General features: G+C 35.6%; 3 protein-coding genes across 3 annotated transcripts; 2 read left to right on the top strand and 1 right to left on the bottom strand.

The window, feature by feature from the left end:
* Window positions 1-35,676: 35,676 nt before the first annotated feature.
* LOC113358036 (rhodanese-like domain-containing protein 6) lies at window positions 35,677-40,113 on the top strand. The gene is made up of 9 exons (XM_026601540.1): window positions 35,677-35,890; window positions 35,985-36,146; window positions 36,296-36,401; window positions 36,598-36,796; window positions 36,899-36,980; window positions 37,704-37,786; window positions 38,403-38,535; window positions 38,633-38,825; window positions 39,077-40,113. The coding sequence occupies exons 1-9, from the start codon at window positions 35,714-35,716 to the stop codon at window positions 39,823-39,825; spliced, it is 1,884 nt and encodes a 627-aa protein (XP_026457325.1). The 5' UTR covers window positions 35,677-35,713; the 3' UTR covers window positions 39,826-40,113.
* A 99-nt stretch (window positions 40,114-40,212) lies between these two features.
* Window positions 40,213-41,572, top strand: LOC113358037. The gene has a single exon (XM_026601542.1). The coding sequence runs from the start codon at window positions 40,597-40,599 to the stop codon at window positions 41,167-41,169; it is 573 nt and encodes a 190-aa protein (XP_026457327.1). The 5' UTR covers window positions 40,213-40,596; the 3' UTR covers window positions 41,170-41,572.
* A 227-nt stretch (window positions 41,573-41,799) lies between these two features.
* On the bottom strand, window positions 41,800-43,931 carry LOC113358035 (transcription factor MYB61-like). The gene is made up of 3 exons (XM_026601539.1): window positions 43,555-43,931; window positions 43,321-43,450; window positions 41,800-43,216 (listed from the first exon to the last, which is right to left on the bottom strand). Exons 1-3 carry the CDS (start codon window positions 43,685-43,687, stop codon window positions 42,094-42,096), a joined length of 1,386 nt encoding a protein of 461 aa, XP_026457324.1. The 5' UTR covers window positions 43,688-43,931; the 3' UTR covers window positions 41,800-42,093.
* Window positions 43,932-72,089: the final 28,158 nt, after the last annotated feature.

Below are 72,089 nucleotides of genomic sequence, written 5' to 3'. Positions count from 1 at the left end.
CCTTTATATAGTTGATGAGGAGTCATTTGATGAGTTTAATCACAAAGTGTCTGAAATTGCTGATGCATCTTTTTTATTGGGTAAGACTATTGCTGAAAAGGACATTGTGATGAAAATTCTCAGATCACTACCAGCTAGATACGATTCTAAGAAACATGCCATCGTTGAGGGAAATAACCTTGAAACACTTTCCAGAAATACTCTTGTTGGAAAGTTAAAGATCTTTGATCACGAGCATTCATCCAAAGCCGGAAAGGATATTGCTTTCAAAGCACAAAAGAACACTATACTACTTGATAAAAGTAAAAGTGTAGGCAACTATGTGGATGATCCTATTGAGACTGAATCATCAGATGAAGATCTTGACAACTCAGTTTCTTTGATAACAAGACAGTTTAGAGATCTTCTTTTGAAGATAAGTAAACCATTCACCAGAGAGAAACCTGGATCATCAGTTAAACCCCATGATCATTAACAAAATTTCTGGTGTCTGTATTATTATTTTTCCGCGTTATATTTATTTATATAATTGAAATATCACAGGTTGTGCGTAGTTCAATCAGTTGATAAATTCGACCTTGTTTTTTGGATAGAACTTGATTGATACTTGGGCATTGGTCTTTGGTACCGTCCAAGTTATTTGTCATATCAATCAGGCTCGCGGATTTCTATCTGTTCGATTTGCTGATTGTATTGAGAAAAAGATAAAAACTCTTTGATATAAATCTTGGTTGAGTCTCGCTTTTAAGTTGGTGCTCTCAGAATTACATTGGAGTTTAGTCCATATATACTGTTGAACGAATTATTGGGTGTGGTTGTTATACCCCTGCTTTTCACAATTGATCCAAAAATTAATTCATAGAACTAATATTGTTAAGAACCGTGAACATCTTATTTGCTAAATCATATTTCGATATTTTTCACAAGACAAGCTTGACTCGAAAACTTCTTCTTTGTAATTCTAATAGAAGTTAGTCTCAGTAGATAGAATGATGGTATAGTGAGTAAAATAAAATGGTTCAGTCCTCACACACCTGATACAAACGTTCTTTAAATGTCTTCGTCGATCTTCAGTCTTGAAGGGTGATCTCTGATACTCAACTACAATTCTAACCTAGTCCGAGACTTGACTTAGTAGACTAGAAATCAAGATATAGTTTTTATCACCTAACATTGACAACAATCTTGAGATATCAAAACTTGTGGGTTCAACCGAGCAATGCTCTAACAGTCTCCTTGTTTGTCAATTTTAGTGACAAAACTATTCAATACATATGGATAAAATAAATAAATTTTTCAGCTCAATCCATTATGCTTGATTTCCTTGTTATTCAATACATGTCTTGAATTCTTCGTACCTCAAGTTCTTATAATGTTATGCATATGTTCGTTCAGCACTTAGTTGTTCAAGATCCATAGCGATAACAACTTATGAGAATACTCGTTTAGAGTTTTTATGAAATGAGGTAAACACACTTTACTTATTAGTCATTATACATAAACATAGTATTGTTACCTTCCTTAAAATTCAATTGCACCACAAATTTCGAAGCAATATTGCGGTGATATGTCCTCCACCTTAGTCAATACATACTACTTTTGGAAAATAGGTAAAACCAATAGATGATAATTTACTCCACCTTACATGTAATGTGGTAAGATACTACTTAGTAATTCTCCCCCTTTTTGTCAACAAAACTGGCAAAGGCGAAAAATCAGGATAATCACGAATTAATCAAAAGAGTTTCAAGACTAGAGAACACATACCACCCTTTAGTTTAGACGATTTCAACCAAGAAATCTTGGTTTGCGTCAAGGAGACATAAGGCACAAGCATCTCCTATAGTTTCTCATCCGCTCTCCCCATAAAGATATTAGCATTAAGCACAAGTTCAAAAGAACTCTTCTCAATTAAATGTCATTCCCAAAAGTACGACATGAGCTAACTTTACTCTAATCACAAGAAAAGGATCTTATTGAACTTTAAATTTATTCGCCAGTTACGAACAAAATAAATTTTTATCCAATATTTTTCTCTCTTCTCGCCAGTTACGAACAAAGAAGTTAAAAATAGAGATATTAATGTTAGAGGCACTAAGATATAATATTTTCATGAGAAAATCATCAACACAAACTATTCTCTACACCAGTTACGAATAAGAGAACAATTAGTGTGATATGACTCAACATAAGAATTATAACTTCTCTAGCCATGTACAAACATAGAGATTAAAGTTCACCACTTATTCCCTGGTGGCGACACAATCAAGGAAGTAAGTCGATCCATAAAGAACATCTTATGGAATCATGTAGTAGTATATTTCAAGAAAGTGTAATCGTGCGTGGACACATCAAAAACTGCAATTCTCAAAGTAGTTTACTCTTCTTTTGCAATAGTGAAAGAGCTTAACCTAAGAGAAAATATGAGATATATGTTCTAATCACCAAAAAAACTTTAAACAATACATATAATAAACTTTAAACATGCAAGATGATAATATTTTCACACAGAATAAAAATAAGAACAAAATACGTTCATTACTGTGAGAAAACCTATCCAGGAGCAAGACTCAACTTTTTAGACAAATTCTGAAATTTTAAGCACATTCTTACACAAGAAGGAAATCAGAGAGTTATACATAGACAATCTCACCCTATTTTAGGATGTGGTTGTAACCCAAGGGACATATGAGAACAACCAACAGATCAATATGGTGAGAAAAACCTCCCATTGTACAATAAAGTCCCTTGAGAAATTAATATCAGAATTTTGGCACTTCTTCTGAATATATAACGGACTAATAATATTTGACATAACTAAAGGCTTTGAGATCCTCTTATTTCATGGTTTGTTCCTTAATCCTTTAATAGAACTTTGAAGTTCAAGAATGATAGTGTCCATTTCCTTTGACTCAGGCGTTTCTCTCAGTTTCTGAGCTTTTTTCCTCTTCCAAGATTATGAAGTCTAAGAACAAGAACTCCTATGATATCCAACTTTAAAAACACATTTATCATCTAGATAATCCCATTTCTTACAACAGGAACATTAAGACAGAGGTTTCATATCCTTGCAGATAATCTGGTGTTCTTCACGGCTTTTGATGAAACAATTTGGCCAGTAAATATGTTTAGAAGAGACATGTTAATTGTTCTTGTTAGAATTTCTCGACCTAGATCAAATTTTTTTTTTACGAACATTAAGATCATGAATAAGTTTATTAGTTCTTATTCGTTCCTTTCTCATTTGTTCAATTTCACATCCATACTGTCAATCCTTTTTAACATAAGCTCTTTTTCCAGTTGACAATTAGTCTTTAATAAATAAATTTCTTCAATCAAGAAACTAATTTGTTTTTCTAAAGGAAGAGAATTGCTTTGTATAAAACAATCGTAACTATTGAGGTTTTGAACATGATCATCAACAATATAAGTACAAAGCTCAGCCTTAAGAGACAAGTCATCTTCCGGACAATAGTCCATAGTGGCCATAAAGTCTTTGGATATCTTACAGTACTCCTTGTTAGGACATACAGAAAAGTGATGCCCGTAACCAACACACTTAAGACATTGAGTGGTTTCATTGTTTTTTCGAACATTATAGTCAATGAAACTTCTTGTTTGAGAAGAATTGTTGCGAGATCTTCTTTTTCTCTGTCTAAGAGTTTTCTTAATATGTTGAACAAACAGTGGCAGAGTTGAGTTTAAGATATTCTCATCTTCTTTGACAAGTTGTTCCGGACATACAATAACATAGTCATCATCTATAGTTAGAGCAGAATTGCCAGGACTGAGATGATTGACTTGTCTTTTCTGTTCGAAATCAAAGATCTTTAACTTTCCAACAAGCCTACTTCTGGAAAGTGTAGAAAGATCGTTTTCTCCCATAATGACATGTTTTTTAGACCCGTATCGAGCTGGTAAATATCTCATGATTTTCATCACAATATCCCGTTCAGGAATAGTCTTTCCTAGTGAATAACAAACGTTCACTATTTCTGACAAATTGTGATTAAACTCCTCAAACGAATCTTCATCAGTCATACGAAGGTTTTCCATGACATAAGTTAGGTTTTAATGTCTGGCTTCTTTCTCTGCGGTATTCCCTTAAAATACAGTTTCTAATATATCCCAAGCATCTTTGATCTAGTGCATGTAGACACGTGATATTAAAGATCTTGGACTATGGCGTTCAATCCATCAGAGATGTGTTTAGTATCTTTGATTTCATCATCTTCATACGCCTCTATGCCTTTAGGAACAACAACTGCTCCTTATCAAACCATTGGAGCATTGTATCCTCCTACAACAAGAACCCATGTACGAAGTCATGAGATTGTAAAAAGTAATGCAAAGAAGTTTCCACCATAAGTAATTTGTACCATCGAAGGCTTGGCGGTACGTTAATTAAGATTGCACTTTTTTCCATAATACTGATTGCTTCAAACACAGACTTATTAGGTATAACAATATTTGCCTGCTCTGATACCAATTGAAAACGCATGGGATACTAAATGCACCCAATATTTCATTCGACAACATGTATAGACAAAACTTAATACAATAGCAAGTAGACCAACTGAATGATCCTTGACAATATGTATGTAGAGTTTATATCTCAACATATACTCAATCAGTATGTATATAGACACAAGGTCCGTGAACCTGATTGTTAAGCAGAGTACTTGGACGATCTCAAAAATTAATACCAAGATCAATGTAGTCGTATTCAAATAATCTAATCGAAATTCTTCCAAGTGATTAAAATTGTTATCTATCTTTCAAGATACGAATTATTCAAGAAGCAAGTCTCCTAACCGATTACAATTAAGTGAATGTATCTACTTAGATTAAATACGTAATAACCTGTGTAAATCCAATTATAAAGATAAACAATATAATATGGAAAACAAAAAATACAAGACATCATAAATTTTGTTCACGAGGAAACCGCAATGGCAGAAAAACCTCGGGACCTTGTTCATATTGAACAACACACTATATTAAGCCACTACAGACACTAGCCTACTGTCAGACTTCGGACTGGAATGTAATTGAGACCGAACACACCCTCCAAGCGATTCAGTTACAGTCGCGCTCCTTACGTCTCTTGGAACTCGCAGGGTTCTACGCACTTGATTCCATTAGCTGACGTTCTTTACAGTCTAAGAGTTGCTTCAGCCGAAGTGAAGACTTTTGATACCAATCTGCCTCTAACAGATAAGCCTATTTCATTTTAATTTAGATCAAAGATCAAGGTGTGGAAATCTATTTGCAATAGAAAAATCTAGCAAACCTCACAAATTCGGAACTTACGACTCCCGAAGAGCATCTTAGATTTTCAACCACCTCTCAAGAACAATCTTCGAAAGATAAACTATGATCAGTCTTTAGATATCTATCTTGAGGAATCATAAAGTCTGAGATGAAGAGAACTTGGAAAAGAAAGATCAAGATTCACGATTGTCAACGTAAAGATTGTTAGAGCACTGCTCGGTCGAATTCGCAAGCATTGTTATCTCAATCTTGTTTGTCAAGTTTGGTTGATCAAAACTATATACTTGATTTCTAGTCTACTTATAACTATGTCTCGGATTAGGATAAAATGTGTAGTTGGGCTTTAGGCTTCTCGGCGTTCACCAATTGAAGAAGAAGATCTATTGAGGAGCTTGGAAGAACTTCATCAACAAAAGGTTTGTGGAGACTATAACTTATCTATCACTCATAAGTTTATTCTATTCTATCTACTAATAAGACTAAGTCATATAGTTATATAGACTTTTATATTATACAAATTTGATATTTCGAGCTGAGTTTATCTTGCTTATCTATTTCTCGAAATACATGTTGGAAGCTTTTTGCTTGAGCTATGTTCATCGTATTCTTGACGAGTTTAGTTGGAAACAATCGATTCTGGAAACTAAATATTAAGTCAAAAGATGATCATGAAAATTACCTTGAACATCTTATATGATTTGTGTGAGACAGTCATTTGATGTTAGCTCGGGAAGTTTCGTATTTATCATTCGATCACTTGAAAATTACTTGAAGCTAATGGTATGTGTAAGATTACCATTGTCTTATTCCAAGGATGTTTCAATGATTAAAATGAGAGTCTAGAACAATTACCTATGTGTGGATACAACACGGTATGCATACCTAGTATGCGAACTGTATTGTGATGATTCAGGTCCGGAACTCTTGTTTACATACCTAGTATGCGAAAGGATTCACCCGAGAAGGTACGGAACTCTTGTTTGCATACCTAGTATGAGAACGGGTTTACCTGAGTTGGGTCCGGAACAGTTGTTCGCGAACGACTTGACTAGGCCAAGGTCCGGAGCTGCTGTTCGCGTACCTAGTTTGCGAATACAGTGGTGAAGTTCTAAAATCGGTTGCGTATGATTCTCATACTCATGAACTAAAACATTTATGATTAAAGGAATGCAAATTAACTTTGCAAACCGTGGCTTAATGTTCATGAATTGATTCTTGTATAAGTACTTTGAACGATTACGAATCAAACCAATTTTGATTCAATTTGTTCATATATATTTCTATGAGATAGTGAACAATTGAACAACTCTATTTGAAAAACAATTAAATTCATTTGATTATCTATCATGATTGATTGATCTTCATTTTTTATCTAGAAGTGTTAGATGAATACGGCTAAGACAAAAGTGTTCATATGGCTAACTTCGGTTAACTGTTATTGAGCCAACTCAATATACACGTTTAGGTATGCTAACCCATATCTAAATATAATATATTTCATTTGTGTGTGACAAGCTAAGACTATCTAACGGTGGAGATTGATTGCTTAATTTCTAAACAGACTTAGCTTGGATCTTGAATCTGGAGTTCATCTAACGGTGAATATTGAATGCTTTGTTACAAATCTATTTTAGCTTTGATTGTAAGCAACCATGATTTTAAAGACTATTTAAGGGAGAACTCTAGCAACTGGAAAACCTAATCCCGATACTTTCATGTGTCATAGTTGCAAACTAGAGTCGATTCTCCTTTAACCTAGGTTTTCCAAAACCAATATTAGGTTAACGACTTGAAGACTTCATTTGGGATTTGAAAAGCTTGATCCAACTATTTTCTATGTAGTTGCATATTTTGATCTTACTTATTCTATTGTATTGAGTTTTATCTTCTCTAAGATTTACTCGAGATTTATCTCCGATAGGTAAGATTTAAAATGTAATCACAACAGTTTTTCGTCTCAGAGTCTTGTGATTCTGTAATAACTTCTTCTGTTAATCAGTTAGGTTATTGTGAGGTGACGAATATTTCTAGGCTGCTCTTTGGGAGTGTAAGACCGGATTACTAGTTGGTTCCTGTTCACCTTGATCTTTGTATCAAAAGACGGAACAAAAAAAATAAAGTATAGACATATCTGTGGGAGAGAGATTTGTTTATAAGGCTTCAACTTTGGGTCATAGCAACTCTTAGTTGTGGGTGAGATCGGCTAAGGGAATCAAGTGCGCAGAATCCGGCATGGTTCTCGAGGTGTAAGGAACGTTGTTAGATCACTTCTCGGTTGAACCCACCAAGCGTTGGTATGTCAAGATTGGTTGTCATATTTAGTTCCAAAACTCGAGTCGGTTAATTTTTAAACTACTATCAACTTCGATAGGATAGACTAGAAATGATAGAAGTATTGTGCTCCATTTACTCACAAAGATCTGAAGATGGATTGAAGACAATATAGACATTATCCTTCAGCTTGAGGTTAGTAACTACGACTTGACTTGTTCCATTTCTATCTTGTATCTTTCAAATCTTTTAGATTGAAAACATAACATGCAAAGTTATATTATTATGATCAAAGAGTTAAGGAAACAATACGAGGTTTATTGCTTAACCATTAAACTTTGTAGATAAGATATCGACATAATCGTTTAAATGCTATTGTGATTATGTATGGGTATGAGGTGAGGATTTCATCCTAGGAAACGATGTTTTACATGTGTTTTAAGGAAGTAAGTTCATAAACTTGTTTATGAATCGAAAAGGAAATCGCCATGCGTTATTGGGATTGTTATTCATTGCATATCTTGTGAACATCCAACATGTGTGATTTAGTATAACCTCTCACGACTTGTTTGTGTTCTTGGTAAAACTATTCACAAAGTCCTGACTTATGTATTGGTATGACTTTTATTAGTGAAACCGATCTTAAGTAATCACCTGAGATGGTATGATCAAGTTTGTGTTTTGTTGAACCGAATCTGGGTAAAGGGTAACCGATCATATGAAGAGGTGCAACACATCACAAAGGGAAATCGATCCTTGTATGAGGAGCATCAAGTTTGTAGCAGAAAGAGGAACAGATCCTATGGACATGCGCAACACGTTTTTAGGAAAAAGGGAACCGATCCTATGGACATGTGAAACACATATGAGTTAAATACCATATATATGTGGGGAACCGATCCTAGTACCTAGTCAGCCGAATTTTGGAAAGCTAGTGTGACTATGCACAATACTCACATGGAGGTAGAACCGAAACTTGTTTTGGTAGAACCATTAAACCCATGATTTGTGATTGAGTGTTTCTTAATCAATCGCCTAGTTCTTGAAATTCAGATGAACCAATTCTAAACTTGTTTGGAAGTGTGGCAAATCGGTTTCAAGGTTGTAAGTATGAAATAAGACTTACAAAGTAAGGATGTCAGCTTTCTTTGAACACGTACAGTAATGTTTATCTTTTATTGTTCAAAGTTATTCCTTAATAGCTACAGGAAGAAAATCCCAGGATAGAAATACAAATAAGTTAAGAATCTTTTAATTAAGGTTGTGAATTTTATTTTAGGAAAATGAGAATTAGTAATGTGCATTTACTAGTTGAGAATTTCCAAAGAGATTTTCGGTCATTATTTTGGACAGAGTATTTCCAGGAATTATGAAAACCGAATTTGGAATATATTGAATATCTTTGAGAATATTTTCGGTTTTGGAAATTCCTTGGTGTATAAACTTCCTTGTCTATAAATACTTGAAGTTTGCATTTTTAGCAAACTAATCCTTCGTACAACAAGAACTTCCTCAGTTGTGTTGTTACTGGTGAAGCCGCCTATTCGGAGAGGAGAGTAACCTAATTAGGCGAAATCCCGCTCAGTTTAAAGTCTTCTTTGGGATTGAAAAGATGTATTAGTACCGTTGGTGGGAAACTAGATGATTGCATTGTTATTTTAGTTTTTGATTATTGATTTGATTGACTAACGGTTGTTGAATCTTTGATTGCACCTAGTTAGTTTATTCTTGAGAACCTTCTCTTCTGATATAAGGCTCACTAAAACTAGATCAAGGATTTAACGTTTCTTAGGATCTAAGTTTTTCTAAATCCGTAAGATAGATTCATTGATTTGCCATTGTTAACAGACTCTGTTCTGTGTGACAAATCAATAAGGAATCAAGTCTATTTTTTCACGTTGTTACTTTAAAGATTAATTAGAAGATCGAAGACTTTGAAGGAGAAGAAGTTGTTGTGAATCATTGACAAGATATACTAGATCTAGTCCTAAAGAGAACGTCTGTTCTGCTAGGATATTTGATATCAAATATCTATTGAGAACTTCAGTTCTGCTAGATATTATCAAAACAAGAATACTGTTGAAGCTGAGTAACTAGGATTTTAGTTTACTTAGTAGTGTGTACACGAAGTTGCAGGTTTACTTTTTATAACGTCTTAATTCATTGAGTATTGAAATCTGAACTAGGTCCCGGGGTTTTTCTACAAGATTGTAGTTTTCCTCGTTAACAAAATGCTGGTGTGTGCTTTACTTTATTTCCACATTATAATTGTTTTATATTATAATTAAAGTAATTACACTTGTATGTTAACTAGGCACTTGATATTTATCTTATGAGGTTTACTATTATCAAGTGAACACTTTGTTGTTTTATTGTCTCGATTTCATATCTATAGACGATCACACAAAGTGTATTGGATTTCTCCACTTGACTTTGATATTCTCACATTGTTAGGCCAGTCCGGACTAACCCTATTTCAAGTGGACAAAGTGTTGAAATATTCCTTGAGTGATTGTATCTCCAAGAGGTTTATACACAGTGGGTCTTTTATAGGTTGTGATCAAAATAAATGATTGTGGTGTATTTGGGTACCCTCGTCTTTTCCAAAACGACTGTACCTTAATTGGTATGAGACTTGGTTAGGGCTCAACTACATTCCAGTTCGAAGTTAACTTGTAGTAGGATAGAGTCTGTAGCGGCTTAATACAATGTGGTATTCAAATCTGGACTAAGTCCCGGGGTTTTTCTGCATGCGCGGTTTCCTCGTTAACAAAATATTTGGTGTTTGTGTTATTTCTTTTCTGCATTATATTTGTTTATATAATTGAAACATCACATTTTGTGCATAGTTCAATCAGTTGATAAATCCGACCTTGATTGTTGGATAGAACTTGATTGACTCTTGGACATTGGTCTTTGATACCGTCCAAGTTATTTCTCATATCAATCCGGCTCGCAGATTTCTATTTGTTTGATTTACTGATTAGATTGAGAAAGAGATAAAAACTCTTTGATATAATTCTTGATTGAGTCCCACTTTTAAGTCGATGCTCTCGGAATTAAATTGGAGTTTAATCCACACAGACTGTCAAACGAATTACTGGGTGTGGTTGTTATACCCTCGCTTTTTCAAAGATAGCCGAACCTGGCTTCACGAATCTCATAGTAATGGAAAAGGTAATAGCAAAAATAGGAATGTTCCACAAAGGAAACCTAGGTCAATAGATAATGACTCTAGAATAATCTGGGACACAAAGTGTCAGGGATCGAATTCCTTAGTTGAGAAAGCATCTTTATTTATAGTTTTCAAAGACCAAGGTTAGCTTAGAGTTCAATCTAAGATAACTTGACAATAAAGCAAAACACTTTACGTTTTCAAAATATAATAGAAGAGTATACACATAGGTTCCGCGTAACGTGTATATTGACGGTTCGGTTTAGCAAGTTATCCAAAGAACTAAAAGCTATTTGATGTTCATTTAAACACCTAAGAATTTAATCATGATACACAAACATAAGTGTTTAAATGATCAACGAAGCCTTAGAAGTATTTAAGATATTTATAGTAATGCTAAACATATTATAAAAATAACTCTTTAAGCGTATACTAAAATATAAACTGGGACAATTGGTACAACGGTTCGTGAACCTGGTTCGCCAACCTTACTAGACTATCGAACTCAGATGACCACAGTTCGTCAACTGTTACATTATTTATCCAACTTTAAAAATTCAATTCATCACGGTTCTCCAACTGGGTTCGTGAACTGTTCCCAACTGAACTTACAGTTTGCGAACTGGTTAGCCAACCTTCCTGTATTTCTGTAACTCGGATATCTATGGTTTGCGAACTGGTTTAGTGACCTACCCTAAGTAGAAATATCAGTAAGTTCATGTTCTCTCTTATGATGTTTGAAACATTCCCAAGTGATACAATCATTTTCATGAGCAATTTTCAATTGATCCACCGATTAATTCATAGAACTAAATATTGTTAATGACCATTGAACATCTATTTGCTAAATCATATTTTGATATTTTTCACAAAACAAGCTTGAATCAGAACTTCTTCTTTGTAATTTTACTAGAAGTCATACGACATAGTCTCAATAAATATAATGATGGTATAGTGAGTAAAATAAAATGGTTCGATATTCACATACCGGATACATAAGTCCTCCAAATATCTTCGTCGATCTTCAATCTTCAAGGGTGATCTCTGATACTCAACTACAATTCTAACCTAGTCTGAAATTTGACTTAGCAGACTAGAAATAAATATATAGTGTTGATCACCTAACATTAACAACAAGCTTAAGATAGCAAAACTTGTGGGTTCAACCGAGCAATGCTCTAACATTATATATATATATATATATATATAGGAGAATCGTAAAATCAAGAATTTTAAGAAAATAAGTGTTAGAGCACTGCTCGGTCGAACTCGTAAGCGTTGCTATCTCAAGCTTGTTTGTCAAGTTTAGTTGCCAAAACTATAAGTCTTGATTTCTAGTCTACTTATAGCTATGTCTCGGACTAGGATAGAAAGTGTAGTTGAGCTCCAGACTCCACGACGTTCATCATACAAATACGAATAACTACTCAAGGAACCGGTAGAACTTCATTAACTAAAAGTTATGTTGAGACTTGAACTTATCCATCACTTAAAAGTCTATCTACTTTATCTCCTATCTTGAGACAAAAGTCGTATTGCTATATAGACTTCGATTATATACATTTGTTATTTCAAGCCGAGTTTATCTCGCTTATCTATTTCTCAAAATATGTGTTGGTAAGCTTTCGCTTTGGCCAAGTTCATCTTTACAAGTGACGAAAGTCATGTTGATTGTTTCAATCTCTTGAAAATCGCTTTGATGAAAAATGGAATGTGAATAACCTCTATATAACATCCTTGAAAAGACGAGGGTAACCAAATATACCTCAATCTAAAACTTTTCCACCTATAAGTCCTTTCTCCGAAAGTGATTGTCAAAACGAAAGCTTACCAACACATATTTCGAGAAATATGTAAACGAGTTAAACTCAAATCGAAATATGAAATGTGTATAATCGAAATCTATATAGTTATACGACTTTTGTCTGAAATAGGAGATAAAGTAGTGATGTGATTTTCTATTGTTGTAGTAAATAAGATTCGAACTCTAAGACTTGTGAAGATTAAATTTAAAGATTTAATGAAAATGATAAATAAAAGCGAGAGTTACTGGGACTAGGATTTCACCGAGTTCATAATATAAGGTTCAATTATTTATTCTCAACAATTATCGCTCAATAAACAAAATAACATGGACTCTGATTTTGCCAAAGTAAATTCTCAAAATATTAGTTATAAATCGTAAGCATGGGACATAAAACATTTAAGCAAGCATGAGCCATCAAATAAAATAATAACTAATTAATTCAAATCATAATTTCATTTTAATTAGTGCAAAAGTCATATAGAGAATAAAATAAATTTACCCATGTATGAAATTCAGATTCCTCCTTCGTCCCAGCGTAGGGGTCTAGCTCCTCATATTGGAAACACGCTCAAATGGTTTTGCATTTCTCAAAATATGTTTACAAAGAAGAAAATATAACACCAGCGAATTCGCAACGCCGGTTTGGCGTTGCAGAGCTCACTTTTACAATAATTGTCACAAACTGAAGATAACGTTAGAAACAGACCGTTACAAACTGTTGAAGATACGACCCTTGAAACGACAGTTTTCTACGGTTTTATGTTCTTCAGGTTCTTCTTTCCTGCAGCAGCAGAAAAATCAGCTCCGCACCTTCCTATTCTTCTCTATAGCTTCCCCAATCACTCGACACCTTTTCTCTTCGACCCCAACACCCTTTATATAGTCCCAACTTCAAAGAAATCTCCAAAATAACTCGTATTTACTCCTCTTTACGTATTTGCAGATCACGGGGAAATATTTACCTTTTATTTCTCTTTCACGCGTTTTCTTCAGCTGAGACTCTCCAACATGTTGCCTTCATGGTCCAAACACGCTGAGGTTTTGCAAAACTCGTGTATGCCAACTTCATGTAAGCACGAGACAATATAAGATGAACCGAGATATTCTCGTGTTCTCTGTTTACTCGATAGTCTGTGTAGAACCCGTGTAACACTCCCTTTTTTTCCGAAATTGAGAAACTTACCAATCCTGTTGTGATAACACATGGATATTCCCACTTGATTCTGTGACAAAATCCCTTGAAAATCTCGGCCAGTCACGAGAGTAAATACACCCCTGTTTTACGAGAATCAACCTAAATCTTCCCTTGTTTACGTGCATGAATCAATTACCTTCCCTGTTTTAGTGAAACATGGATCTTCCAAGTCAAATCCGAGAGAAACTCGTCAAAACTCACGTCCGATATTGTCCTGAAAGTTACGCAGCTACAAACTCCATTTTCCCGCCAAACTGGTGAAGAAGAAGGTCGCCCCCTATCCAGAGTAGCGGTGCCGATAGCAATGGGGTGTGAATAGTAACGAAGGTTCCCCTTATCCATTGAGGTACCCCTTAGTAATTGAGTACCCCTTATCCAAAGTCGAGGGTCCGAATAACATGTGTCCTCCGGGTGCCTATATCGACTTTTCGAGCCGAATTTTCCACAAGAGCTTATTTCCTAGAAAAGACTTAAAACGAGTTTATTAGTGATAAAATGAGTCCCGGCTAATGTATTTATGGGTGAAAATGCGTCGCACTTTCGTGCTTATCAAGTAGATAGACTTTTGAGTGATAGATTAGTTCAAGTCTCCACATACCTTTTGTTGATGAAGTTCCACAAGCACCCCCTTAGTAGTTCTTCGTCTTCAATCGATGAACGCCATGAAGTCTAATGCTCAACTACACTTTATATCCTAATCCGAGACTTAGCTATAAGTAGACTAGAAATCAAGACTTATAGTTTTGACAACTAAACTTGACAAACAAGCTTGAGATAGAAACGCTTGTGAGTTCGACCGAGCAGTGCTCTAACATACTCCATATCATCCTCAGACTTGTGGTCAAGTCGAAGTTTCTAACCGACAAATTAAGCAAATATTAGAGAAAACGGTGAATCCTAATCGTAAAGATTGGTTTGCATGATTATTGGATGCACTTTGGGCTTACCGAAATGCTTATGAGATACCCATTGGTATGTTCCCATATCAACTTGTCTATGGAAAGGCATGTCATTTACCGGTTGAGTTAGAACATACGGCTTATTGGGCCCTTAAGACTTTTAATGTTGATTTGTCTACAAATGGGAATCACCGTAAGCTTCAACTCAATGAGTTGGAAGAAATTAGGAATGATGCATATGATAATGCAAAGCTTTACAAAGAGAAGACTAAAGTGTTTCATGATAAGTCGATTAGTCATAAATCATTTGAACATGGGCAGAAAGTTCTCTTGTATAATTCTAGGTTGCATTTATTTCCGGGCAAGTTCAGATCACATTGGACAGACCCATACTATGTCAAAGAAGTTTTTCCTCATAGGTTGTCGAACTTGAGAATATAGAATCTGGTAATGTTTTTAAAGTAAATGGGCAGCGAATGAAACCATTTTTAGAGCTTATCAATACCGAGGCGGAAATTGTCCTACTCGAAGATCCGGTCTGTCAAGACTAAAACTGTTTGGATTCTTGTTGTTGTATAATAGTAGTGTAGGATCAGAATCTCGCAGCAATGATGTTTCAGCGAAATTATTAACAACACAACACGACAGTGTCGCAGAACAACTTCAGAAACGACATCAGCCAAATCATGAGAAAAGTGTGACGGTCCTGCGAAAATAAGGAAGTTTGCGAGATTGATATTTATAAGGTTGCGATAATGTCGCAAGTCATTTCCGAAAATAAAGGATGGATTAGCTGTCATCCACTATGAAAAACTCTATATAAAGAGCCGATCAGCTGTGAGGAAGGGAAAGATCTTTTTTGGGTAGGAAGCAAGTAAATAGGAGAGAGAAAATCTAGGGCAGTGGTTATTCTTGATTCCTTTATCTTTTCTTGTAAGAGTTTTAAGAGAATTAATCAATAAAATTGTGATGGTTAGCCTTAAAATGTGTTGATTATTAATGGATTCTTATGAGGGGTATGTTGTAGGATTTCCTGCAACTACATAATGGCACTAGAAACAGGGAGGGGTTGAAGATTGAAGATTGTTCTAGAAAAAGTTGAAGATTAATATTGTGATTTATTAGAACTGAAAGTGATTGGTAAAAAAATAAAATAAAAAAAAATTACATAATCTCTTACAATTTGTTAGTATTGAAAGAATGGCTAGAAGGAGAAATGTATCGGAACAACCGACAACTGCTAGAAGAAGAAGTAAAAGACTTGCTGGAAGGGAGAGAAGTGAAATGGGAGAATATACTAGAAGAAAAAATAATGGAGAAAATCAAGTTCAACCGCCAGTTCAGCAAACACCGGTACAAAATGGAACAACAGATTATGATAGAGTGAGTGTACACACTTGGCGATCAAATTCAGCAGAAGAAGTAGAAGAAGAGCAGCAAACCAGGAACCATAGACAGGTACAGAGAAATCAAGAAGCAGATGAAGGAATAATTCAAGGAGATGAGGAAATTGGAGCGTTAGAAGCGTTGAGACGAAGAATACATGAAGAGAGAAGAGATGAGACAGAAGAACGTGCAAATCTAACAAGGAAAAATCACGAATTGAGGATGGAAAATATGAGACTACAGATTAGAAGATCGAGAAGTACTACAAGATCATATTCAAGATCGACTAGAAGAAAGATGAGGTGAAACTCACCCACAGTTAATGCTGGAAATAATATTCGAGAAGAAATATCAAATACTAATGAAGAACATCGCGAAGATAGAGAAAGGACTGATGATCATTACGTTCCACAAAATGAAACTTTTGATGATAGGAAAAATGATAGAAATCAAGAGAATGGAAAACTTCAGGGACGAAATAATCAAGATGGCGAAGGGAGTCGAGAGGAAGGAAGGAGAATTTTACATGAGAGAGAAGCTCAAAGAAATCAACAAACAGTTGAAGAAGAAATTGAAAGACACTATGCTGAACAAGCACGTTTAACTTCGAGAACGTGAAAGATTGAGAGCGGAAATGGAAGAACAAGAGCTGCAGGAGGCGATTCGCCAGAATAATCAAGACAATCGAGAAAGAAGGCGTACACAAAACCGGAATAACGGTAATCTCAATTAAGAGTATGATAGAGTACACAGGAGGGCTGAAAGACAACGAATGGAATTCATAAGAAACGAACAAAATCATGAAGGGGGAAATGAGAGACATCATTATATGCGAATTCAAGATAGAGATGAGGAAGAGAATCACAGGAGAAGACGAGATGAGGATGATGAAGAAGAAATGCAAAATTTCGCGAGAGAAGAAAGACATGAACGCAGAAGAAGGGAGGCGAAATTAAAAAGACCAATGAATCAAAATTCAGGCGTAAATAAACAAATCTTAAAAGAAATGGAAGAAATGAGAGGAATGCTAAATAATAGAGGAGAAGTAGGCAGAAGACAATTAGATGAAGCTATAGAAGAAGCTGCGAAAACTCCATTTACAAGAGAAGTACAACTAGGAAGAATACCTCCGAAATGCAATTTGCCCGCATTAACCAACATTTTTGATGGAACAACTTGTGCAATTCAACACATTAAAGCCTACGCATGTTGCAATGGTAAAATCATGATGTCGTATTGTGCAAGTATTTTGCGTTCAGTCTAACAGGAGAGGCATTAAAATGGTTCGAAGGTCTACCAAAAAATACAATAACATCTTTCAATCACTTGCAGACCACATTCTTGGGGGCATATATAAGTAACAATTCTTCGCGATCTGGTATTGAAGATGTGTTTGGGTTAAAGCAAAGGATTGGCGAAAGTTTGAAGCACCTAACTAAAAGATGGAGAACTATGTGTAGTGAAATGGCTGGCCGCGTGGATGAGAGATATCTTATCTTATCATTTATCAATGCTATGTTCGCAACCAATCTATTGTATATCCAAATTTTCAGAGTCAAGAATACAATCACAATAACTGAACTGCGAGAACTTCAGGAAGAGTATATTACTCTATAGGAAAGGCAAAATGAAATGGAATCATACCCAGTTGCGAACACCAATTCACAAGCAGCGAATGCAAGCTTATTACCTAAACTAATAAACATAGTGGCGATCGCTTCGCAAGTACAACAAGAAAAGGTGACGGGCAACAATCAACAGAAACTGGTGGCTATGGGAAGCCGAGATCAAGAGGGGTATGAAAGAGAAAGAAATTTCTACATTCGTGGTGGAAATAATAAGATTCAAAGACTGGATCAGCCGCAAGAAAACCTATGAAGGTCAAAGAAAAAATTATAATAGAGGACAAGGAGGTCACAAGGTAGTATGAGAAGAAATAAAGATGCCACCTCTGAATGAAAGTGTGGAGAAAATATGGGAAACTATAATTTTGAAATATACCAACACCATGGAACATGGGAACGGAACCACCTCCAAGCCATAGAAGTCATGAGTTCTGTTCTTATCATCATTTTCATGGACATACTACAAATGATTGCAGAAATATAAAGAGAATTATTATGAGAATGATACATCAAGGAAAACTAAATCACTTTCTGGTAGGGCACCCACAATCTCAACCATTACTACCACCACCACCAGAGCATCACAGAGTAAACACGGTGAAAGAGAAGGAAACATTCTTCGTAGAAGTTGGTGCAAAAGCAAAGAATCTATTCTGTCACTCTATCGTACATTCATACGAGACAATTGAAGATTTTCATGACAACATTTTGAGTAGAGTGTTCGCAAGAGACAGTGATGGAAGAGAAATTATGAATATTGCGAAAAGCTCACCACTAAAGGAGTCGCAGAAGCAGACTATTTCTTTTACCGCAGAAGAAGTCCTCGAAGGTGGAGAGATACATGATAATCCATTGGTGCTAAAATTATAAATTAATCCAAAACCGAAAGAAGATGAAGATGATGAAGCTGAAGACTCATGGGCAATTAATCGGATTCTAATCGATACCGGAAGCTCTGTGAACATCTTATTCTATCATACTTATAAAACCATGGGAGGGAGAGATGATGATCTTATACCATCAACATATAAGATATACGGTTTTAATGGTACTTCCAACAAGCCTAAAGGGGAGGTTACTATGCGAATTCCATTGAAGGGAATATCTTCTGAAATCTTGTTCTGTGTTGTTGAGCTAGAGTCACCCTACAATGAATTAATCGTCGACCTTGGATACATGGGATTCTAGGTGTAGCTTCAACTTTCCACCAATGCATCAAATTCCCTCACCCCAGCGGTGTAGGAATCATAAAAGGAGATTGGGTTGAAGGAAAGAAATGTTACGAAACTGAGGTAAAATCCTGCGAAGGAAGAGCAAACAAGAAGGAAAGTTGGTGACGCAAAATCAAAGAGACGCAAAGAAGTGAGAGATTGATGGTGGATGCAATCGAACGAAAAAAAGAAGAAATGCTGCGAAACTAATGCTAGATCAGAATAAGAAATGGTGAACATACCACTATCAAGGAAGCAGTAGCAGAAAATAAGATGTGTATGAATGGTTGATTTGTTGTGAAAATTTTAAAAAAATACATTTTACTGAATGATAAAAAAGAGATTGAGAAGTGAAAATACGATGTCATGATGTGCGAGAATCTCGCAGAGATAATGAATTCTACAAAAGACAATCAGAGAACAATGACAAAAGAGAAAGGGGCGAACCTTTATGGCGTACACCCTAGTTCGCGAATACAATTCGCAAGAGGCAAATGTAAGACCTAAAGTACGTCATATAAGGGGGTACCTGTTGCATGGCTCAGGGAAAGGTTACACCGCCCCCGGAACCTGAGTCATGGAGATTTGGGGTCAATAAAGCCCATCCGGGAGAGGCACCTTGGATTCTCAACTTAAGCATATGACTTAGGTTGGGCGACTAAGGTAATAAGGACCTTTCCAAAGGAGTGCAAAATATGATCAAGGCGCCGAGGTACACGGTTGAGTCAAGAGTGCCAGGGGCGTCTGCAGCGTACCTTGCCATTCTTGACAAGTCTTGGCTTATACTGCACTCGGCCCGAAGAAAACCCCACTTAGGGTGCAGTCTCGTAACCATAAGCCCTATAGGTAAAAGGGATAAGAGGATGCGAAAACAAATGGTTGTTGTTAAGACTGGATGGGAGGAGCCAACCTTGTATGGTAGAGGTACGCCTCCTTGAAGGGGCAACCAGGGGGGAGATAAGGGCGGCACCCTCCATTAGGGAGATGATAAGTGTCTTAAGACGCAAATGTCATGAGGCTTTTTACTCGCAAGGGTATTAAGGTTTGTCATATTTGTGCGACAATCCTAAAGAGGCAATAATACAAAAGAGAAAGATAAGACGAGATCAATAGGTTTTCGAATGAAAGTGCGAAGACGTCCTGTGATTTCGTCGCAAGACGGCAATGTCATGGGGCTTTATTTTCGCAAGAAAATTTAGGCCTGTCATATTGTCGCAACTATCCTGGAGAGGCAATAATACAAAGAAAAAAGTTAAGGCAAGATCAATGGGTTTTTGCATGAAAATGCAAGGACGTCCTGCGATTTTGTCGCAATGACAAGAGGTGGCATAATAAGACATTTAACTAGGAAGGCAAAATAAGACCACACAGGAATGAGATTTTGAAAAGAATCAAAATTCACTTCGCATATGATTGCGAAATTATACATAAACAACTGCAAAATTGAGGCACAAAATAAGAAAAATCTGCAAAATCTCTCATTTGGATACAAATAACAGAGGCAAGTATGGGAATGAATGAAATTAGAAAATGTTATTTGTCTCTACATGATAGATTTACGCAAAAATTCAAAAATTAATGATTATGTTGATTAACCGTATTGCAAGGAAGGATTGTTTTAATGAATGCAGGTCAAAATGAAAGAAACTCATATATTAAGGAATATGGGGAACCAAAAGAATTCGCAAATATACAGAAAGAACGAATAAATGTACAAGTATTACAGAAGATCAAAGAAAGAAACAAAGACTACTTCTTAGTTGATCCTTCATCATCTTCATCAGACTTGTTCCCTTCTTCGTCTGCATCAGAACCTTTATCTCCATCATAACCTTCATCACCATCAGATTCTTCATCATCAGCTTCGCTATCAGAGATGCTCAGACTAGGAATGTTCTTTGGGATCTCCTCCAAGAGACAAGGATAATCAGAGTGAGGAATATTATGGTCATCACAAACAATTTGAATAGTTTGATTGCGAAAATGCAGAGCATCGTTCTTAAAGTTCGCAACAGTGATCTTGATTTGATTCTGTAATCTAGAATATTTGTCGTTTCGAGAAGAAAGATTCTTTGCGAGTTCCTCTTTTTCAGCTTCAAGTTCCTCAACTCTTTGGCGCTATATACTTTCATATCATGTGAAGCATATAGCAAATAATTAGTAACTTGATAAAAACTCGTGAAAAACCAAAGATTAATAAAAGAAAACAGTTAATGACCTTCTCTCTCATAAATCATATCTCTAATCAAGGTTGTATGCTCAACTTGGAGACTAACATTTACACCTAAATCTTTTCTGGTGTTATCCAAGATTGTCGCGGCCCAAGCGAACTCATCATCACTATTTATAAGGAGACAGAACGGACTTGACTTTCTCTTTCGCAGAGCTCGATATTCTTGCAGTTATCTTCATCTCGTTCAAGTTGAACCTAAAGAAGGGTCTCTTGGAATTTCGCCAAAGCCTTAACACCTTTATCAGAGATACGATCTTTATCATCTATAAGTTTGCTAATCTTGGTTCTTAATTTGTCGATCTTCTCTTTAGAATTGAGATAAAAACGTTTAAATTGGTTGGCTAAACTTAAACTAGATCTATGATCAATCTCTAAGAGGCGAAATTTGGATTTAAGTTCATTCAAAGACAGAGACGAAATTTTATCATTAGAGAAACTATTTAAAGATTTATTAAGATGTTCAAGAAGAGTGTCATTATCTAGGGCATCGGGAAATGAACGAAGAAGAATGACTTCATCAGAAAGACCATAAATGTCTGCAAAAAGGATTAATCAAATAAGATAATACAATAGGATGAATGAATGAAAGGAAAGGAGGAAATTTGCATACCATAGAGCTGATCATTAACTTTTTGAAGAGTAGAAATTTTGTTTCTTTGCGAAGAAGTGTCGGTTTCCAGTTGTTTTTTCTTCTCGCGAAGACCTTTAACTTCAGCTTCTAAATGTTCGTTCTTCTCACGAAGACCCTTAGCTTCAGTTTCCAGTTCTTCATTCTTCGTACGAAATTGAAGATTCTTCTTTTCAAGAATTTCGCGTCTCCTCTCCAAATCTGAGGCAACAGCGAAAGAAGCTTTTCCAGCCTGCGAGAAAATGTAAAAAGTATTAAAATAAAAAGAGATTTTGGGTTACAATAATGAAGAAGTAAAAATACGAAAGCATACCAGACTATTAAGAGAATGCAGGAAGTTGGGAGTCAGCGATCTAGAAACTCCGCGAAGAGAACTATCACCATCCAATAAAGAAATATCGCAAATAGTGGCGAGAGCTTTGCAGGTATTAGCGAGTTGACTATCTCCCATTCCTTGCCAAGAATCAAAAAAGATGCCAGAGAGCTTAGTCATAGAAGATTTAGATGGAGAATCTTCATTTGCAGCAGGGTCATCATTATCCTCATCATCCTCATCACTCTCAGAGTTTTCATGAGAAGGAGTATTTGAAGGAGAGGAAGAACGGATTTTTCTCTTCTTTGAAGGAGGAGCAGTTAGTTTTTCCCTGCGAAGAGCACCTTTTCCTTTATCACCAGTCTTCGTAACATTGGCAGACTCTTCTATTTCAGCGATAACCTTCACACACAGATAGAAATAAGAAATAGAGGCAACATATATTGTTTAAAATCATAAGAGAATATTTCTTACCTCATATGTGTATGAGCGAAGAGCTAACAAGGTATTAGCCTTCCCAGTCCTGCGGTAGCTATCTTTCAGTTTCTGGATCTGTAGAATGTCGCAAGAATCAGCGAACAAAAGAATAAAGATAAATAAAGAAATGTAAAGTGGACGAAATTGGAAGAAATATACCTCTTTCTTTTTCTCGGTCCAAGAGAATATCCAAGGTTGATAAGTAGCGAGATTCTCAGGAAGAACATTTGACCCAACAATGTAAGGTCCTTTCAGCATCAAGGGAAAAACGCACCATTTATCATCTTTGGATTGGCGAGGGGTTGTGTTCTTACCAGAGTGCCAATCAATGTCTTGCATGAGTATTCTATCTTCATGAATATTATCTTTCCTTTTCAAGCGAATACCCCAGCGAGTATTCTCTTTCTTCATGGATATTAATTCATAATTTTTGAAGAAATTCGCTACTGTATACTTCTCAGCGACTATCTCTAGATCTACGAATTTAGGATTCCTAAGCTCTTTGGAATAAAGGGATCCTTTACCAGCACCAAAGTTAGCGAACTCCAACATCAGACGGATGCAATCCCCACTCAATTGGAAGATAGCTCGCGAAAATCCCGAGTGAGCGAGAATTTCATAGAACAGAGGAATATCTAGGTCATAAAGAGGAATGGGGAGACCTGCGAGAATTTGACCCAGCGAAACTATGATTGATTGATCATCACAATGTTGATCAGAGAAAAGTTTGATAGAAAGAATCGATCTGGCACTTTCACCAGGAATGATATAAAGTGTGAAACCTTTCTCGGCAAGATCTTTTTGAATGTCCTTTAAGGTTTTCTCATGTTTTTGACCACTTGGAGGCATATCTGAATATAAAGTATGGGAATGGACGAAGAATTAAGAAGATTGAAGAAGGAAGATACACGAAAAATTACAGCAGTGGAATTTACAGAGAAAATGATGAAGTTGCAGATAAGATGAAAAAGAGAGTAAAAAAGAAGAAAAGGGAGAGTAAGAAGAGTATATATAGAGGAGATTTTCGAGAAGATAAACATGATTAATGCGAAAAGACGTGAGAGGTTGAAAAGCAGCGGTTACAGAAGACGTGTCAAGAAACAGATGGGAGAAAGGATACGTGTGATAAATACAGAATATGAAGTGATGGATAACTGCGACATTTATCACATCGTTCTCTACTTCGCAGAGAAGATATGAGAAGAGGCAAGATGTAGGATCAGAATCTCGCAGCAATGATGTCTCAGTGAAATTATTAACAACACAACACGACAGTGTCGCAGAACAACTTCAGAAACGACATAATAAACGACATCAGCCAAATCATGAGAAAAGTGTGACGGTCCTGCGAAAATAAGGAAGTTTGCGAGATTGATATTTATAAGGTTGCGATAATGTTGCAAGTCATTTCCGAAAATAAAGGATGGATTAGCTGTCATCCACTATGAAAAACTCTATATAAAGAGCCGATCAGCTGTGAGGAAGGGAGAGATCTTTTTTGGGTGGGAAGCAAGTAAATAGGAGAGAGAAAATCTAGAGCAGTGGTTATTCTTGATTTCTTTATCTTTTCTTGTAAGAGTTTTAAGAGAATTAATCAATAAAATTGTGATGGTTAGCCTTAAAATGTGTTGATTATTAATGGATTCTTATGAGGGGTGTGTTGTAGGATTTCTTGCAACTACAAATAGATTTTTGTTCCTTTTTATGTTTTGTTTTCTTTTTAATTTATGCTTCGTGGGAGTCAACCCACCAGATTTGTTCCCTTTTCTTTATCTTTTATTTTTATTTGTTTTCTTGTGAATTCTCCCATCTTAACTTATACATTGGACGACTCAATTACATTGAGGACAATATAATGATTAAGTGTGGGGAAGCGGTTAACACTTTAGATGTATATAGGTATTCAATTTCATTAGGAACCTTTTTTTTAAAAAAAAAAAATCTCTCTGAATGACATGACCAACTCTTGAGCGGATCTTAATTTTTTTTTGCATAACATGACCAGCTGTTGAGCGGGTCATTCTGATTATTTGTCTTGCTATTTAACAGACTTCTCTATACCACTGTTTAGTGGATTCGTCTTGAATTTTAGCAGATACTTATCCACCATTGTTTAGTGGTTTTGTCTCGCTATTTAGCACACTTCTCTACACCATTGTTAGTGGGTTTGTCTCGCTGTTTAGCAGACATCTCTCTTTATCCAGTTGTGGAGCGGATAATTTTTCTGTGTTTATCTGGACTAGCAAAATATAAATATGGAGGAATTTGATAAGTACGCAAGTGCGACACAATTATACCCATATTTATACTAGTGAGATCTCGTTAATTAGCTAATAATATCGTTTTTAATCATTTACAAGAGTTACAAGTGGAATCCGTTCACTCAGAGCATAAAAAGCTTAACAAGGAACTAAGCTGTGTTTGGCAAGAAAGTTGCGCAAAGCCTCTCACCGCACCATCTGTTTGACATACTTCACGGTCAGAAGGTGTTACCAAGTATTACAAGGAATTATCACAATGCAAAGTAAGCATGTGAAATAAATGGGAGACGTGGCCCACTTCACCACCACATCTCATTTCGTTCCAAAACAAGAAAAAGTAATTCTCATTTTGATCAAGTTGGTGTCATTCCAGTGAAGAGAAAACGGGATCTGAGTAGCTTCTCTCACTACCATTTTCAATGGTGAAAATATTTGATCTGCAAACGTGAATGGGGACGACTGGCGGCACAAAGCCGTTTTACAGGAAGAAACAAGGATTTGGTGTATTCTTTTCTTCTCTTTATGATTTGCTAGTTTTCCTTGTTAGGGTAACGGATGGACTTGTGGATGTTATTTTATTATGTGTTCTAAAACAAAGTCCAAACACTTTTAGTGCTTAATAGAGTTTGAGTGTCTCAATTGATGGGTTTGATTTATAGCTCCTTCATGTTTTATGCCAAATATATCTCATAGTTCGATACTAAAAACAAATCCATTATATAGACTTGATAGATTATTTTCATATGATTATTCCTCGACTATCTATGTCAGGTATATTTAGTGCTTCAGATATCTACTTTTAGGTTGAGACCAAACATACCTTATGAAAATTATTAATAAGCCTTTTAACGATAAATCTTCCGCATAGGATGCTATGTGTTGCTGCCTTGTATGCGTAATATGAGGCTTTTATGATAAGATACATATGAATTCAACTCTAAAGTGGAATTCAAGAATCCCTAACATGTTTGTCACCTTTGATATTTCTTTCGTCCACAGTAGTTTGATTCGTTTAACTTAGATTATCCTACATATTTATTTTCTTTGATTAGTAAATTTCTGATATTGCTTAGAGATATTTTCACACTCCTCGTGAGAACAAACCACATTTGTTTTTGTCTACAATTTGGATATTTTCACACTCCTTGTGGTAAAACAAAGTCGGTTCTCCGACCCACCAGTACTTTATTTGGTATTGAAACTAAAAGATCTTTTCCGGTTTGCATACTAGGTATGCGTACCTTTTCTGGTTCACGAGTTCACAGACTTTTTATGGTATGGATACCGGGTAAACGTACTAAAAAGTTGATGACGGACTATAGCTACGCCGGTACGTGTACTGGGTGCATGTATTGCGGCTCTGGACCTATAAAAGTTCTCCCAATATGTATATTGTCCCGTATCCAGATTTATAATAGTTTTATATTTCTCTAATAATCGATTCGAAACATTCCCTAATAACATCAATGACACATATCACTGTTCTAGGCTATTTTATAAATGATTAAATCTTGAGTCATAATCAGGTCAAAAGCAGTAAAAAAATTTTCACCAAATTCATTAAGTATGAACAAATATTCTTAAGCTTAGTATATTTCGAGAATGATATTCAAGATAAACTTGACTCAATTTTTTTATTATGCATGTAATGTCTAATATAGTCATGCGACAATGTCTCAAAGATAAAAAGGTGAAAACTTGAGATATAGGTAGTTCAATCTTCACTTAACTTTTGTTGAACAAGTTCTCCAAAGCTCCTGTTGATATTCGCCTTCAAACGGTAGAACACAGTGATATCCGATTCTCAACTACACACTTCTATCTCAATCCGAGACTGACTAAATATAGATTAGAAATCAAGATATAGTTTTGACGACTAAATTTGACAACAAGCTTGAGATAGAAACTTTTCTGAGTTCGACCGAGCAATGCTCTAAAGTAATAGATTACAATTAAGTGGACATATATACTTAGATTGAATACGTACGAACCTGTGCAAATCCAATCATAAAGATAAACAATATAACACGGAAAAGGCAAAACATGAAACACCATAAATTTTGTTAACGAGGAAACCGCGGTAGAAAAAAAACCCTAGGACCTCGTTCAGATTAAACACCGTACTGTATTAATCCGCTACAGACACTAGCCTACTATCAGACTTCGGACTGGAATGTAGTTGAGACAAAATCCACCCTCCAAGCGATTCAATTACGGTCGCTCTCCTTACCTCTCTTGAACCTCGCAACGTTCTACGCACTTGATTCCCTTAGATGACGTCCTTTGCATCATAAGAGTTGCTTCAGCCAAAGTGATGACTTTTAATACCAATCTGCCTCTAACAGATAAGCCTATTTGATTTCCGTTTAGATCAAAGATCAATGGGTGGAAATATGTTTGCAATAGACAAATCTATCAAACCTCAAAGATCCGGAACTTATGACTTCCGAAGAGCATCCTAAATTCTTAACCACCTCCCACGAACAATCTTCGAAATATCAACTAAGATCAGTCTTTAGATATCCATCTTGAGGAATAACAAATTCTGAGACGAAAAGAACTTTGCGATTACTATCTATCTTGCCTAAAAGAGATTATGAAAAACCCGACAACAGAAAAGCAAGTGTTAGAGCACTACTCGGTTGAACCCACCAAGCGTTGGTATGTCAAGATTGGTTGTCATATTTAGTTCCAAAACTCGAGTCGCTTAATATGTAAACTACAGTCAACTTCGATAGGTTAGACTAGAAATGATAGAAGTATTGTGCTCCAGTTACTCACAATGATCTGAAGATGGATTGAAGACAACAAAGACATCATCCTTTAGCTTGAGGTTAGTAACTATGACTTGACTTGTTCCATACCTATCTTGTGTCTTTCAAATCTTTTAGATTGAAAACATAACATGCAAAATTATATTTTGATGATCAAAGTGTCAAGGAATTTATTGAATTACGAAGTATAATGTTTATCTTTTGAACTTCGTAGATATGACATCAACATAATCTTTTGGATGCTATTATGATTATGTATGGGTATGAGGTAAAGATTTCATCCTAGGAAACAATATTTTACATTCGTTTAAAGGAAGTAAATTCATAAACTTGTTTTGTGAATCGAAAGGGAAATCGAAAGGCTTATTGGTATTGTTATTCATTGCATATCTTTTGAACTACCAATATGTATGATTAGTATAACCGCTCATGACTTGTTTATGTTCTTGGTAAAACTATTCACAAAGCCTGAATTTTGTATTGGTATGAGTTTTTATTAGTGAAACCGCTCTTAAGTAATCACCTGAGATGGTATGATCGATTTGTTGTAACTGGTATGACCAACTCTGGGCAAAGGGGAACCGATCCTAGTAAGAGGTGCAACCGATCACAAAATGGGAATCGATCCTTGTAAGACAACCAGGAAGGTATCAAAAGACAGTCACGATGATGACACTCAAATGATAAGTTTTAATACTCATGACATTCAGAATATTATGCTAAGAATTCTTGATCAAATGAATGTATCTCCGTGTTGTCATCGTTATATGAGATAATTAGGTCTCATATCGGTTACGTTTTTATGATTTTGTGACTTTTGATTTAACAGATTGCATATCTAACTTTATGGATTGCTTAATCAAATAATCACAAAAGGATGATGACAGTTAATCCCATATGTGAGTCACGATTATACTATTATCAATTTATTTCTCATAAGTTGTGTATATAGTATACATATGAGTTTTTGGTATTAGCTTATTACTATTGGCACGTAATAGTTAAAACCGGTTTTCAACCTTTCTCTGGTAAAGGTTGGTTGTTGTTATTCTTTTTGTCTTGCATAAGGATGACAACATAATGATATTTCGGTATCAATTCTCCCTGGAAATAAGATGCAAACATATTGGAGAAGAGGATGCGAAATTTGAGGTAATGACTTTGTTAGTTAATCGTTTTCATGTTTAAGAAAAGCCTGATTTTGTTGCGTATACTTATTGCTTTTGCTTAACAAAATTTCGGTATAATTGATGCTTTATTCCATTATTTGTGTATGGATGTGTGTGTGATTCAATTGTTTCCGGTTAAGAAAAACTATTGTTATCTTGCTTTATTGTTCGGTATCAATCGTTTAGGCTTACAAAATTTCGGTGCAATTGCGGTGCTTTAATGTCTATGTTGTTTCAATTGCTTCCGGTTGAGGTAAATAATTATACAAGTTGATTTATTTGGTTTGTATGAATTGTTTATGGCTTAACAAAAGAATAGGTTTTCGGGATGAATTGTTTAGTCCAATTTGATTCCGGATAAGAGAAACTAAATTAATTATGATCTTAGTTAGACTTATCAAAGTGGAGGTTTCGGTTATTCAAGTCTAATCGAATGCCTTAACAAGAAATGCTAGTTAACTAACCTAGTACTTGTCTTGTTTAAAAGTGAAAGGTCTAAGTTATATGGATAATTAGAACCTGATGAGAAAAATAGAGTTATGTTTATTTTGGTCTTATCAAACAAGCGATTGTATTTGTACAATCGGTTTAGCAAAAGAACTAAGGTTCTTAGTCAATTTCTGATTTGCTAAACTATTAGGGAAAATTGTTTCGGGCAATTGTTTCGTAGATAACATATCAAAACAAAATTACTTTGTAGTTTCGGTTTTGATATTGGTTATCTAAAATGGTGTGTGGAACCCTCGTGCTTAACTCTTATAGGTTGCAAGTCTTGTGGGATTTGTAAGATTCTTTCGGTTTGTCCTCTATTTGCTCGTATCTTGTCATTTTATGAAAAAAGGGGGAGACATATATGGAGTAAATAAGTGATATTGGTATTGATTTATATTGATTGGTATCACTAAGAAAAGGACAATGGTGCTTAAACGTTATATCCAACGAAAAGAGTAAAGCATAGACTAAGGGGGAGTAACATATCATATTTGTGGTTATCTTAACTACAAAGGAAATAACAAAGACGTGCAGATTGAAAATCTACCTATCTTACCTTTAAGGGAGTAGTATAGCGTTGTTATCATAATGTCAACAACGACATTTATTTTTGAATACATGCAGATTAGTATGAGTTATTTATGTATTTCGTTTATCTCCATATGTAATAGAGTTTTATCACTAAATTGACAAAGGGGGAGATTGTTAGAGCACTTCTCGGTTGAACCCACCAAGCGTTGGTATGTCAAGATTGGTTGTCATATTTAGTTCCAAAACTCGAGTCGCTTAATATGTAAACTACAGTCAACTTCGATAGGTTAGACTAGAAATGATAGAAGTATTGTGCTCTAGTTACTCAGAAAAATCTGAAGATGGATTGAAGACAACAAATACATCATCCTTCAGCTTGAGGTTAGTAACTATCACTTGACTTGTTCCATATCTATCTTGTATCTTTCAAATATTTTAGATTGAAAATATAACATGCAAAATTATACTTTGATGATCAAAGTGTCGAGGAATTTATTGAATTACGAAGTATAATGTTTATCTTTTGAACTTCGTAGATATGACATCAACATAATCTTTTGGATGCTATTATGATTATGTATGGGTATGAGGTGAAGATTTCATCCTAGGAAACGATGTTTTACATTCGTTTAAAGGAAGTAAATTCATAAACTTGTTTTGTGAATCGAAAGGGAAATCGCTAGGCTTATTGGTATTGTTATTCATTGCATATCTTTTGAACTACCAATATGTGTGATTAGTATAACCGCTCATGACTTGTTTATGTTCTTGGTAAAACTATTCACAAGGCCTGACTTTTATGTTGGTATGACTTTTTATTAGTGAAACCGATCTTAAGTAATCACCTGAGATGGCATGATCGATTTGTTGTAATTGGTATGACCAACTCTAGGCAAAGGGGAACCGATCCTAGTAAGAGGTGCAACCGATCACAAAAGGGGAATCGATCCTTGTAAGAGGTGCAAAAGGGGAAAGAATCCTATACACATGTGCAACAAGTTTTGTTATTGGGGAACGGATCCTATGAACATGTGCAACAAATTTTGTTATTGCGGAACAGATCCTATGAACATGTGCAACATGTTTTTAGCTATTGGGAACTGATCCTATGGACATGTGCACCAAATACAAGTTAAATACCATATATATGTGGAAACCGAATATGGAAATATATTGCATATCTTGAGAATATTTTCGGTTTTGGAAATTCCTTGGTGTCCAAACTTCCTTGGTCTATAAATATTAAAGTTTGCATTTCGAGCAAACTAATCCCCAGAGCCAGCAAAACTACCTAATTGTGTTGTTACTAGTGGAGCCGCCTATTCAGAGAGTATAGTAACCTAATTAGGCGAAATCTCTTACGACCGCTCAGTTTAAAGACTTCTTTGGGATTGAGAAGCTCTATTAGTACCGTTGGTGGGAAACTAGATGATTGCATTGTTATTTTAGTTTTGGATTATTGATTTGATTGACTAATGGTTGTTGAATCTTTGATTGCACCTAGTTTGTTTATTCTTGAGAACCTTCTCTTCTTATATAAGGCTCACTCAAACTAGATCAAGGATTTAACGTTTCTACGGATCAAAGTTTTTCTAGATCCGTAAGATAGATTCATTGATTTGCCATTGTTAATAGACTTCGTTCTGTGCGACAAATCAATAAGGAATCAAGTTTGTTGTTGCAGGTTGTTACTTTGAAGATTAAATCGAAGATTGAAGACTTTGAAGATATGAAGACTTTGGTTCTTGTGTTTTGATCTTGTTGTAACTTTCTGTGACTTGATTTTCCGGGATTAAAGAGGTTGTTTATTTTTAATAAACATAAACATTTTTAAGATCAACAAATAGTTTATGATTTTATCATAAACCTTGTAATCAAGACTGATTATTTCGGTAATCATTGTCTTGTTTGATCTTGTAACCGAGGAACTTCGGATCTGATAATAGGTCTTAAAAATAGAAGATCCTTAACTGTGCTTATATCATATATATCGGTATTGTAATTATAAAGTGAGTTTTGTTACCAAACAGTTTATCCTTTACTGTTTGGAATACGATCCAAAGGAATTTTATCTTGAAAGATTGAACCATTAAGAAGATATATTAGATTTAAGTCCTAAAGAGAACGCATGTTCTGCTATGATATCTAGTATCAAATATCTATTGAGAACTTTGGTTCTGCTATATATTTCTAAACAAATATCTATAGAGAACTTCAGTTCTGCTAGATATTGTCAAAACAAGAATACTGATGAAGCTGAGTAACAAGGATCTTAGTTTACTTAGTATTGTCTACACGAAGTTGCAAGTTTACTTTTTGTAGCGTCCTAATTCATTGAGTATTCAAATCTGGACTATGTCACAGGGATTTTCTACAAGGTTGTAGTTTTTCTCGTTAACAAAATTCTGGTGTGTGTTTTACTTTATTTCCTCATTATAATTGTTTTTATATTATAATTAAAGTAATTACACTTGTATGTTAACTAGGCACTTGATATTTATCTTATAAGGTTTCGGTTATACCATACTATTATCAAGTGAACACTTTGTTGTAGTATTGTCTCGATTTCATATCCATAGACGATCACACAAAGTGTATTGGATTTCTCCACTTGTCTGATATAATTATTCACGTGTTAGGCCAGTTCGGACTAACTCTATTTCAAGTGGACACTGTGTTGAAATATTCCTTGAGTGATTGTTGCTCCAATAGGTTTATACACAGTGGGTCTTGTATAGGTTGTGATCAAAATAAAAGACTGTGGTGTATTTGGGTACCCTCGTCTTTTCAGCAAGATCAAGATTCACGAACTATCAAGGTAAAGAGAGTCGAACCTGGATTCACGAATCCCCAAAACAGAGTCTTTTAGTCGTAGACATAATTATATTTTTCAGAGGAAACCTAGGTCAATAGAGGATGACTTTAGAATCAACTAGGAAACAAAGTGTCGGGGATTGATTTTCCCAGTTGAAAGAACATCTCTATTTATAGTTTTCAAAGACCGGAGGTTTCTTAGAATTCAAGCTAAGATAAATTTATAATTAAGCAAACACTTTAGGTCTTCAAAATAAAAGATAAGAGTATACATATAGGTTCGGTTACGGAGCCGTGTATAATGCTTGTTCGGTTTGGCAAGTTTGCCAAAGAACTGAAAGCTATTTGATGTTCATTTAAACACCTATGAATTATATCATGATGCACAAACATAAGTGTTTAAGTGATCAATGAAGTCTTAGAAGTTTTAAGAGAGTTATAGTAATGTTAAACATATTAAAATAATAAGTCTTTAAGCATCTGCTTAACATAGTCGAGACAATTGGTACTACGGTTTGTGAACTGCTGGGCTTGTTCACGAGTCAGGGTGCTATGGTTCGTGAACCGGGTTCACCAACACTACTAGACTACCGCACTCAGTTGACCACAATTCGTGAACTGGGTTCCCCAACTGCTAGCCTATTAATCCAACTTAAAATTCAGTTCACCACGGTTCGTCAACTGTACCCAAATGAACTTGCGGTTTGCGAAATGGTTCGCCAACCTTCCTGTATTTCTGTAACTCAGATATCTATGGTTTGCAAATTGGTTTTCCAACCTTACTTGAGTAGAAATATCAGTAAGTTCGGTAATTCTCTCTTATGATGTTTCAAACATTCCCAAGTGATACAATCATTTGCATGAGAAATTTTCAATTAATCCACAAATTAATTCATAAAACTAATATTGCGAAGGACTGTTGAACATCTTATTTTCTAATTAGATTTCGAGATTTTTCACAAGACAAGATTGAATCGTAACTCCTTCTTTGTAAACCTACTAGAAGTCATACGATGTAGTCTCAACAAATAGATTGATGGTATATTAATTAAAATAGAATGGTTCAGTCTTCACATACCTGATACAAATTTCTCCAAATGTCTTCGTCGATCTTCAATCTTCAAGGGTGATCTCTGATACTCGATTATTAATCTAACCTAGTCCGAGACTTGACTTAGTATACTAGAAATCAAGATACATTTTTTATCACCTAATATTGACAACAAGCTTGAGATAGCAAAACTTTTGGGTTCAACCGAGCAATGATCAAACATATATATTATTAGAAAAACACTTAAGGGAAAAACCACTAGATAAGAGTTCTTGGACTTGGAAATGTTTGTGTAAAGGTCTGGAATTAATAAACCAATATAGCATTTGGGAAGTAGGAAATGATCTTAGTACTAAAATCTGGGAGTACAATTGATTTCCAGGTATTAGTGGAAATCTATCCTCTTATCTTAACTCTTCCATCAACTCCATAACACTTGTGGCAGATCTTATTGATCCCACCACTAAAAAGTGGAATTCTTCTCTTATTCACGTCACTTCTCCAGTAGACATTGCTTTCAAAATCTGTAGAATTTATTTATTTCTAGAAAATTCAAACTCTCAAAAGAAAGATAAGCTTCAACGGACTTTGTAAAAATCAGGAGACTATACAGTTAAATCAATGTGGCAAACTTAATGAAATAGGCACAAATATTTTATATTTATCTCTTCCCGAATCCTTTTGGAAAGCTTCGTGGAATATGAACACATCCTAGAGAATCAAACCTTTTTCTGGAAATGCATTCAGAATGCTCTCTCGACTAAAGCTAAATTATTTGGGAAAGTAAAAGATATAAATCCTTCGTGTACAATGTGCGGAGAGGAAATAAAAACTACAGAACATCTGCTATTTCATTCTAGGTATGCCAATGCTGTCTGGGAACTAGAACCAAACCTAGTAAGAATTCAGTTTGATCTTTCATTAGTATCTTTGACTTATGTAAAGATTGGATTCAAAACTCAAAGCGGGATATATCAATATAGTTATTCCTTACCAAAATATGGTTCATATGGAAAGAAAGATATAATATAGTCTTTGAAGGAAAGTCAAAAATATCATGTCAATTATCTCTAAAAATCCAGAGACATATTCAGTATTGGTCTAAGAACGCTTATCTCAAGAAAAATAACAGTTACTCGGTAAAGAAATCTAATATTCCCTGGACAAAACCAGAGCTTCATTTCCTTAAGATTAATGTAGTTGCGGCTTGGAATTCTGAATATTCTTATTCTAGGTTTGCTCTAATTTTAAGGGATGATGCAAGTAAGTTTAAAGGAGGAAGAGCAGGACCATCATCAAGCACAGATCCACAAGAAGCGGAAGTTGTGGGTATTCTTCAAGCAGCATATTGGGCCAAGGCAAAGAACATCAAGCAATTCAGTATTGAAGGTGACTGCGAAAGACTTTTTAAGTATCTTAATTGCAACTCATCAGAAATCTCTTGGCGCATCAAAAATCTTTTGGAAGAAGCGTCTACATTGGCAAACTCGTGTCAAAAATTTTTGGATTTTTATTTTGTTTGTAGGACAAGAAATGCAGCTGTAGATTCCTTAATAAAATTTACAAAAACCTAAATTCAGTATTGGATTGGGACCATAATCCCCCGGCTTGTATTCAACAAAAATTCTTAATAGATAAATCTAATATTAGGAGAAATCATTCCTCTGTATTAGATGGATCTATTAGCTCTGTAACTCACTCTATAAGCTTGATTTTCTTTTAAGTTAATCTTATTCACACAAGATAAAAGTGACTAGTATCAACATTAGTAGATAAAATAACAATACCAAAGAAGAACTATACACTTAGCCGATGTAAATGTTCCAATCGATTTTTAAGTTCAGAACCACATGCAATATGTTAGCGTACGGACCAGAGAACCACCGGTAAAAAAACAGATTAGCCGGTTCGGTCGGCAGATTCGATCCCAAATGCTCACCCTTACTTGTTTGGATGCAGATCTCGTCCCATTAAGGCACCAACCCAGAATAGATGAGAATACGAAGGCCCAATACCAGGTACGCGTTGGAGTTTCGCGCCCATTAACATCAGGGTTTACGAATCTGCAAAACGCTAGGGTTAATGTGTGTTCCGCACAAAAACCAAGTCACTGAAAGTACTCAATCCATGGCGGAGAAGAACCAAAATTACGCATCACCACAATCAGAGGATGGAATCTTACTTTATTACAAATACGCTGAGATTCCAAATGTAAACGATCTCGTAGTATTTTACAATACCAATTGTAAATCACTTCATCTTCTTGGTCGAGTTCGTATTGCTCCTGATGGTGTTAATGTCACTGTAAGTATATTTCTCAAGCTAAGTTTAGGGCTTTTGTTTGTCGTAGCAAAGATAATGGTGGGTTTGTAAAAAAAGTTTGGATTTTGGTGTATAGGTTGGTGGGAAATTAGCAGCTTTGGAGAAACACATTGAGGATGTTAAGTTGAATAGTTTGTTTGAAGGGACTGATTTTAAGTTAGCATCTTGTGACTCCCCTTCTAATGAGAAGATTGCAAAAGAATGTGGGTTTACGTCTCTCTCGGTTCGCGTCGTAAAGGTTAGTTCTAAACTATCATTGGTGTGGCGGTCACTTGAATTCAAATTAACAGGGCTATGATCTCAGTATTGATAGTTGTAGTGGTGGTGGTGGTTGCTTCATTCTATTCAAAGTTATAATCTAATTATTGATCTTTATAATGTTGTTAGGAATTAGTTACGCTTAGCTCGCAGCCTCTTTTGGAGTCACCGACAATATCAAATGCTGGGAGGCATTTGTCAGCAGCTGAGTTTCATTCGGTTCTTCATAGTGCTGGTACGTGACTGTTGATGTTATTTTACTCTCTATCATACCATACTTTGTTAGTTTAGAATAGTATTGGGTAGATAAGAAATATGCTGTAACCTTCATGTTGTGATTACGATGCATTGTTGAAATTAACTTTTCGGTTAAGCATTTGACAATGTCATGTCATGGTAAAATTGTTGATTTTGGAGGTGTTACCGTGCAGGAAATAATTTGGAGAGTGAGGGTCAATCTGGGGGTAAACCACTTATTCTGTTAGATGCAAGGAATGTATATGAAACAAGAATTGGGAAGTTCAAAACCTCCAATGTAGAAACTCTTGATCCAGAAATTAGGCAATATAGTGATCTACCTTCTTGGATTGATAGTCATGCAGAGCAGTTGCAAGGCAAATCTGTTCTCATGTAAGAGTTCATAAAGTCATCATACTCTTTATCTCATATGTCACCCCCATATTCACTATACTAATTTATTATTCATGTCCATTTTTTTTTCGCACTGTATAGGTATTGCACTGGGGGAATAAGATGCGAGATGGCATCAGCCTATATTAGATCCAAAGGTCATGGTTTTGAAAATGTTTTCCAGGTAAAATAACCGAAATATTTTGGTGGAATTATTTTCTTTAGTCGTGCCTTTTGAGTAGCTTCCGTACTGTTTTATGTTAGTTTGTCTAGTCAGTTCATTTCTCCCCGGCTGTTGAAAATCATAAACAAAGCAGACACCCTTATATGGTTTTATCACATGGCATGTTGGTAATTTTAAACTTATAGCTGCCTCAAATATTTCTCAAATTACTAGCCTCATGATATGTTGTGTACTCGAAATGATCTCAATTGCTCATATAATATATAGCTTGATAATCAGGCTGTCAATGCATTGTTACATACTAGATGGATTGGACATTCACTGCAAGCCTGAAATCTAGATATATTTTTTGGGCCAGAGATTGCTGTTGCTCCTATTTTGTTTTTCCGCTCCTACTCACTTGCTGCTAAAATTCGAGAGTGATTATGGCGAGGATGATCTTCGCACCGTTGTAACTGCATGCTAAGCCCATTTGTAAACTCCCTCCCCCCTGAAACAACGCTTGATTTATAGCAAATTCGAGGGTTCTCTTAAGCATCAGTTTCTAAGAATCTTTAATGGGTTAGACGGATTTCAGTTCTTAGAGCAAAAGTGATTCTTGGATAGAGTGCTTTTAATGAGGAAAACATCCTCACCAGAATATGGTTCTTGGACATTTTGAATGCTCAGTCTTTCTTTAATTAAGCAATACAGCTTATCATACTTAGACGGTTGTGACTGCAGTTGTATGGTGGCATACAGCGGTACTTGGAACAATTTCCAGATGGTGGTTTTTTTAAGGGAAAGAATTTCGTATTTGATCACAGGTATGTTTCTCCTAGTCCTCTTATCAATGTATCCCTTTTCGTTAAGATTTGGCTTATTCTTCAGGTGTGAAATCTCTATGATGTCCAGATACAGATTCAGTTATTATTTTATTTTTATTTTTTTTTGGTGGTGGTAGATAACTTGTCATTTCTTGCTCAGCTGAACAGCATTGGGATGCAATGTGTATCATACTTTTAAAGCTTTAAAAACTTTTGTATATCGAGATTTAAGAAAGAAGGAAAAACAAACATTTCTTTCAGGGGCCCCTATGTCTGAAAACATTTCTTTCATTCAACTGATGACCTTTGTCTGGACTTTTGATGCTGTACACACGGATATAGTGCTCAACACTAGACTAGCGCGATACTCTGAGCAATGCATAACATGATGTTATATACCGTCTATATCTTGATCTTATGTTACATTACACACGCAATCTATTTATTCTTTCCTTCTTTTCCGCATAATGTGGTTAAACAGTTGGTGTGTTTCCTATATATGCACAATGTTTGGATTAGAATAAAGCAAGTTATTACCAGGACAAGTAATCATGTGTGGAATTTGGCAATAACCATTATTTTTAAAATAGTAACCATATCTATTTTTGTGCTCTAGGATTTCTGTTGGCAGCTCAAGTTCAGATGTTGTTGGATTGTGCCTACTATGTGGTTTGTCCTTTGACGATTATTCTTCTCGTTGCCGGTGCACCTATTGTCGGATGTTGGTGTTGGTCTGCGGCAGTTGTCAGGTTTGCTTAACCATAATTTGCTTACTTTTGATAAGTTGCCTGGTTTACCTTTTCTGCATGACGCTGATTGGTATGATCTCATAATTTCTTTGGTCAGAAGAAGGATGGTGTGGATTATGTTTGTGAGCTATGTAAGAAACAGAGTAAGATGGGTGAGCCAGTATCAGTGATTGGAAGTAACATTAACCGTATTGATTCAACACCAGTTAATGGGTTGGGTGTCGTTGAACTTGAGTCTACTATGTTGTGTAAGAATATAACATCTGCTCCTGAACACTCTGAGGGACATGGTAAGGTTTGTATCATTGTAACTAACATTCCTATTTTACTTGATTTTATTCCCATGATATGAGCATTTCAATTTTTTTCAGTTTAGAGATTATGCAACATCTTTTTTCCATTTTGAATTGAACTTAATTCGTCTCTTATTTTTGGATCAGTAATTTTATCAAGTTTCTACACTAGCCCGCTTAGAGTTGAAAGCCAAATGAAAGCTATCATTTACTTGATTTGGACCTAATGCTTGAAAAGTGTTACACAGGTACCAGGCCTATCAAAAAGTTAAGAATCTTGGCCTTGCATGGATTCCGTCAAAATGCATCAAGTTTCAAGGGAAGAACCGCCTCCTTGGCTAAGAAGTTGAAAGATTTAGTAGAGCTTGTTTTCATAGACGCACCCCATGAGTTACCTTTTGTTTACCAGCCACGTACGACTGAAACAACTCCTTGCTCTGAATTGGAAACGCAAAAAGGCCCACCACCATTAGAGAAGTGCAAGAAAAAGTTTGCTTGGTTAGTTGCAGAAGACTACAACGTCTCCACAGGAAAAGATTGGAAAATTGCGGATCAGCCATTCGATCCTTTACAATACCGGCTACAAACAGGTGGATTCGATGCTTCACTGGCTTACTTGAAAAATGTTTTCTCTAAGTTAGGACCTTTCGATGGGATCCTGGGATTCTCTCAAGGAGCAGCAATGGCGGGTTCTATATGTGCAAGAAGAGGCAAATTGGACGATGAAATAGATTTCAAGTTTGCAATCTTATGCTCTGGGTTTGTCTTAGAAACAAAAGATTTCGAGCTTGGATTGATAAACTGCCCTTCAGTTCATGTTTTTGGCAATGGTGGTCAAGGTAAAGACAGGCAGATAGCACGCAACACAAGCATGGAGCTCGCAAATAAGTTTGAGAAAAGCTGCTCATTGATCATTGAACACGAATCTGGACATATAATTCCTACTCAGTCTCCACATATTGATCGTCTCAAAGCTTTTCTGGTGCAATTTCTCTGAGTTGCTTTTGTACCTTTAACTGTCTTAAGAGTTTCGCCTTCACCAGATTGTTGCCTACTTTTCATAACTGTGGCAGATTGTCAAGACCACCGTGCAACTGAATCTAATATATTCGTGTAAACTGCCATTAGAAATGCTGTTGAGTAGTTAATCAGGTTAAAGGTTTTGTAAGGATAAGATGCGAAAGAGAAGTTATATTGGCTGCTTTTTATACATTGTGGACTGTATATACTTGAACGTATTAGTGTAAGTGATACAAGCAGCAAGTACTTGGTCTGTTTTCGTTTTCCTATTTGTTAAGCATGTGGGTGTCCGTTGTTCTCATCTCCCGTTTGTACTAGGTTGATGCAACCATCCAGAGCTTTCCTATATCAGGCAACAGGTTGGAACTTTCCTCTTGTGGAGGTTGAAGTCCTTTTTTCTTGAATGAGTTACTTCTTCGGGGAACAATCAGCCAGCCAGGTTGCTGAATTCGTTCAGACAAACTATTTAACGTGTGTCGCCTTCTCTGGTGGCCTAGCTGGAATCGTCCACTCATTTGACTTGGTTAAACTTCTTCGTTAGAAGAAGGGGTTTCAGTCTTTCAGACTTTCAGTTCTCATAACTCTAAAGAATCAAACAGAAAACTAGGGTTTCTTTCTCACCCAAAAAGAAAACAAAGAATTAGGGTTTCCATTAATCTCTTCATCAACACTTGTCTTCTAGTTCTACAGTATACTATCGCTTTCTCAATTTAAACTCTTTTGCATAACACAGAGAAGGGGGAGGAAAATGGTGGTTGCATCGGGCAAACCTTTTGCCAAGGAGATGGCTATACGGAGGAGAATCTTGAACATATACAATAAGAGAGATGAAGACTTTTCCTCATTAAGAGAATACAATGATTATCTAGAAGAAGTGGAGGACATGACAACTAACTTGATCAATGGCATAGATGTAGCTGCTATCGAAGCTAAAATTGCCCAATACAAGAAAGACAATGCTGAACAGATAACTCTTTCTCAAGCTCGCAAGGCAGAGGAGTTAGCAGCAGCGTTACAAGCAAGCAAAGGAGGAGGAGCTGTCATGCAGAGTGGTGATGCAAATAATGGGGACATGAATCAGAGCTCTCTAGGTTTTACTGGGCAGTACGTGCCAGCAGTCACTGGGGCAATAGGTCAACCGCGGCCAACAGGCATGGCCCCGCAACCTGTTCCATTAGGTCATGATGTGCATGGTTATGCAGTTGACAATGAGGAAATGATGAGGCTCAGAGAAGAGAGAGGTGGAAGGGCCGGAGGGTGGAGTACACAACTAAGCAGGAAAAGGGCACTTGTGGAAGCCTTCAGCAGCATTTGGGTATGATTTTTTCTCCTTAGTTTTTGACCTGTGTGCAAGAATTGCAAATCTTTCTTTTGGGTAAAGAAAGAGGAAGTGTCGATTTTGTTGTCGACACTTGACAGTGTTTGCTCAAGTAATGTTTCAGGGATAAATACTGATCAAGTAGACAAGCGTACACCAAATCTTAAACTTTAGTTGTAGTCTAGTGTTTACCATGATGTCTCTCATGCAAAGCATCTGAATAGAACATATATCGATTACCAGTTTATATATTTGCATAGGTTGAAAGATTTTTGTTTTTACATATAATGAGGGTTTCATATGAAGCTTCAAAACAAAAGAAAACTATCACTGTCTCTTTCTGTTTTTCCCTTGTGGTGATATGTAATCAGATAAAGATTCATGACTGTGGGAGGGCATAATCTGATACGCGAACTGTATTGAGAGGAAAAAAAAAAAGAGTCGTTCACAAATTGTACGAGGTTAAAATAGTAGTTCAGGCAAACAAATGAGTAAAATTTGAGTTGTATGACAAGTATTTTGATAGTAGAAGCATTGATAAAAATGACCATGATGGGCGTTTAAGTCAAATGCATACCGATGACCATATCTGTCCATCTATGCACAAACACTGACATATATAACAGATTATAATTGAGTGATACTGTAAATGCAGAAACAAAAATGAGATTGTTAACACACATAATTTCAGCCTATGAGAGACAAGTCTTATTGAGCAATTTCTATCTCATCCAAGGAACAGAAGGCAGGCTTGATCTTCTTTCTCTTAGAATTATATACTCGGTGATTAAAAGCTGTGAACATTTTCGTATTGAAGCACTATTTACAAGAAAGAAAAGCTATTGCACACACCTGTATCTAGAACATGGTAAAATCTGTAAAATCTTCTCCTCCGAATAATTAGAAAATCATGTAGAGTTGTGCAAGCTAAAATTGTCCAAAAGCAGTTGCAAGTTTCTGAAAATCCTTAGTATACAGATCCTGAGCTTGTAGTTGTTGTTGTTGTTGTTGCTGCTGCTGCTGCAAGTGGTGGTTCTGATGCCAAGATGTGCATGAACCCTCAATTGTGAACTGGCTTTCTGATTTAATGTCACTGAATAGGGATTGAGGTGCCGGATTCTGCACTGTACCTGATGTTAGGAGTGGAGTATATAGAAGATAATCAGACCATTTTGAATCATCTGTTTCGCCTTCGACTGAAGTGTTCTGGTTTTCTTTCCCATCCTCCAATCCCCAAGAGAAGGTTCCGTTCTCAACAAAGGAGCAATTGCTTTGTAATTCCATATTGCTGTTAGTAGTGACATCACCATTGCTGCTATTATGTTTGTGATTCCCTGCTTTCCAGCTATGGAATGCATTGGTTCCCCCTGCCAAAGGATTACGCAAGGAGGGAAGACTAATGGCATGCCTCATATCTATCAAACTTGGGAGGATAGAACTGGATGCGGGCGGCTGCATCGAATTGGAATCAAATTCTGAATTCATCTCGAAATTCCTGGTGTTCTGGTTGAACCAGGATGTCGAGTCTTGATTGACCGAGTCCCTGGCATCAGATAACCCATCATTCAACTGCTGAAGGGGGAAGTACCCTATAGAATCAGAAGGTGCAGAAGTTGTGGGGGTTTTCGAGTTGTCATGGGAGTTTGTGAACCTCTCCATGAAGAATTCCTTAGTTGGGCCACTGCACGTTATCAAATTGTTGCCGGTACTATTGGTATTAGCCTTAAAGCTCAAAGAAGCTTGAAATGAGAACTGGTCTTCAACAGATAAGGTATGTGCTTGTGTCAACACCACATCTGGTTTTGAAATCTCTGGTCTGAGAAGGTTCAATTCATTTGGTCCACCCCCGAAGGCTTCCTCACTAAGAGTGTTGTTATTGCGACTGTTACTAACAGACGTGTTGGCTTCTCCGGTCTCAACCTCGGAGAGTGGTTTATGAGTGTTTGGGTCAATTCCTCTCTGCCTCAGCTTCTTCTTAATACAAGAATTCCATAAATTCTTGATTTCATTATCAGTTCTGCCAGGTAATTGTGCTGCAATCTGAGACCACCTAATGAAATTGGCAAAAAAAAAAATGTAAAACCATCAAATTCACGCAACCGATAAGTTTGTTCTTTCTGTCAATTCAAGTTCATGATGCTAAGGATAAATTACCTGTTGCCCAGAACAGAATGAAGTTCAATTATGAGATTTTCTTCCTGTTGTGAAAATGTGCCTCTCTTTAAATCAGGCCTCAAGTAGTTTATCCACCTAAGTCTACAGCTTTTTCCACACCTTTGTAGACCTACAAATATTTTTGCCATTTTGAGCAACATCAAGAAAAAATATCGTGCAACATATTATCATGTACAGTCTAGTGAATAGACAATTATAGGATATAAAACTAACCTGCTTGCTTAGGGACAGAACTCCAACACCCATGACCATACTTTGTGATATGCTTAAGAAGCTTTTCATCTTCTTCAGGAGACCACAACCCTTTCCTGAGCTTCTGCTTGAAACAACAAGAGTGTCTCCCCATTTCAGAAGTGAAAAGTAGACAAAACTTTACAAAGTGGCTTCTGACAGATGATGTTCTTTATAGCAAGAGCAGCAGTAGTAGAGTTTTAAGGTAGTGAAATCTGTGTGAAGAAGAGATTCATGAGAAGTGATGGTGAGGTTTAGAAAATGAAGTAACAGCTGAGAAAGGAATCCTAATTCAGTCTTTATGAACTAGACAGAGAGAGAGAGAGAAAAGAAAGAGACTTATTAGAGAGAGAGGGCAGGTCATATTCAAGAAGAGGTTGATTGTAAGTTTGAGGTTTTTAAATCTTTTTATGAAGGGATGTGACTCAATAATGTGAAGTCATCTCACAAGGATTGAGAATTCATTTTATCACTGCAGGAAGAATGGTTAACACTGTAATTCTTATAACAGATTCACCGTTACACTTACATATCGTCATAACGTCCCTTATTTTTTTACCGTTATTTTTCTGAACAGACGTTATAACTGTTTTACTTCTTACTGTCACCGTTATAACGGAGGTTTTTTAACCACGAGTGTCAATAATGGGAAATGTAGATGTCATATCGAAAGGATTGAGAAATTAATGTGTGCTGCAGGGATGGTGGGTCAGTGAAGAGTCTGAAGACCGATGATATTTAAAATGGTGGGAACAGGGAAGATTTTGATGCTTGAAAATCAAGTAAAAGAAATAGAGAAGGCCCACCACAGAAACAAAAACAAGCAAAATTAATACATGGGTCTGAAGATATAACTTAGGAGTTTCTAGCAAATTTTCAACCAGTTTTATTACAAGATCCCAATAATAATGAAAATGAAATTGCAAGACAAAAAATTGTTAAAAATAGAGAAGAGGTCTGTAGACAAGAAATATCCATGCTTAGCCGAGTTTAGCCGGTTTAGAAGAAAATGCTCCTCATTCATTTCATGAATTGAATGCAGTTGAAAGAAAGATGACACAAACTTCATATTCTATCTATTTCTTTGGCCACTTTTTAGTACCCTTTGTGTCTCTGTCATTGTTTCTTACTTGCTTTAAAAAATTTCTCATTTGTCATCCAAAGAGTGAAGGACACCTCTTTGTGTTTTCTTTTGACTTTGTTTTTTTATTGGTTTTTCTAGATGGGTAATTTTAAAACACAAAATTGGTTAAAAAGACCAAAATCAACAATTCCTGAGAAAAATGGATAGTTAGATTTTGATACCGTTTAAATGGACAAAATTGTAAAAATAGTCAGGATGAAATCGTGCCCATTTTCAAATATTTTTTCTTATTTTTAATTTACACAAGATGTATCCAGTTTCATCCTTGCTATTTTTTAAATTTAAGCTAGGATGAAACCAGTTTCATCCTTACTATTTTTTTTTGGCCATTTCACCCAAACTACTTTTTACTCGTCCATTTAAACCGTGAATTTAAAAATATTTGGACAAATGAACCATTTTTCGATTTTCAAACTCATCATCACTTTGAAAAGTTTAATGATTACTTGAAAAGAACAATTTATATCGCAGACAGATACTTTCACTTTGAAAAGAAGAGAAAAAGAATCAACTATACAATTTCATGTTTATTCTCTTTGGGAAGACGAGGAAAATAAAATCTACAAAGTCCTTCGTTTTGGTGCATGGGAAAAATTATATTGCATGAGTGTATCACTCGGTACTACTCCACCAAAACTGTCATGTAGGATTACCAAATTTTACGAGGGGTTACTAATTCTGTTTGAATAGGTAATCGAGAATTTTTAGTTTTAATTCCTGTGAAATTTAGTAACCCATGTAGACCGTAGCAACCTTAAAACTGAACCATTGCAACTTGTTAGGAAGATATTGTATACTAATAAGTAGTAAAGAAAATGATAGTTTGGACGCTATTCATACATATATGCGCGTCTAGAATTTGAAAAGGCTTACATGAGAAAAGATGACCAGGCCTTGGTTGAAATTGTGGCACACCTCGAAGAAAACCACACTTGGGATGATTGCCATGAATCATGAAGGGATAGCTTTATGAAGAAAGCTTGTTTGATAAGATACCTTATCCAAAATAATCTAGAAAGGAAATCAAAATCAATTTTTGTTGGATCCTTATTCCTTTAAAGTGCGGGCATCCAACTCAAAACCAATTTGCAATGAATGGAGCGGCCCTTCCATAGTATATTTTAAGTTCATTATGCGGAAACTAGTGATGTGAGACTATTGTCCTTTCACACCCTCCCTCACGTGTAAGGCCAGTCATTCGGCCCAACACGTGGACCTACGCACGTGTTGGGTCATGGGCGTGCAGGTGACATTCGGTCATGGTCCACCCCACGTACAGGTCGTGACAAGTCATTCGGTCACGGGTGCACATGTGATTAATCCTTCGGTCACTGTGGCCACTAATTCGGCCTACGCCCCGCATACGGGTCTAACTCTGATATCATGTTAGAATACGGGCATCTAACTCAAAATCAATTGACAATGAGTGGAACGGCCTTCCATATTATATTTTAAGTTCATTATGCGGAAACTAGTGATGTGAGACTATGGTCCTTTCACACCTTTTCATGGGAAAAGTTGTATACTTTTTAACCTCAATCTTCTTTCATTACCTTTAAGCAGTTCATGGAGCTCATAATTATAACGGACTCCACTAAAATGTTAGTTACCATATCCTAATTATCATATTTTATAACCTACCATCTTAAGGTTTTACTTTTATTTTTCAATTTCATAAATATTAAAATTAGGGGTGTACTTAACTAGGAGGGTGTTTGGGTACTGGAAGCAGAATTGTCTACGGTTCTCTAAAAGCGAAAGTCAGTCCCAGAATTTTATTTAGAAAAAAAAAATTGCCTCAGAAAAGTTTAGTTTTTTATTTCTAAAAGTCATTCTAAAATTTTATTCTCAATCTAACTTTTGATTTATTTGCTTTCCAAAAATCAAAAAGTTACTTCTTTAGATGTACCTAAATACTTTCTTAAAATTCAGAAATTATAACGCCAAAATAGGCAGCGGGGGTAACTGACTTTAATAGCTTTTGTCGAGGTTTTTGTCCCATTTCATTCCCATATGCAAATACATACAAATATGTTAGACAAGTTGAGATGAAAGTGTTAGGGTTTATGATGAGTGTGGATAGTTGATGACGAGCATCCCTCGCCTAAACCAAGATAGTAACCATTTAAAGGCTACTCCAATCACAGGAGAGAGATATGGGTTGGTCTTTGAGAGGAAAGTTGAAATAGATGAGATCATAGTTTTTAGTTGCAGAAAAAGGCTCCGATGCATAGTGGTATTTATCAAATACCATTTTTATCCTTTTAATTATGTTTTTTGTTTTACCAATTTCTTTTGAGTTATTTTCTAGCTTATCCTTTCTCTCTACTATATAATGTAAAACCCTAACTCTCCTTTGGGAACTAAGTTTTGTTTTTAGAAAGACTAGGTTAGAATCCTTGTTTTCCTCTTTCCTTCATTCTTTCTCTTTGAGTTAAGTTGATATGAGGAGATGCCTCCATAAGCTTGTAACTTCCAATTAATTTTGGGTAGAAGTTATAAGTATTATAGAGAAGAACTTTAATTTTTGTTTCTTCCTTATTCTAAGGGTAGAAGAAGCTTAAATTGAAAGGTTAGTAATTCTATTTTATGGTGTTTTGTTTCTACATTAATTGGTATCAAGAGCTTTGGTTTGATTTTTTGGGAGAGGTTTGGTGAAGATATTAATTGTTAGTAGAGCCTACTTATTTGTTAATCAATTACATTGGGTTGTGTTTAATTTGCTTGATAATTTGTTCAAATTGGATATTTCAATTATATGGTGCTTTTATTATAGTGTCAACAAGAAGAATCAAAATGGATGGGGAAGTAATACTAAGTAAAGTTCAAGTAAAAGATTTTTTTATTTTTTTTCCGAAGAAAAGGTTATATTAAAAAGAAAAATCCTTTACGAAATATAAAGGAAATCACTCACACATAAGGTCTTCCCAATTGCTCCAAATAAGATTAGGAGTAAAAAATTTGAAAGTATTGGTATCACAAAACCATAAGACTACAAACTGTTTTATAAGATCAGTAGTCTTCGTTGTGCTTTTCTTACGACCACCAAAAACTCTCCCGTTTCTCTCCTTCCACAAAGACTAACAAATAACAATGGATAATTTTCCACACCTCTTTACCTCTTCCAAGCAACACATTCGTCGACCATGCTTCAAACAAATAAGAAGTTGGAAAGTCTTTATATGGACTCATTTGAACTCTCTAATGATTATGAAGATGAAATGAAGTTAGAGAATTCAATTTCCATTGGTGGGTATGAGAATCAAGAAGTTTCCTATAAGATGTTTGATAAAATATCTCAACCAAAATTTGATATATTTTCAAGTTGTGAGGAAGGTGAGATTGGTAATAATGTTGTTAGAGCACTGCTCAGTGAACTCCCAAGCGTTGCTATCTCAAGCTTGTTTGCCAAGTTTAGGTGTCAAAACTATAAGTTTTGATTTCTAGTTTACTTATAGCTATGTCTCGGATTAGAACAGAATGTGTAGTTGAGATTTAGACTTCACGGCGTTCATCGATTGAAGATGAAGATCTATTAAGGGGAGCTTGGAGGAACTTCATCAACAAAAGGTATATGGAGACTTAAACTCATCTATCATTCAGAAGTCTATTCTATTTTATCTCCTATTGAGACGAAGTCGTATAACTATATAGACTTTTATATTATACACGTTAGATATTTCGAGCTGAGTTTAACTCGCTTATCTATTTCTCGAAATATGTGTTGGAAAGCTTTTTTGCTTTAGTTGTGTTCATCTTTATTCCTAACGAGTTTAGTTGGAAACAATTTATTTGTTTGAACTAAATTATGAGTCAAAAGATGATCATGTGAAAATCTCCTTGTAACATCTTACATGATTTGTGTGAGACAATCATTTGATGAAGACTCGGGATGTTTCGTATTGATCATTCGATCACTTGAAAATTACTTATAAGCTAATGGTATGTGTGAGACAGCCATTGTCGTCTTCTAAGGATGTTTCAATGGTTGAAATGGGAGTTTAGAACAAATAACCATTGTCTGGATATAGCACAGTATGCATACCCGTATGCAAACTGTTGTAAGTATGATTCAGGTCTGGAAACCAAGTATGCATACCCGTATGCGAACGATTTTGACTGTCATAGTCCGAGAACTAAGTTTGCATACCCGTTTGTGAACTGTTTCGCCTGAGTTCGGTCCGGAATGACGGTATGCTTACCCGTTTGTGAACTTTCGGAAAAGATCAAAGTCCGGAACTTAAGTTTGCGTACCCGTTTGCAAACTTATGTGGTTAAGTTCTAAAATCAGTTAAGTATGATTTCATACTCATGAACAAATACATTTATATATTAAGGAATGCAATCTTTGCAAACCGTGGCTAAAATGTTCATGAACTGATTCTTTTGAATCAATCCGATTTTGCTTCAATTGTGTCTTGTATACTTCCATGAGAATATAAACAATTGAACAACTCTATGAGTAACAAAATTAGATTCATTTGGTTATCATTTGATCTAGAAGTGTTAAGATGAATGTGGTTAATACAAAAGTGTTCATATGGCTAACTTCGGTTAACTGTTATTGAGTCAATTCAATATACACGTTTAGGTATGGTTATCCATATCTAAATGAAGGTATATTTCATTTGTGTGTAACAAGCTAAGTCCATCTAATGGTGGAGAGATATTTCTTTGGTTTTAAGCAAACTTAGCTTGAATCTTAAATCACGATTTCATCTAAAGGTGAATATTGATTGCTTTGTTTCAAAGCTATCAAACCCTGATTTAAAGACTATATAAGGGAGAACTCTAGAAACTGGGAAACCTAATCCACACAACTCATGTGTGATACTAGTTGCGACTAGAGTCGATTCTCCTTTAACCTAGGTTTTTCCTAAAATCATTATAGGTTCACGACTTAAAGACTTTATCGGGATTCTGAAGCCACACCCAACTATTTTCTCTGTAGTTGCGTGTTCTGATCTTGCTTGTTCTATCGTATTGAGTACTATCTTCTCTAAGATTTGCTCGAGATTTATCTCCGATATGTAAGATATAAAAAGTAATCACAAAGCTCTTCGTATCATTCTTTGTGATTCCACAATAACTTGTTATACTACCATATAGTTAAGTTATTGTGAGGTGATTGATGTTTCTAGGCTGTTCATCGGGAATATAAGACCGGATTATCAATTGGTTCATGTTCACCTTGATTTATCAAAAGACGGAACAAACTTCGTAGGCATTTTTGTGGTAGACAGATTTATCTATCAGAATAGACTTTTCTGTGGGAGACAAATTTGTTTTTAAAGTCTTCGACTTTGGGTCGTAGCAACTCTTAGTTGTGGGTGAGATCAGATAAAGAAATCAAGTGCGTAGATTCCTGTTGGGATTCAACGGCGTAAGAAATGCGACTGTACCTTAATCGGTGTGAGTCTTGGTTAGGGTTCAACTACATTCCAGTCTGAAGTTAACTTCTAGTAGGCTAGTGTCTGTAGCAACTTAATACAATGTGGTGTTCGAATCTGGACTAGGTCCCGGGGTTTTTCAGCATTTGCGGTTTCCTCGTTAACAAAATTTCTAGTGTCTGTGTTATTTCTTTTTCACATTATATTTGTTTATATAATTGAAATATCACAGGTTGTGCGTGAAAATGCGGGGGGTCTAACAACCACACCCAACAATTCGTTTGGCAATCTGAGAGAACTTACTCCAATACACTTTCTAGAGAATCAACTAGACAGTCAGACTCAATCTAGAGTAAAGTATATCAAAGAGTTTTAATATATATAACTCTTAATTCAATCCACAATCAGCAAATAGAAATCTGCGTGCCCGATTGACTATAAGAGGAGTAACTTGAACGGTACCAAATACCAATGTTCAAGTGTCAATCAATTTAAATCAACAACCCAAGGTCGGATATTCCAATTGATCGAACTTAACGCACAACCTATGATATTTCAATTATATAACAAAATATAATGCAAAAAAGAAATAAGACAGATACCAGAATTTTGTTAACGAGGAAATCGCAAATGCATAAAAACCCCGGAACCTAGTCCAAATTGAACACCATACTGTATTAAGCCGCTACAGACTCTAGCCTACTACCAATTAACTTCAGACTGGGCTGTAGTTGAACCCTAATCAATCTCACACTGATTCATGGTACAATTGCGTTCCTTACGTCTCTGATCCCAACAGGATACTACACACTTGATTCCCTTAGTTGATATCACCCACAACCAAGAGTTGCTATGACCCAAAGTCGAGGACTTGATAAACAAATCTGTCTCACACAGAAAAGTCTATAGATTGAATAAATCTGTCTCCCATAGAAATACCCAAGAGTTTTTGTTCCGTCTTTTGATAAATCAAGGTGAACAGGAAACAATTGATAAACTAGACTTGTATTCCCGAAGAACAACCTAGTATTATCAATCACCTCACAATAATCTTAATAGAATAGCGAAACAAGATATTGTGGAATCACAAACAATGAGACGAAGATGTTTGTGATTACTTTTATCTTGACTATCGGAGAAATTAATCTCGAGTCAATTATTTCAATTGTACTCAATACAATAGAATTGGGCAAGATCAGAACACGCAACTACAAAGAAAATAGTTGGGTCTGGCTTCACAATCCCAATGAAGTCTTTGAAGTCGTTAACCTACAGGGTCTCGATAGAAACCTAAGGTTAAAGGAGAATCGACTCTAGTTATGCAACTAGTAACAGACAGGAGGTGTGGGGATTAGGTTTCCCAGTTGCTATAGTTCTCTTTTATATAGTTTTCAAATCAAGGTTTGCAATCCAAGTTACCTTGGTAACAAAGCATTCAATATTCACCGTTAGATGAAAAACCTGATTCAACCAAGTTAATATCTTTCAACCGTTAGATCGAACTTAGCTTGTTAGACACAAATGAAATGTACCCTCATTTAGGTTTATGTAACCGTACCTAAACGTGTACACCATGTTGGTTCACAAATAATTAACCGAGGTTAGCCATATGATTACTCTCGTACCAACCTTATTCATCTTAACCATAACTAGTTCAAATGACTCAAATGAAAGTTAAAGAGTTTTTCAATTGCTATATTCTCGTAGAATTATACAAGAACACAATTGAAGCAAAATCGGTTTGATTCACTCGAATCAATCATGAATATTATAGCCACGGTTTGCAAAGATGGCATTCCTTATTATATAAATGTTTATGTTCATGTTTAAAACTGATTTTAGAACTTTAACCTTCAAGTATGCGTACCCGGACTAAGATTGAGTTACGCCAGTAGGCAAACGAGTACGCAAACTTCAAATCCCAGCAGAAATTCTCGGACATGAACCTGGACGCCAGTACGCAAACTGGTACGCATACTTAGGTTCCCAGATTTCTCAAACCAACAGGTACGCAAACGGGTGCGCATACTGTGGTTCTCGGACATGGATTACATATGTGCAAGAGTGCACAACATGACATATCCAATAATGGTTAATTGTTCTAAACTCTTATTTCAATCATTCAAACTTTCTTAGAGGATGACAATAGCCGTTTTCACACACTATTAGCATCGAAGCAGTTTTCAAGTTATTGAAATAATCATCACGAAACATTCCAAGACAACACCAAATGATTGTATCACACAAACCATGTAAGATGTTACTCGACAATTTTCACATGATATAAGATGAACTTGGTCGAAGTGAAAGCTTGCCAACACATATTTCGAGAAATATGTAAGCGAGTTAAACTCAGCTCGAAATCTCAAATGTGTATATTGAAAACTATATCGTAACACGACTTATGTCTCAATATAAGAGATAGAGTAGAAATAGACTTTCCAAGTGATAGATGAGTTTAAGTCTCCACATACCTTTTGCCGATGAATTTTCATAAGCTCCCCTTAGTAGTTTTTCGTCTTCAAATGATGACCGCCGTGAAAACTAATCTCAACTACACAATCTATGTCCTAGTCCGAGACATCTATAAATATGCTACAAATACTTATCGTTTTGATCACTAACATTGACAAGCATGCTTGATATAGCAACGCATGCGAGTTCGACCGAGCAGTGCTCTAACAGTCTCCCCGTTTGTCAATTTTAGTGACAAAACTATCAATACATATGGATTACAAAATAAATAAAAATTGTAGGTTCTCATCCAAATGCTTGATCTCCTTGGCATCTTCAACATGACTCGAAAACTTCTTCACTTCCAAGTACTCCATGATTATAAACGTGTTCAACTCAGCATCATAGTTGTTGAATATCCGTAGCGATAACAATGAGAAAACAAATGATCTCAATCATTGTTATATAGTGTTATAGTATTATTACACAACATTAAAGTTCAATTGTATCACAACTTTGACAACAATACTATGGTGATATGTACCACTCCCCCTTAGTCAATACTTCATCTCAACATGAAAACCACTCTCCCTTACATAATGATCCGTAAACCATATGTATTTGTAGTATGAAACTACACATTAATTCTCCCCCCTTTTGTCAATATAAATTGGCAAAGGTACGAAACTAGTGGGATCCTCATGAAATTTTCATAGATACTTCATGATCAAAAGAGAATATCATACCAACTAATTTAGATGCAATCATAAAGCCGAAGCTAAATGCATTCATCAAGGAGTTTATAAAGATAAAAGATAACCCCTATAATATTCCACAACCTCACTCCCCACAAATATTTGGCACTTAAGCACAAGTTAAAAAAGAACTCTCCCCCATATAATGTCATTCTCGAAAGAACAACAAAGGTGACCTTGCTTTTACAAGAAAAGAAGGATTTCTTTGGACATAACCAAATCACATGAAAACATGAATTTGTATCCAAAAATCTCAATTGAACAACCAAAAAAATGATCAACTCAATTGGTCATGATCGACATAAGAGAACTTACGGAGCAATACAGTATGTGCACAAAAATGTGGATCGGAGATCGACCAATACTGCGGAATACACAAGAATTCATTCTATTTTCCATCACTATTTTCACAATGACATACAATAGACATAATCCTTGTAAACAAAAGTTTTATCCTTTATTCCATCAAATAATGACATAAAAGGCTTTAACTTTTGTAAGTCAAAAGTTCATTCTATCTTATATCAGTACTTTCATGCCGACGTAATAGAGATAACTTTTGAACAAGTATGGGACAGTCACAGGTTCACGAACGTAAACAACATGTCCCATAACAATTTGCAATATATAAAATCATAAAGATTAAAATTGCAAAAATCATCTTCCAAAAACTTAGAATTTAAATAAATAAATCTAAAAACATGAAGATGAAAACGTTGGACATAGCTATGTGTACTCACGATAATGGCTATTCCAAACCCTAGTTATTCTTCTAAAAACACAAGAAATAAATTCTCATAAGAAGATTTACTAGACAAAAAAGAACTCTAAAATCAAAGAGCAATAACAAGAGATAATCAAAGTTCCGGTACAGAAGCTTCAATGATTCCAAGACCTTCAAGCTTGTGACAGACAGAATTGACAGCATCTTCAGACACGGCATTTAGACGATCCTTAAGTCGTGTCTTCATTAGGGCAAGTTCGGTGTTGACCTCTATCAATTCAGTTCTTAACCAATCTAGCTCTTTTAGAGTGTTAACAAGCAACAATTTTGCATCGTTAAACTTTTCGATAAAGTTTTGAACAACTTCATTAGAAATCTCTTCATCATCCTCAATATCAGACAAGTTATTAGGAGATAGAGAAGACATATCATCAACTTCCACGAGAGTCCCTTTTTCCTTCTCCTCGAGTGTGAGACTAAAACCCTTATCAAGAAAACCTCTTGGAAAATAACAAGTTCCTGAAGGTGATGCCATTCTTGAAAAAAAAATAGCCTGAAGTATGCGTACTTTTCAATAGGTGAGATTGGTATTTAAATGGTTTCACAGAAACCTTGAGATTAGGGTTTCCAAAATCGATTCGTGACATGTAACAAGGATACCCATATGAACACGAGCTTGGCCCATTATTCATAAACAACTCAAAAGGAGAAGTATACAATAAATACGACTATACAAAGATAATGTCTGTATTTGAGAGAAAACTCACAGATCTTAGCTCAATAAAAATTGTATTCATACATGAGAACAATTTTTAGAGTAAGAGTAGCAATTTTGACAAAGCAAAAAGATTTAAGGTTAAGAAACCACAATTTGTCAAAAACCAAGTACAAATACTTAATCAGAAATGTTTGTGAATGATCATCCAGCTAAGAATGATAAGAGGTTAGCATAGAACATCAGAAAAACATTTTTCCATCAAGTATACCTGAAAAATATATCTCACTCTATCAGGATTTTTATTGAGAGTGAGAATTCAACCTTGTGATTAATTAACACAAGTATGAGCCTTGAGCTCATCAAATGAACGTTGTTTCTGATTAAACCTCTTTTTCCTGATCTTTGGAGGAAAACCATTATGATGTGAAAAGTTATCATAAAATTTACTATCATCAAAGTATAACACATGGTGATGATTCTTACCTGAAAGATTTACAACGGGACATGTCAGCCTATTGATAATATTTTTATACCCTTAAATTATCCTTTTTAGGTTGGCTTCCATCTTTCCATTGCTTCATTCTTCTGGTACCTTATTCACATAATGAACAACATAATCTCTCTTCTTAATTGAATAATATCCATGAGTTCTTCTTCGACGAGATGTTTTAGGAAGACTGGTTCATATTTGAACATTTGAGGAACACATTGAACTGACTTTCCTGGTAGGGTACACAGGGTGAGTACTAAAGCCAATTGGTTTAGACATACGAATGTCAGTTACACCTTTCAGAATAAAATCTAAGGTGTGTTGAAGACGAATAATAGAATTGTCACTCAACCCAGAATTCCTCTTTTGTTCAAAAATCCCTTTTGAATCACAAAAGAGACACACTTTCTGATCACCTGAGTGATCAACTAAATAAACAGTCTTATCACCATTGTTGGGAGAATTCTTCCTTTCGTGTGATGTGGATTTTCCTTGATTAGAGGAAGACACAGGCGCATCTTTTTCAACAGGAAGGGATTTCGGTTTTGCTTCTGGAACTGATTCTCTTACAGTTAAATCAAAATCAATTGGTATGATGGACTCTTTTGAACACTCTTGAAAGGAGAGTTTACTAAGAGGTGTTCAATTTTCAAGGCATCGTTTTTGAGATTTTCTTCTTGAAGAATCTTCAAGCGAGAGTCACGATCACTTACCATACCAACAAGGACATTGACTTTGTGTTTCAATTGGTTGACATTATCATCCTGGATTCTAAAAAGTTTTAGAATCACTGCACTCTCTTTGGCTGCATTCCTTTCAACTTCAGAGTCAGACTCATCAATAAGGTAGTCAGACAAACACTTGTCAATGTATGTATGTTTCTTTGGAACACAAGATTTTTCTATATTCGAGATTGACAAATCTTTCTCTTTAATAGACTTTAAAGAAACATAACTCTTATTTCTGGCGATACATTTATCAGAGACAATATCGTTCGTCCTCAGATCGCTATAAACACAGACTTATAAGGTCTTTAATGTGTTTGCCTGCTCTCATACCAATTGAAAATGCGGGGGTCTAACAACCACACCCAACAATTTATTTGGAAATCTGAGAGGACTTACTCCAATACACTTTCTAGAGAATCAACTAGACAGTCAGAATCAATGTAGAGTAAAGTATATCAAAGAGTTTTAATATCTCCGACTCTTAATTAAATCCGCAATCAGAGAATAAAAATCTTCGAGCCCGATTGAATATAAGAGGGGTAACTTGAATGGTACCAAAGACCAATGTCCAAGTTTCAGTCAATTTAAATCAACAACCCAAGGTCGGATATTCTAATTGATTGAACTTAACGCACAACCTATGATATTCCAATCATATAACAAAATATAATGCGGAAAAGAAATAACACAGACACCAGAATTTTGTTAATCAGGAAACCGCAAATGCAGAAAAACCCTGGGACCTAGTCCAGATTGAACACCACACTGTATTAAGCCGCTTCAGACTCTATCCTACTACCAATTAACTTCAGACTGGACTGTAGTTGAACCCTAATCAATCTCACACTGATTCAAGGTACAGTTGCGTTCCTTACGTCTCTGATCCCAACATGATACTATGCACTTGATTGCCTTAGTTGATATCATCCACAACCAAGAGTTGCTACGACCCAAAGTCTTTTAAAGACTTGATAAACAAATCTGTCTCACACAGAAAAGTCTATATATTGAATATATCTGTCTCCCACAGAAATACCCAAGAGTTTTTATTTTGTCTTTTGATAAATCAAGGTGAACAAGAACCAATTGATAAACCAGACTTATATTCCCGAAGAACAGCCTAGTATTATCAATCACCTCACAATAAATCTTAATCGACTAGCGAAACAAGATATTGTGGAATCACAAACGATGAGATGAAGATGTTTGTGGTTACTTTTATCTTGCCTATCAGAGAAATTAATATCGAGTCAACTATTTCAATCGTACTCAATACGACAGAATCGGGCAAGATCATAACACGCAACTACAAAGAAAATAGTTGGGTCTGGCTTCACAATCCCAATGAAGACTTTGAAGTCGTTAACCTACAGGGTCTCCATAGAAACCTAAGGTTAAAGGAGAATCGACTCTAGTTATGCAACTAGTAACACACAGGAGGTGTGAGGATTAGGTTTCCCAGTTGCTAGAGTTCTCCTTTATATAGTTTTCAAATCAGGGTTTGCAATCCAAGTTACCTTGGTAACAAAGCATTCAATATTCACCGTTAGATGAAAAACCTGATCCAACCAAGCTAATATCTTTCAACCGTTAGATCGAACTTAGCTTGTTAGACACAAATGAAATGTACCCTCATTTAGGTTTATGTAATCGTACCTAAACGTGTACACCATGTTGGTTCACAAATAGTTAACCGAGGTTAGCCATATGATTACTCTCATATCAACATTATTCATCTTAACCATAACTAGTTCAAATGACTCAAATGAAACTAGTTAAAGAGTTGTTCAATTGCTATATTCTCATAAAATTATACAAGAACACAATTGAATCAAAATTGGTTTGATTCACTCGAATCAATCATGAAAATTATAGCCACGGTTTGCAAAGATGGCATTCCTTATTATATAAATGTTTTTGTTCATGTTTAAAACTGATTTTAGAACTTTAACCTTCAAGTATGCGTACCCGGACTAAGATTGAGTTACGCCAGTACGCAAACGGTTACGCAAACTTCAAATCCCAGCAGAAATTATCGGACATGAACATGTACGCCAGTACGCAAACTGGTACGCATACTTAGGTTCCCAGATTTCTCAAACCAACAGGTACGCAAACGGGTGCGCATACTGTGGTTCCCGGACATGGATTACATATGTGCAAGAGTGCACAACATGACATATCCAATAATGGTTAATTTTTCTAAACTCTTATTTCAATCATTGAAACTTTCTTAGAGGATGACAATAGCCGTTTTCACACACTATTAGCATCAAAGCAGTTTTCAAGTTATTGGAATAATCATTACGAAACATTCCAAGACAACACCAAGTGATTGTATCACACAAACCATGTAATATGTTACTCGGAAATTTTCACATGATATAAGATGAACTTGGTCGAAGCGAAAGCTTGGCAACACATATTTCGAGAAATATGTAAGCGAGTTAAACTCAGCTCGAAATATCAAATGTGTATATGGAAAACTATATCGTAACACGACTTATGTCTCAATATAGGAGATAGAGTATAAATAGACTTTCCAAGTGATAGATGAGTTTAAGTCTCCACATAACTTTTGCCGATGAAGTTCCACAAGCTCCCCTTAGTAGTTATGCGTCTTCAAATGATGAACGCTATGAAAACTAAGCTCAACTACACAATCTATGTCCTAGTCCGAAACATCTATAAATATGATAGAAATCAGACTTATAGTTTTGATCACTAACATTGACAAACATGCTTGAGATAACAACGCATGCGAGTTCGACCGAGTAGTGCTCTAACAGTGCGTAGTTTAATCAATTGGTAAATCCAACCTTTGGTTGTTGATCGAAATTGATTGACACTTGAACATTGGTCTTTGGTACCGTTCAAGTTGTTTCTCATAATAATCAGGCTCACGGATTCTATCTGTTTGATTTTCTTATTATTTTGAGAAACAGAGATATAACTCCTAGATATATTTCCTTGATTGAGTCTGACTGTCTAGTTGATTCTCTTGGAATTATATTGGAGTTAGTCCATACATATTGCCTAACGAAATATTTGGTGTGGTTATTAGACCCCCTGTTTTTCAATTGGTATCAGAGCAGGAAAACACGCTAATACCTCATAAGTACGTGTTTATAGCAATCTGACTATATGGACCAGTCTATCTCTAATAACGTACCAGTTCAGAAATTGCCAGATATTTTTCAAAGCTTGGATTCACCTGAGAAAACTGTCATATCTAAGTCAATATCTAAACATTCTCTTGATGTTGAAACTGTTGATGACTGGGAAACACGCCTATAAGAACAGTTGGATAACTTTCTGATGAAGGTAATTAAGATATTAATAGAGATGTTGATGAGGAAGTCTCAGAGTATGCTAAGGTTTTGAATTCGTTGGAAAAGAAGAAGATGACAACTTCTCTAGTCACACGTCTTCTGAATCCTTTCTGTCGAGAAAACAAGAAATTGAAAAGGATTTACGGAGGTCTTTATGTTTCGAATCGCTCTTGTGAATCGATCCTCAAAGATTATGAGGAAAACCTGAGTAGAAATTCACTTGAATGTGATAATATTTATCAAAAATACATCTTTTTGGAATATAAACTTGCACAAACTGAAGCAAGGATTAACTCCCAACAAACAAGTTTTGATGGCAGAGAAAGCGCTTATCTCGCTCGAGAAAAACGCCTTGAGGCTGATTTAGCTGCTGCTCTTGATAAAATCAAGATGTTGGAAGACGACTTGAAAAAGTTCAATACTAGTTAAAGCAAATTAACCACTATGCTAGGAGAAATTAAAAATCATCGTGATACACGATGATTGGGATATAAGGGAATAGATGCTCCAAGTACTAGCAAAGAGGTAAAATTTGTCAAGGCTAGTGATTCTTCTCAACAAAAGGTTTCCACTGAAGGCAAAAGTGAAATTCCTTCACTGGCAGTTAAAGTTCGAAAGAGAAAAGTATATCAACCTCCAAAAACAACACACATGAATCCGGGTAAGAAAGTTCCTTATATTTTTCATTATTGTGGAAACAAAGGTCACTTGGAAAGGAGATGTCGTTTTCGTATAAGGAATGAGAAACTTCATGATGTTCTTGTTTGGGAATCAAAAGAAGTTGTGAAACCAAGATCTTATGTTAAGGCTAATCCCCTTAACATTACAAGTTGTAACTATCCAACCTTTAGGCAAAGGAATCAGTGTTGCGATAAACCTAGATTTTCCTATAAACGTCATACGAATCCTTTTCACAATCGTAATGGTTATCAAAAGGATAACTTCGTAAATACGAAGACAAGATTCGACGCTCCCAATTGGAGAAAGACTAACTTGCAAAAGAATAGTCAATCCAATTCTCTTCCGAGAATTCTAGAAGAGAGTAATGGGAAGAAGGTTCTGGTTGTTCCTAAACACACTCAAAAGTGGATACCAATGTAGTTGTAGGAAAACCTACCACACACCCCTTGTATTATCATGACTATGATTATCTAGATCTAAACTTATTTGATATGAAAATAAAGATAAAGATAATGAAAATAGAAAATAAGACACAAGATTTACGTGGTTCGATCAATTTGATCTACATCCACGGGGTTAGGTTTCACTATGATCATTGAATTACATATGAATTACATTGAGACTCCATTAATGAGTATTTGGAGCTCTCTCTCTTTTTCTGGTTTTTGGGGAAGAATCAGAAGATAATAATACAAGTCCCTTTTCTCTCTCCTACCTTTCTCTTTATATAGGATGCTCCCTAGTGGATGACAGCTCATATTTCCTTTTATTTCCTATTCTCCGTGCGACATTATCGCACAACCTTTTATGAATCTCGCACACTTATAAATACTTGTGCGATATTTGGATCCTACATCTTTCCTCTTTTTTATTGAATATTGCTTGAAGAGCGATCTTCAGGAAAAAATCCGTTGTTGTAGTTGTTGGAGCGAGATACGTGTTGTTGGAGTAGTCTTTGATCTTTGTTGATGAAGGAACGAGCGAAAGAATACTGGATTTGAAAAGTACGTACTTGCCTCTATTCTTTTGTGAAGTTCCAGAATGTTGCGAAGTAAATAAGAAGTATCATCTTTTGAAGTATGTGAAGTATGAAGTATCCTTGAAGAAGTATAAGAAGCATGAAGTATCCTTGATGAAGTATAAGAAATATTCAATTCTCAAAATGTAAGAAGTATCCGTCCTTGAATGAGAATAATAAGTATTGCCTCTATTCATGCGAAATTATTACTCCATTTTTGGTGATTCTTGCCGAGAAGATAAAGAACATAAAATGTTTTCTTGGTAATCCATAGTTGCCTATGTTCTTTATCTATGAGGATAGAATCTTTGAGAAAATGTGGAATGTGCGAATTGTTTCTTCATTCTCATCTTTCCTCCGTTTCATGTTTTGTGCTCATGCGATAGTATAATCTCTTCAAGTTGCTTATAATTCTGCGAAATAATCACATTCTGCAAAATTCTGACACATTCTGCAAAATTCTGACACATTCTGAATAATCCTACGAAACTCTGAATAATCCTACGAAATTCTGACACATTCTGCGAAATTCTGAATAATCCTGCGAAATTCTGAATAATCCCGCGAAATTCTGAAAAATTCTGCTAAATTCTGAATAATCCTGCGAAATTCTGAATAATCCCGCGAAATTCTGAAAAATTCTGCGAAATTCTGAATAATTCTGTTAAATTCTGAAAAATTCTGCGAAAGTCTGCGAAATTCTAAATAATTCTGTGAAATTCTGAACAATTCTGCGAAATTCTGCGATATTATTGCGAAGTTCTGCAATATTATTCCGTACAGTTTTGTAAAGTACTTGTGCGAATATAATGCTTATATGATGATTATGTTATGAAATGTGTATGCGATGTTTATGCTATGAAATGCTTATGCAATGCTTTTATGATGCGAGTATGATGTTTGTATGATGAGAATGCTTATCTATTGCAATGTATAGCTAATGTTTGCGTTACTTAGCTCATTTTGCACGCTAAAATTGATGTATCTTTAAATTTCCTCCATTCTCCATTTCTCTGGCTTTTTCTTTAGTGTATGCATTCCTCTTCGTGTAGTTATTGTTCCTCACAAGTTCTTACTTGTGTTTCATCTTTCCTTTTTCCTGCACTATTAGTATCTCATAACAGTATGATCATAATATCAAGTCTGCGGCATTTTCACTGCCTCAGTTTCATTTCCATGTACATATTCGAAAGCTTGTTTGCTTACATATAATCATTCTCGCAAGCTTACTTGCTTACTCATTTTCTTATGTGGTCTTATTTTGCCTTCCTAGTTAAAGGTCTTATTTTTCCACCTCTTGTCATTGCGAAAAAATCGCAGGACGTCTTTGCACTTTCATGCAAAAACCCATTGATCTTGCCTTAACTTTTTCTTTTGTATTATTGCCTCTTCAGGATTGTTGCGACAATATGACACGCCTGAATATTCTTGCGAAAATAAATCCCCATGACATTGCCGTATTGCGACGAAATCGCAGGACGTCTTCACACTTTCATGTAATGACCCATTGATCTCGTCTTATCTTTTTCTCTAGTATTATTGCCTCTTCAGGATTGTTGCACAAATATGACAAGCCTTAATACCCTTGCGAGTAAAAAGCCTCATGACATTTGAGTCTTAAGACACTTATCAGCTCCTAATGGAGGGTGCCGCCCTTATATCCCCCCTGGTTGCCCCTTCAAGGAGGCGTACTTCTACCATACAAGGTTAGCTCCTCCCATCCGGTCTTAATAACAACCAGTTATTTTCGCAGCCTCTTATCCCTTTTACCTATAAGTCTTATGGTTACGAGACTGCACCCTAAGTGGGGTTTCTTCGGGACGAGTGCAGTATAAGCCAAGACTTGTCAAGAATGGAAAGGACGCTTCAAACGCCCCTGGCACTCTTGACTCAACCGTGTACCTCAGCGCCTTGATCAGATTCTGCACTCCTTGGGAGAGTCCTTATTACCTTAGTCGCCCAACCTAAGTCATATGCTTAAGCTGATAATCCATGGTGCCTCTCCCGGATGGGCTTTATTGACCCCAAATCTCCATGACTCAGGTTCCGGGGGCGGTGTAACCTTTCCCTGAGCCATGCAACAGGTACCCCCTTATATGACGTACTTTAGGTCTTACATTTTCCTCTTGCGAAATTTTATTCGCGAACTAGGGTGTACGCCATAAAGGTTCGCCCCTATCTGCGAAATTTTCGCGTCTCTTTGTTTCTGCAAAATGTTCGCGTTTCTTTATTCTCTCATTCATCTTTTCATTTCTGTCATCTCTTTCATTCATTCTTTCATTTCTGTCATCTCTTTCATTCATTCTTTCATTCTCATAATATCATATCATTTGAATCAAAATAAGTATTCAAGAGAAATTCTAATACATGGTAACTCTGAAATCTTTGTAGTTGTGAAATCTTTGTAATTCTGTGATTCTATCGCGTTTTGTAAATCAAATCAAAAATCTTTTTATTCTCTGCAAAAGAAATATTCTAGAGAAATATGTAAATTGAATTTTCTCAGTTTTCTGTAATTTTGAAATCTCGCAATCTTTGTAATTTTGAAACCTTTGTAATCTTGAAATCTTAATAATCTTTATAATCTTTGAAATCTTGAAATCTTTGTAAATCAAATCAAAAATCTTTTATTTTCTGTAAAACAAATATTCTAGAAATATATATAAATGGATTTTTTTTTATTTTTTTTTTAAATCGTGAAATCTTAGTAATTTTTGTAATTTTTGAATTTTTTTTTATCGTGCGATTAAATCGCTTTTTGTAAATCAAATCAAAAATCTTTTCATTCGTTCTTAGTATAAAGTAAAATGTTCAAGGAAGTGGTACTTATCTTTCATGTGAGTCGCTGTTGTTATCACAGAAGTGAATAAATGCCTTGAAATGTATGAATTTCGCGCAGCAAAATAGAAGTGTGAGAAGTGAGATTTGAACCCTTAATCTACTTCTTGGATTTTCTCGCACCATACCAACTGTGCTAAGCCTCTTTTGCGAAATAATCAAAGTTCTTGCAAAGTAATCAAATTCCAACTGTGTAAGAGGCAACTCTGTATAAATTTCGCATAATAAAAATAAACATGCGAGAAGCAAGAATTGATCCCGCGACCTGCTGCTTGCATTCATGCCTCCTGACCAACTGTGCTAACCCTCTCTTGCGAAATAATCAAAGACTGTGCGAAGTAATCAAATATCAACTCTGCGAAATGAATATTTGCGAAGCAAAAATTATTTGGTCGCAGGGAGAATCGAACCCATTCCTCTAGTTTGCATACTCCTTCTCTGTCCATCTGTGCTACTTGTCGCTTGCGAAAGAAACACACAATGTTGTACTTTATTCCATTTCTTCGCCTTTAGGATTTCAAAAATGTGCGAAAAATTAAGCTTGATGAGGGATTCGAACTCGAGTCTTACAACTCACTCTAGCGAAGCTTGACCAACTGTGCTACCTCTTGTTTTCGAACTAATGAAACAATATTGCGAAATTATTCATTTTTTCGCTATCTGTAAAAAGAAGAAAACTATGCCCGTAGGGAAATTCGAACTTGCGACCACGAACGTACATATTGTTCTCTTGACCAACTGTTCAAGAATCTCTTTGAGAAGTAAACGCACAATGTTTTTCTCTTATCCTTTTATTCTCCCATGCAAATGAGAAGAAAATGAAAAATATGTGTCTCTGCGAAATTCGAACCCGTGACCTATCGCTTACTCGCTCCAGCTCAAACCATCTGTGCGAATTTCTGTTTGTGATAGAAATTGCAGCATATGCCTCTTATCTTTTCTTCGTCCTTCCTTAACTTCTTTCACATTTGCCTTCTTCTCCCGAAGATGAATATCTTCCACTGAAACTTCCATTTTCTCCTTAAATTTCACCACAACAACTAATTTTTTCTCTCACTCTTTCCATGTATTTGAATTGTTGATGATGTTTACTCCCTGAAAGTGTGATTTCTTCCATAAAATTTCCATTTTTGAACCTAAATTTTGTAGATCTAGAAAAATATGAACAGTAGCTAATCTTCATGAAAATTTCTTGAATCAACAAGTTACAGGAAGGATAAATCCTTTACTCGTTCCCTGTTTCTAGCGCCATTATGTAGTTGCAGGAAATCCTACAACACACCCCTTGTATTATCATGACTATGATTTCCAGATCTAAACTTATTTGATATGAAAATAAAGTTAAAGATAATGAAATTAGAAAATAAGACACAAGATTACGTGGTTCGATCAATTTGATCTATATCCACGGGGTTAGGTTTCACTATGATCATTGAATTACATATGAATTACATTGAGACTCCATTAATGAGTATTTGGAGCTCTCTCTCTTTTTCTGGTTTTTGGGGAAGAATCAGAAGATAATAATACAAGTCACTTTTCTCTCTCCTACCTTTCTCTTTATATAGGATGCTCCCTAGTGGATGACAACTCATATTTCCTTTTATTTCATATTTCCTTTTATTTCCTATTCTCCGTGCGACATTATCGCACATCCTTTTATGAATCTGGCACACTTACAAATACTTGTGCGATATTTGGATCCTACAACCAAAGAAAGTCAATGATGCTTTGAGTGTGAAAAGAAATGATCTCCCAGAAAATTCCATGACTATGGAGAAGGCAATATCCATGATGTTGGAACTTAAAAAGTTTGTTGGAAAGATGGATTTGGATGTGAAAGGTTCTAAAAGCGATCTCTTTCATGATAATCTAAAAGTGAAACGGAATAAGCCAAAAACTATAGATGGTGAAAAATCCATAGTTGCGGAAAAGTCTGTTTTAGTCACTTGTGGTGAGCAAGACAGTATTCGCCTCAACACAACTTGATTGTGTTGTAAGTGCATCCTCACCAAGGAATGCCTTGTTATGTATACGGTAAGGGAAGCACGAGAATTGGGGCGCACATTTTGTGTTAGGTAAGATATTGAATTTTCGGTAAAGTCGTAGGAATCACGATTGGATTCTTCTAAAAGGTATGTCTATAAACTTGAGCAAGATTTATGTTCTTATTATTTTCTTAAAATGATTATGATGATCCATGTACCTTGTGTATCGTTCATGTCTACCTAACTTGATTTGTACGTAAGGTTCGAAAATAGTAGTTCGGGATGTTTGGCCTTCATGGTACACATACCAGGTATGCGTACTTTGCTTCTTAGGAAAACCGGAACTGAAGTTCGCGTACCAGTACGCGCACTGTGGGAAGTTCACATCCCGTAAATTTCTGCTGGAGTTTGTGAACTGAAAACAAACTTATTCCGGGTACTTAAGTCCGCGTACCATGCGTACTTAAGTGGGTTAGTTTCTAAAAACGATTATTCGTGAACTTAAACTTATATAAACTAAGGAATGCATACTTGCAAACCGTGGCTATAAAGTTCATGAATTGATTCGAGTGAATCAAATCGTTTTTGCTTCGATTGTGTCTTGTATACTTCTATGAGATCTAAGCAATTGAACAACTCTCTAACTAGTTCTCTTGAGTTATTTGAACTAGTTATGGTTAAGATGAATATGGTTGATATGAAAGTGCTCATATGGCTAACCATTTGGTTAACTACTGTTGAACCAACTAAATGTACATGTTTGGGTACGGTTACACAAACCTAAATAAACGTGCATTTCATTTGTGTGCAACAAGCTAAGCTCGATCTAACGGTTGAAAGATATTAGCTTAAATCTAATCAGGTTTTCATCTAACGGTGAATATTGAATGCTTTGTTAGTAAGCTAACATTGATTGCAAACCCTGATTTGAAAGACTATATAAAGGAGAATTCTAGCAACTGGGAAATATAATCCCCACACCTCCTGTGTGATACTAGTTGTATTAGCTAGACTCGACTCTACTTTAACCTTAGGTTTCTATCGAGACCCTGTAGGTTAATGACTTGAAGACTTCATTGGGATTGTGAAGCCAGACCTAAATATTTTCTTTGTAGTTGTGTGATCTGATCTTGCTGTTTCTATCGTATTTGAGTACAATTGTAAGATTGGCTTGAGATTAATTTCTCCGATAGGCAAGATAGAAAAGTAGTCACAAACACCTTCGTCTCATCGTTTGTGATTCCACAATATCTTGTTTCTCTAGTCGATTAAGATTATTGTGAGGTGATTGATAATTCGTGATTCCACAATATCTTGTTTCTCTAGTCGATTAAGATTATTGTGAGGTGATTGATAATTCTAGGATGTTCTTCGGGAATATATATCCGGGTTATCAATTGGTTCATGTTCACCTTGATTTATCAAAAGACGGAACAAAAAATCGTAGGTATTTCTGTGGGAGACAGATATCTATTACCGTAGACTTTTCTGTGTGATACAGATTTGTTTATTAAAGTCTTCGACTTTGGGTCGTAGCAACTCTTAGTTGTGGGTGAGATCAGCTAAGGGAATCAAGTGCGTAGTATCCTGCTGGGATCAAAGACGTAAGGAGCGCAACTATACCTTGGATCAGTGTGAGATTTATTGGGGTTCAAATACAGTATAAACCGAAGTTAGTTTGTAGTAGGCTAATGTCTGTAGCGGATTAATACAGTGTGTGTTCGATCTGGACTAGGTCCCAGGGTTTTTCTGCATTTGCTTTTTCCTCGTTAACAAAACTTCTGGTGTCTGTGTTATTTCTTTTCCGCATTATATTTTGTTATATAATTGAAATATCACAGGTTGTGCGTTGAATCGATCAATTGGGAAATCCAACCTTTGGTTGTTGATTGAAATTGATTGATACTTGAACATTAGTCTTTGGTACCATTCAAGTGATTTCTCTTGTATTCAATTACAATCGCAGATTTCTATTTGCTTGAGTAAGTATTGAATCGAGAAAGTTAGATATAACTCTTTGATATACTTTTAGTAAGATTGAGTCTGACTGTCTAGTTGATTCTCTTAAAAGTATATTGGAGTTTGTCCATACAGATTGCTAAGAAAAATATTAGGTGTGGTTGTTAGACCCCCACTTTTTCAGATCTAGCATGGTCATTCATCCGTTAAGAATGAAGGCAATGCCGTCTATGAGAGGAGCGAAACTCTGGTTGTTGTACAATTAGAGGAGCAAAGCGAGTCTTCTGTCCATTTAGAGAAAAGAAGGCATGACGATCCTTCTATGGAGATACAAAGGCCTAGTATATGTCTATGAAGAGAGAAGATACCAGACATATGTCTATGAAGAGAGCAGAAACCTTATTCCATCGTGAGGTACCATAGACGAGCTTGAAAGCTCTGAAGATAAAAAGTCTCAATGAACATACTTGTAAACTCGGAGACACCGTTGAGTTTAAACAAGCTCATAAATCTCAGATGTCATGATTTCAACGTTGTTGGATTAAGATGTGCTCAAGGCTGAGAGATGTTGTAGAGACTTGAGCTTGCTGGTAAGACACAACATAGATATGACACGATTTCATGAATGTTTCTGGATTAAGTCGGAGTTGTGCTCGAGTCGGTAGATCAGGCTGAAGCTTAGGTTGTGTCTTGAGGCAAGCTTGAATCCTAACTTGAGCTTAATCACCCCATCTTAAGCCTAGGGTTGAGTCTCTTATTTACTTTAGTCTTGATTCTATTTTTAGATTGAGGCTTGAGTCGTCTTGGGATTAATCTTAGCTAGGCCTGAGCTACGCATGTGATACTAAAGTTTGATCAGTGTTCATAAGAATCGATTGTGCCTTAACAAGATGGGCTTGGACCGACCTGGCTGATTCTGAAATGAACATTTTTTCCTTGATTTTTCATTGTCAAAAAATCACCATTCACAACATTGTAAAATAAACTTTCGATAAATTAATAGAATTTAACCCACAAAGTTCTATTTAATTTTTTGAGGTAGAAATATATTAAAATAATATATATCATGAGTAAACAAATGTTATTGGTAATATTGTTTATTGACAAGGGGAAGATCGTTAGAGCATTGCTCGGTTGAACCCCCCGAGCATTGTTATGTCAAATCTGGTTGTCATATTTTAGCTCCAAACTCGAAACTGCTTGATTAGATTAGTAGAGTCAACTTCGTCAGGTTGGACTAGGAATAATAGAAATGTTGAGATTCGTTCTTATTACTCTGAAGAACCTGAAGATATATCGGCATCAACAAACGTACATCATCCTTGTTCGAGGTTAGTAACACATAATTGACTTGTTTCATTTCTATCTACTTTTCTTTCAAGTTGTTTAGATTGAAAAAATAATATATGAAGTATATTTATGTATCTCTAGAATTGATGACCTGATAATCTCTAGTATTGGTATACTAGATTACAAAGTGTAGTTTAGTTGTTTGGACTACTTAGATTCGACATACAAGTAACTGATAACTTGTGGTTAGTTAATTTGTTGAAATTTTGTGTTGATTATGTACCTCAAAGACTATGTATAACTACATGAGTTTAAGGAAGAAGACATATGAAACTTGTTTCGTAGTTGAAAGGAATTAAATGACCTATTCTAAGACTGAGCCCTTAAACAAGGATCTTTATTAGGACCGATCCCTTACCAACGATCTCTATAAGGACCGGTCCCAAGGATCTTTACGAGGACTGATCCTTAAGTTAACCAAAATAAAAAACGTTTTCGATTTGGTTATTATCTCATAGTTTTCCTATCGGAAATGTGGTTTGGTTAATATGGAAAGTTCATAAGATGTGGACATAGTATTTGAACATGTGCTAAACTTTTATTACTTAATATTCATGTATTTCCTTGATACTCAATGTGAGACCCCGAAATCGGGATATTCGAAATATCATTTTGGCATCTAGAATTTATGTGTTATTGATATCCCAGTAGTCCAGTGGATAAGCATATCTCTTGTTGTTATATTAGTAAAGTATATGTATATGCTAGCTAATATTAGTTGTCAAGAGAGATTTGAATATATGAGTTGGATTACAATTGGAATATTAGTAATACCGAAAATAAATAGTTATCACATATCTTTAGTATTCAGATTTGGTAATTCCTTGTTGTCCAAACTAGCTTGGTCATTTATAGATAGCGAAGCTTATAGTTCTTACAAACTTATCCCTTGAACACATTTAACTAACCGTTTGTGTGGGAAGCCTACTAAAGTATGCTTGTAATGCTATTCGAGATGGGAGTATCATAATTAGGTGAAATCTTTTATGTGCGTCTCGTTTAAAGACTTCTCTGGGATCAAAGAAGCACTAGTAGTACCGTTGGTTGGAAACTAGAATCATATGTTATTTTAATTTTCGATTATTGTTTTGATTGAATAACTGTAAAGTTGAACCTTGATAGATCTAGTTTGTTTATTTTGTGATCTTTCTCTTTTAATATAAAGTCACTCGAACTAGCTTAAGAAGCGATTTCTGATCCTACTTTATTGCATTTTGATTTGAAGATAGGACTTCTGGTCATCCATTATTAATGAACTATGTTTTGTGTGTGATCGATCATTAGTGAGATCCGAAAAACTTGTTTATCTCGTACGGACTTTTTAAGTTTTGTTGTATAGATCGACAATCTATCTTTGTGTTTCTCTTTGAGATCTACTTTGATAGTTTGTAGCTAAAATCGATTATTTCGGTAATTTTTACCTTAGTTGATATTACCGAATAAAGGAGTTTAGATTCAACGGAAGAACCTTTGTACTCAACTATATCTCTGATTAATTTGTTGATCTGGGGTATTGATAGAGATGTTACTGAAATACATAGAGCTGCACACGAGTCGTCCCGGAATCGGTATACCGGACCAGAACCAAAAAACCCGGTCCCGAACCGTACCGGAACCAGTGTATGGGGATGGAATGTGAATAAAATTAAGAACCGGTTTTATAGGGGTACAAGTACCAGTTTTGCTAAGAATCCAGGGATATAAGGGACCAAAATTCCTGAATAATCATAGACGTTGATTTCCCGTGATCATAGCCGTTAATGCTAGGTATATACAACATATTTCACTTACTTTTAATTAGTTAATATCTCGGTCTTTCCTTCTTCTTATGTTCTTAGAGTCACCACAAGAACTTCTTCTTCTCATGCAATACCACCAGAACCAAATCATTTCATCTTGTTTAATATCAATCAATCAATTATGTTTGTCAGCGACATCACCACCTCTCTATCACATCCATCACCATCTTCTTATTCACTTCTTCTTTAGTTATTTCAAAAATTAACAACAAGTCGACAACATGTAAATTAATTCATCGAATTAATTTGTATAGATATAAATTGACTTAGGGTTTTTATTAATTTCAGGTTTAATTAACTTTTTGAAAAGACGAGGGTACCCAAATATACCTCAATCTAAAACTTTTCCACCTATAAGTCCTTTCTCCGAAAGTGATTGTCTATGGACTGAGTCGATACAGTACAACTAATCGGTTCACACTTCGTGTGATCGTCAATGGATACGAGATCGAGACAATACGACAACAAGATAACTTGCGTGATTGACTATGGATACAAGATCGAGATAATACAACAACGAAGTATGATTACTTGATAATAGGTTCGGACTTAACCAAACACAATAAGATTGCTATCAAGTAATTAGGAACTAACGTTTGTGTATTTTACTTCAAATTATAATAAAAAAAATTATAATTGCGGAAATAGAAAAGTAAAAGACACAACAAGATTTTGTTAACGAGGAAACCGCAAATGCAGAAAAACCACGGTGTTTATGGGTGAAAACTATTCCTGCCGAATTTGGTAATTTAGGGTGTGTGGATGAGGAATGAATCTAAACCCTAAACAAATGCACTGCACGGGAGTGCTTTGTGATTCGAGAAATCAATCTGTATAATTCTGGCCTAAACCAAGAAATGGTCGTTACAGACTTGCTTCGGTCACAAAGTGAAGGAGATGGGGTTGATCTTAGGGAGGGAAGCGAAGAAGGTGTTGAGAATGTAGAGGTGTTGGCTAGAAATCTGAACTGGCTTGTAGAATGTAAGCTATCAGTTCTGGTGTTTGGATACGATTGTATCAACACTTGGTTTCTATATTGTGTTGTCCTCCTATTTGAAAATAGGGAGGAGAACCTATTTATACAAGTCATTGATCCTAAACCATGTCTCTCATGGGAAGTGGAGAAAGTGGAGTGATGGAGTAGTGGAG

The sequence above is a fragment of the Papaver somniferum genome, chromosome 3 (assembly GCF_003573695.1).
Source record: "Papaver somniferum cultivar HN1 chromosome 3, ASM357369v1, whole genome shotgun sequence".
Classification (NCBI taxonomy): domain Eukaryota; kingdom Viridiplantae; phylum Streptophyta; class Magnoliopsida; order Ranunculales; family Papaveraceae; genus Papaver; species Papaver somniferum.
This window is presented reverse-complemented; position numbering and strand designations above follow the sequence as displayed.

Coding starts and splice junctions, on each gene's coding strand:
- LOC113358037 (XM_026601542.1), top strand. CDS start 40,597: ATGGTGGTTGCATCGGGCAAACCTTTTGCCAAGGAGATGGCTATACGG.
- LOC113358036 (XM_026601540.1), top strand. CDS start 35,714: ATGGCGGAGAAGAACCAAAATTACGCATCACCACAATCAGAGGATGGA. Junction 36,402..36,597: donor TTCGGTTCTTCATAGTGCTG/GTACGTGACTGT, acceptor GTTACCGTGCAG/GAAATAATTTGGAGAGTGAG. Junction 38,536..38,632: donor TGGTCTGCGGCAGTTGTCAG/GTTTGCTTAACC, acceptor TTCTTTGGTCAG/AAGAAGGATGGTGTGGATTA.
- LOC113358035 (XM_026601539.1), bottom strand. CDS start 43,687: ATGGGGAGACACTCTTGTTGTTTCAAGCAGAAGCTCAGGAAAGGGTTG. Junction 43,451..43,554: donor TTCTGTCCCTAAGCAAGCAG/GTTAGTTTTATA, acceptor AAATATTTGTAG/GTCTACAAAGGTGTGGAAAA. Junction 43,217..43,320: donor CATTCTGTTCTGGGCAACAG/GTAATTTATCCT, acceptor CAATTTCATTAG/GTGGTCTCAGATTGCAGCAC.